This window comes from Corvus hawaiiensis, chromosome 14 (assembly GCF_020740725.1).
Source record: "Corvus hawaiiensis isolate bCorHaw1 chromosome 14, bCorHaw1.pri.cur, whole genome shotgun sequence".
Lineage (NCBI taxonomy): Eukaryota > Metazoa > Chordata > Aves > Passeriformes > Corvidae > Corvus > Corvus hawaiiensis.
In genome coordinates, this window is record NC_063226.1 from 4,922,839 (window position 1) to 4,994,927 (window position 72,089).

At 42.6% G+C, this 72,089-nt stretch overlaps 1 long non-coding RNA gene across 1 annotated transcript; it reads left to right on the plus strand.

Annotated features, from left to right (window-relative positions):
• The first annotated feature begins 30,756 nt into the window (after window positions 1–30,756).
• LOC125333300 lies at window positions 30,757–47,357 on the plus strand. The gene is made up of 6 exons (XR_007206829.1): window positions 30,757–31,209; window positions 37,343–37,630; window positions 39,302–39,610; window positions 39,716–43,988; window positions 44,940–45,680; window positions 46,318–47,357. It is a non-coding gene; the product is annotated as an uncharacterized LOC125333300 (long non-coding RNA).
• Window positions 47,358–72,089: the final 24,732 nt, after the last annotated feature.

A 72,089-nucleotide genomic window follows, 5' to 3' on the forward strand; every position in this document is an offset into this window, starting at 1 on the left:
GACCAACCATGCTGCTGTGCAACACGGAGCCGATGTGTTAGATCAAGGTTCCTTCTGCGTGTCTAAATTTGAAACCACTGTCCCTCGTGATTTTGAGCTGATATTTTATTCTGGGGCTCTGAGCAGTGTCCTTTCCCACTTGGGAGGAACATAAAGTGTTTCTCATAAATTCCTGGAGAAGAATCCAACAGGACCGTGTCCTGCAGCAGCTCGTTGTGCTGCAGTGGGCCTGTAACTCCCTCACTGGGATTTGCCTGATCTGCTGTCTATTCCACGTGACTATTAAACACCAAAGTAAAGGAAAAAAACCCCAAATCTGTCTAAATTCCCATGCAAACCTGCTGGAAGGCTGGCCTGTGTGTTACAGTTACCTGATAACCCTTAAACTGCTGTGGCTGCAGCTCCGTGCTGCTGTTGGTGCCAGTGCACGTGTCCAAGGCCACACTCTGAAATCCTGTGGTTTCTCCTCAACCTTCTCCTTCCCTGTTTTGGTGCTGTGGCTGTGGGGAGGTGGTCCCAGGGGTTTGGTAGAAGGAGCAGGAGGCTGGAGGTGCAGCAGGAGCTGCCCACGCTCCCTGGAGTGCCCAGCACCATGTGTGAGCATCAGCGGAGGAGAGGGAACATCTTGTACCTATCTTGTGTCAGCGAGCTGAGAACAGGCAAGGAACATGTCTGATAATGTGTTTCACATTGAAATAATTAAAGAGAATTGTTGCTGGAGGGAAATGTGCCTTTAAAAATTAACCCTGACATCTCTCCAACAATTTGGCGTGTTACAAGAGATCCTTTTTTCCTTTCTTTTTTTTTTTTCCTTCTTTAGTTTTACTAAACTTGATATGCATTTTTCAGCACTTTGGAAAATGCAGAGCCTTTGAAAACTTCCCTGTACGAATAGTGTCTACTTACATGAGCAGCCCCATCTATTTTCCACTGAACTACTCGTAGGACTGATGTTTAAAGGAACGGGGCTGAAGTAAATGACACGTTCTGCAATGCCCCGGAGTCTCTGCTAGTTATTATTGTTTGAATCTCTGTCTTGATTGCATATATTGCAGTCTTCTATCACACAGAGAGCCAGTTTTGAAATCTGAATGTTGTTCCTTGTATAACCATCGAGCAGCTTGCTTTATTATTTCTTCTTACGCTGAAAAAAAATCCTTGGAAATTGAAAGTAGTCATTTCCATAAAGCACTCAAAGTTTAAAAATGTTCTTTTTGAAGGTGCTGGAGTATTTGAAAACAAATGTTAATGTCTGTAAATGCAGTATTACATTTTTTTTTTTTAATTCAAGCTGTGGCAACACCAATTATGTTCACGCTTTTGTCATCTGCAGAAAGTTAAATAAACAGCCAGGTATCGGTGATTGGGAAGTTTGGCTTCACTATATCATGGCTATAAAAGTTATTTACTGGTTGAAGAATTGTGCAACTTTTTATTGGGGTGAATTTCTGCATTTTCAGTTCTCTGTTTGATCATAATTTGTTAGTCTAGGGGTAGGAAAGGTTGGGTTTCCCTCCCTTTGTTTGTTTACTAATTTGAAGCTGCATTTCCAGCCTGGACAAGGGCACAGGACTGGTGAGGATGCTCAGGCTGCTTTTCCTCTCTGATATGGCCGGAGTGCTTTGGACCATGTGTGTTTTCCAGGCTTTTTCCCTGTGCTGGTCACCAGGAGGAACCTGAGGGTGTTATTCCAGACCTGATGGCTGGAATTCTGCAATTCCCTGGCCTGAGGAATGGCTGAGGTGCTGCTGAGGCATTCTTGGCTTTCAAATCTGCAACTGAGAAAACGGACATGCAAATTGTCCTTCAGACGCTGGCAAGTCTTTTTTTGTTTTAATTTTTTTCTTTCTTTATTTTTTATTTCTTTTGAATAATTTGTGACCCGATGGGAGGCAAACACAGTGCAATGTGCAGGAGCAGGAACACACTTTAAATTTACATCTGCAGTTTCCAGGCTGCAGGGAAGATTCCTGGGTGACACTCTCTGTCCTGGAGTTTACACTGAGAGAGAATTACCTTGCAGGAGCCAAACCCTCCTACATTTCTTAGTCAAGGAGAAGAGATTCAGCCTCATATTTCCTTGTCCCTTGAACTTGTAACAATTTGGTGATCTTGGGCACAATCCTTCAAGATGCTGAGTATCCCTGTGGGCACTTAATCAGGACAGCTGATGGCTTGTGATGCTTCCTACGACTGGGCGCTTCCTTAGTTAAATTTAAAACACAAAACACTTTAAAATGCTCCTTAAAAACATTTTTCTTGGTTTTGGAATGATTTTTACGCTTTTTATAAAACCAGCAGCTGAAGAGGTATCTGTTAGCTGCTGGGTTTGTGTTATAAGCCTGGCTGTACACAATATTGCTGGGATGTACTTTTTTGACTATTAAAGGCTCATTAAAAAAATTAAAGTCCCCACAATTTCCAATATTTTCCATTGAAATAGCATGTTAACACATTTCTTTAATCAGTGTGTAACTGTCAAGGGAAAGAACAATTCATCTAGTATATGCATACATTAGGAAAAAAAAATTATCAGATTTAATTTTATTTGTTTTATATTCAGGGCTTTTTTGAAGGAATTCCTGCAGGGAAATGGTTAATCTATTTTTAACTAAAGCTTACTTTTGTAATCTATCCAGTGCTTAGAGTTCTGTCATTGATCTATGATTTATGTGATTTAAACCACCTCTTGGCTGTAACATTGGTTTCTATCCAAGATGCTGAGCTGAATACTAATTACGAGATCAAATTTATGCTGTTGGGCTAAGCAGCTGAAGGAGCTTTCCATGCAGGACTCCCTTAAACCACGCCACCGTTGAGCATTAGTGGAATATTTGGTGAGGGGGATGGGGGAAAAAGCTGGAAAAGGGAAAAAAAATACAGCAGGAAAGCTGAAGTGTCCTTTGAAAGCTTTATTTTTAGTTCTCTTGAATGAGTGCACAGTGCTGGATGCAGAAATTCAGTGTGTGAATATGCACATGGGGCTGTTTTTCCAGCAGAATCTCACTAATTCCCCCTAACGACTGGGAAACCCACTGAGAAAAGCCAAATGGCACCAGCGAGCAAACAAATAAATATGATTGAGGAGATTTTATTCCAAGATGTATTTTATGCCTTTATTTTGACAAGTATCACGTTGTCAAAATGATTTATGGTTTTTCAGAGCATACCAGTAAATGCACTGTAGGATGGGTCCTTACAGGAAGAAAGTCTGGGGAACAATAGCTTTGCTTTGCCTCTCCTTAAAGCATTTTTGCTGAGAAATCAGCCAAGAGCACCAATTTGATAGGAAACATAGGTTTTCTTCAGTAAGAATGAGTAACAATTCCATTCTCCTGCATCAGCTTTGCAGAGGATGTTGGGACAGCAGCAATTTTCTTGGGGGGAAAGAGAGTCACAGCCTGTTCCAGCAGCTCAGAATCCAAACCCCAGTCTGAACAAAAATGAAATTTTCTATTGGAATTTTATTGATTATAATGACTTTTGAGAGGAAACATGTTCCAATGCACCATTTGACTCTCATCTCTGTCAGTATAATGTTGAGGTGTTTCATTTTGATAGTGCTGAAATATTTTAGTTTGTTTAGGCCTCTTTAATTTTGGTTTGTTTATTAATTTATTTATTTATAGTGTATTTTCCTGTTTCCCAGTTCTTTGCCTTATATTTTGTTCCAATTGGGCAACTGGAACATCTTCAGCCTCCCACTGCACCTCATTAAAATGGAACATTTCCATAAAATGCTTTCTCAAATTCAACTTTGCCGGAATCTTTTTAGGAACTTTTCAGAGGTCTTTTAAGAAACTTTTATGTTCTGCACTTGGGAAAATACTGGGATTTCTCACAGAATTCCAGACTGTGACCATTTCTCCTGCTTTTTTAGCTGGGGAGTGGCTTGTTCTGCCCTCAGGGTTTGGGAAATGCCGTCTTGGCCAATGGATCAATGTGTGGGGGGTGTCCTCAGACACAGAGCAGGAGAAGGAATCGGATCCTCTGCTGTTTTCCCTGTGATATCCGTGTTGCCACCAGTGAGGATCATTGTCTGGAGCCCCATTTGGGGGGCTGTGTGTCCCCTCCCCTGGCAGGGGTTTCTGGAGCCAGCAGGTCTTCCTGCTCTGGCTGTAGGAGGCCCTTTAGTGGGGAATTAGTTTCCTTTTATCCTTATTCTTGCTCGCTTTAAAAACAAAACCCAAAGCAAATAAAAAACCAGAAACAGAAATAAAGCAAACAGAAAACCTTGAAGAAGTTTTTTCCAAGGGCAGTTTTAGACTAACAACCTCTGGCTGTGTATCTATTGCTCATGATCTTCTTCATTTATTGTTTCTCCCATTTCTAATGTGGAGAAACTCATATTCAGTGAGATCCTTTTGCCTTTTCAAAATTCTATTATTTATAGTCCACTTGATGTCATGCTTGCTTTTAATGTGCATTGTTATAAACAATTACAATGGAAATAATCCACATTGTGCACATTTGGGGACAAGCTTTTGAATATCCACATGTACACGTGATGCTGCAGCAGGATGTGCTTGGGGACAGTGTCAATGAGAGGTGCCACAGTTCATGATCCCATTTGTGTATTTTGTTGTCCTGTGATGCCATCATTACCTGCCCTCTCTATACCTACAGTAGATTCATCCCTAAACACTGCCAGTCTTAAACGCAATGAATTTCCTTACAGGCTTCAGTCTGCAAAAGGGACATTATTAAAATTCCTGGATGAGCCCAGGGACGCTGGAGGACCCCCAGGTTGTGCCTGTGATTGCAGTCAGGTCACTTTGCCAGCTGACTGGAACCACTGGATATGAGACATTCCCTCACTGCTTCTGCAGGGAAATAATTTGCACTCTCGATGATGTTGTTGATCTTGAATGATCTGAGGTAAAACAACAGAAGTGAGGATGGGTCTGGAGTTAATTGCTGTCATGGTCTGAGGGACTTCAAAGGGATGATTTTACCAGAAGCCTCATTAAATGGGTTGGATATTTTACTGTGCTGAACAGGTGGCTGGAGTGCTCCAAGGGGAAGTGTTTGAAGATGGGAAGCACCTCTGGGACTCTCCGTGCCCATGGAACCCAGGGCAGGGAGGAGCTCCAACTCCAGAGACTCCCAAGGTGGGCCAAGGGCTGGACATGAGTCAGGGAAGGCATTTGGGAGCCACAGACCCCAGGCCACCCCAGTGTGGTTCCCATCCTGAGCAGGAGCTGTTTCTTTGGAGCCTTGGCTTGTGGGACTGATGCTGTGGAAGGCACATGGGACTTGTGTGGCCTTGGGATGGTGGCTGTACCCATGGTCAGGACTCTGGATGCCATGGCAGCCTTTCTTCCCTCATCAGGCCTTGCCCTGATCTACACCTGCCTCTTACACAGATTTGACAGAGCATAAACTCACTGAGGAACAGAGAAATCCTCTGTAAAATAGAATAAAGTAACATTCTAGAGGAAAGATATGCAATGTTTTGAATACGTATACATAGATACACGTATATATATACACACATTAAATATTTGTTTTGTTTTTCTTTTCTTTCTCTGCAGCAGAACTGCTAAATTAGCAATTATGGTTTTGGCAGTGACCTGAGGGGATTTCAACTGAAAGTTCAGAAACTAAAGTTGTAGTGATTTAACAGATCCGTGCGCTTACACCTGGGTATCTAGATGGGATTTATGCCTGATAGATAAGCAGGTATTTTGTAATCTTCATATATATGTCAAGAGAATTTATTTCCTCAATCATCATAGAGTCATGGAACGGTTTGGGTTGAAAGGGACCTCAAAGACCTTCTTGTTCCATCCCCTGCCATAGGCAGGGACACCTTCCACCATCCCAGGTTGATCCAAGCCCCATCCAACCTGGCCTCGGACACTTCCAGGGATCCAGGGGCAGCCACAGCTTCTCTGGGCAAGGGAATAATGACAAGGAAAATTCAGATTTTCTCTATCTCTACTTCCATAGGGATGCTCCCTAATCCCACAGATGCAAAATTGAAGAGTAAAAGGTTTGAGCTCAACTCAGGCTGCTGAACATTCAAGATGAGAAAAACCCACCACACAAATCAGTTTTTTGCCCTTGGGAATCCATTTATCAGAAACACCCAAAAAATGCTTCTCCTTAAGTTTAAATCCCAGCAAACAAACACCAGAGAAATACAAACCACATCAGGCATTTGGGATGCCCTTCTTAAGGAAGCAGCAACGCTGGAAGAGCTGAAGTACCTTTAAAGCACGTCTGGGTTTTCATGGAAAATGGATATAAGTTCAGAGATAATTTATAAAAGAGCATAGGAGCTCTGTAGTTTCTGCAAACCAGTGGAAATTAATAAAACCCAAGGCTGGCTATTAGATAAACCCGAGCAGACAAAGTGTGTGTAACTACCCGTAGAGGGGCTGACATGATGAATGATGATGGATCCAAACCCATCTGAAGTTCTTTAGGAATAATAGCAGCATAAAGTCATTTCTATGGGGTACCTAAACGTGCCTGAAACAACAGTGTATTGACAGTTGCATATTATGCTAAGAATGACAAGTATTTATGATTGGAAAGTGTCTGGGCTGGGATTATCAGTTTTTGTAAACCTTATCTGGCTTCTTTAATCTTTGATTTAAAGACCCATCCAGAGATTAAAAAAAGAGGGCTGATTCCTAGAGTTGTCCTGCAGAGATAGTAACTACCCCCTCACCTCATGACAATCAGCAGTGCCTGGTACCACACAGGTGTTTTCCTTCTGGAGGAGTGAATGTTTTCCTTGGGGAACAGCTGGGGAGAGGCACCTGTGTAGCAGGAAGGAGGGTGAGCAACAGCTCAGCTCAATTAAATTAATCTCAGCTCAACTAAACTCCTTCCTAGGACTGGGAAAGAAAAATCCTCCTGTGTGGTGCCAGTTGTGTCTAGTGAGTTTTATATTAATACAATTGCAAATGTTGTTGAGTTTGCTGTTTGGGGGTCTTTTAAGTGTTTTTTTTAAGTTTATGGTCACAGTAGTTGGGGTTAAATGTGGCAGCTGAAGAAAAACAATGGGTGTAAATGTAGAGAATGGACAGAAATGTGTGTAAGCACGAGGGGCATGCAGTGGAGTTCTAGAATTAAAATGCCTCTTGTGCAGAACTGCTGCCTTCCAGTTGTCTTCGTGCCTCTGGGGTGTTGTTGTCCTGTTCAAATGAGAGTGAGAGATTTTGATGTCAGGTTTCTCTGAGAGTACGACAAACACAACCTGCGTTTGTCTCAGGTTTAGAAGGAGAGAAAGCCTTGTGCCATGCACAGATTGATTTCCAAAACCTGAGGGTTTCCCATTCTCCCTAACCTTGGCCAACACACTGCAGCAATGTGTTCTTTGAGTGTGTTGATTCTCTTAGGTCTGTAAGAGCCTTTGAGACAGAGCTAATTTTTTCAGCATTGACTGTGGAGATTTGTGACTTCAGATGTGAATGTCCCTTTCTCAACCCTGCTCCAGTGACCCACTGCACAGCAAGTGTCTCACATTATAAAGTGCTTATTCACAGAGGGCTCTGACCAAGGCTATCTGGAGGGTGGGAGATGCTTTCCTGGCAATGGGATGTGAACATCGTGGGGCAGATCTTCAGCCGGGATAAAAGTCCTGCTCGGTCTCTGCAGCTCAAAGGACGTCTGTTAATTCATGTGGAAAATTCGCGACCCCGGAGAGATCACAAAGTTCAGTGTCCTTGAGCGAGTGCCACACTTTGCAGTCAAGATCAAAATGTCTTTCTCCCTCGAATTCCCTTGAATTTTGATTTTTCTAGAAGTGCTTTAAATTGTTTTATACTGAAACCTATGGTATTATTGAAGAAAACTTTGAGGAAGGCTCTGTGTGTTCTTCCCTTTCTCTTTTATTGAGTTATTGAATTTCCACACTGGTAGGAATATGGAGCCCTGAAATCTCACCTGGATCCTTTGCTCATAGTCTGTGCAGATGTTGAGCTCTGGTGTGGCCATTATCACCATAGCAACCATCCAGGACTTTATTTGGTTATCCTTGAAGAGCCTCAATCTTTGATTTCCAGTTTAATTACATCAAGAATTTGAGGAACGTCTCTTAGCTGGAGGATTTTGGAGGGCAGACCGGGAGCTGGTTTGCTGCCAGGGATGTGTTCTGGGCACTTTTCTCTTGTGTTTTGGTGGAGTATTGAGAGGTGGCATTGCCTTGTGCTGGAGCAAATCCCCTGAGCAGAGGATTTGCAGGCTCCTTGGCATCGGTGCAGTGCAGCCAAGCAGACTTCAGGCAGTGCAGCTTTCCTCCTCTCCTTTGGAGAGCAGCAAGGTACTTGGAAAAATGAATCATCTCCTGGCACAAAATCTTTCCTCCCTTTCTGCAGGAGTTTTTGTCTTCTCCTTGGGGCATCAGACTGCTGATGGTTGTGCTTGTTCACCTCTCAAGACACAGGTCATTTGACTTGAATTCAAGCCAACTATCCCACGAGGGTGATGTGCTGTTGAGAGGAGCATCAACCTGGGGACAGAAGGGACCATCAGCGTCACTTCACACACCTGGCTACATAGGAGTTGGGGAGAGGTGTAGGAAGCTTTTGCTATTGTCCCCAAATGCCTGTTTTCAGCCAGGGAATGAGCCCTTTGTCCATCATTCAGATGTGTCAGAGGATCTTTTTCTTCCTTTTCAATCCCTGGTCCGTGCTGGAGGTGATGATGGACGTGGAGTGCAGTCCCGTGAGGGCACCCTGTCATTAACACCAGGGTTCCTTCCCCCTTGATCCAGCCACCAGGACCTGAGTGCAGCTGTGTTTCACAGCCCTGCCATGTTTGATGGAACCTGTTATTCGTGTGTGATTCTTTCCTCATTTATTTCTTTATTTTTAATATATTGCACAAATGCATGCAAACACATCTCAGAGACCTCCCCCCCTCCCCATCAGCTTCTCATCACAGCTTCTGCTGGAAGTCAGGCAAAGTTATCTTTACTACTGTGAATTTTATCAACTTGAAATGTAAACAATTAAAAAGAAGTGGTTTCAGGCAGCAAGGTGGCCCTTGAGTGCTGGAGTCAAGTGTTGCATTTATGCACTGAACTTTCAATTTTTTTTTCCACATTATTTTCTTGCACTCATTGCTTTATGTGAGGCCATGGAGCAGATGAAATGAACCATTGGGAGGGAATGTGGAAGCTGTTGGTGTACAAAATGCTGTCAAATGGACAGAGGTTTATTATTTCCCTGCCCAGCCCTTCCAATCTTTTTGGTTAATAATGATTTGCCTTATTACATAGCAATCACAGAAATGATTGAAATGGCAGAAAAGCTGAAGTTTGAAAATCTGAGTACTCAGTGTGGGAGAAAACTTTGCTCTTGAGAAGGTCTGTCACCTTTCCTTTGACTTACAAAGGGTTTCTCTACAGAGATCAGTGTTGGAAAGGTGCTGGGAGCATGGCACAGTCCTGAGAGGCATTTTAGATAAATCCAAGTTTATTGATAAAAAGATTTGTGAGTGGCTGTTCAAGAGCAATCTACTGCTCTCTGAAGGAGAGAACCTGCTCTCTGCTCTTCACAGGTGGGAGGTTCTGGCTGGGGTGAGACCCAGTCTCTGGTGTGCTCCTCACTGGTGCAGTGGTGATTCCCCCCATGGTCCTGGGGGTGACAGAGGACACCTGTGCCAGCTGTGCTGCCCCTGCCTCCCCACCAAGTCCCTGGTCTGGACTGGGTCAAGAACCTGAAAGCCAAGACCTGTTCCTAGCACCAAATCCATCAAATATAAACCTTGTACTTATTTGAGAGCCATTCTGTTATTAACAGAGGGACTTGATGGTCTTGGAGATCTTTTCCAATATAAGTGGTTCTGTGATTAGCAGCATTCTTAGAGTAATTTTAGCACATAATTCCCTGTTCCCAAAGGTGACCCCAGAGCAGGTGATCCCTGCGGCAATGCTCTCCAGGTCCTTCTCCTTTTCCCAGCAAGAAGCTTTATCTCCAAGCTGATGCCAACCCTGCTGCCTCTGCCAGTTCACTTTGTGTGATGCATTTCCTAATTTGTGCTATTTTGACCTTCTCCAGCAGAAGGTGTGGTAGTCCTTCAGTGAAGGGCTGTGGAAGTGCCCTCGGGTCCCTCTCCCTCAACCAGTGAGTGCCCTGCTTGAAATGCTTCCTTTCCTGTTGCCTAAAATTCAGGATTGCTTTGCTCTGTGCAGCCACATCCCCCGGCCAGCCAGCAGAGCTCCTTGCAGCCAGCAGGCTCTTCTGGAGACTCAGGCTTCCTGGATTCCATTAACATTTTGTTAATGAAATAGTGCTTTGTCAAAGAGTCTTGAAAACTTAAAAGGGTATTTAAGCTTCTTCCATGAGTCAATACCATGTAATGTCAACATTACCACGAAGGGATAATTCAGAGATGTCACACAAAGCTTGTGTTATGCCATTTGCAGTCTGGCAAAACAGCTCAGCATTTATGTTGTTTAATCCATCTTCAGAAATCTTTTGTTCTGAAAAAGTTTGAGATCAATCTTGTCAGTATTTACTGACACAAAGCTGATGTAAGTCACTGTGCTCCTATTGACTTCATCTGAGTTGTAACGATTTACCCCAGGCTCGAATTAAGCCCAAATTAGGCATATGAAGAACTCAATACCAAAACTTTTAAGGAAGATGGAACTGAATGGCACAGGTCTTGGAAATGAGAACGTGGATGGAAGTAGAGTGAAGCAAACAGTTTGCAATAACCTGGGACAGTACAGATACAATTTGAAGAGACTTAAAGAAAGATAACCTTATCTAAAGCTATGCACTGATGAAATACTGCATTTCCCTGGCTAGAAGGAAAGAGGAAATACAGAACTGGAGTTCAGATCTGAGTGCTGCCAGTGAGACTGGGGGCGTGGGGACTGAATTCCACAATGCACGTGGCTGCAGTGTCCTGGGCTTACGGTGCTGTCACAGCAATTCTGGTCAAGGTACACAAAACCTTTCTTCCATTTCTCCTCTCTTTCTTTTTTTAGCAATTCTGTAATCATACCCACCACAAAAGGAATTTGTTTCATCCTCCTGGACACTGCAGTGATGCTGTTTGTTTTACTTTTGTACTTTTTAATCCTTTTCCATTAAAACTCTCTCTAATTGATGTATTTGAATACAGTGAGCGGTGGCCTCAGCTTGCTTTGAAGAAAATAGACTGCCTTACTTCATCCTTGGCTGAATCCAAAATGCTTTCCTGTGATTATTTCTTGGCTGTGTTAAATCTATTTCCCTTTCAGACTCCACAGATATATGGGGTCAACCCTGCAATATCTGAAGTGATGCGAAGTTCTTTAAGACTTCATATATTTTGGTGGCAAAGGTTTAGCATTTCATTCACATGCAGGATTTTTGTTTCCAACCAGGCATCGTGGAAGCAGACAGCATCCCAGACCTGTGGAGGAGCTCAGCAGGGGGAGAAAATATTCCCAATGTCGTGTTGCTGCTGGTGGCTCAGGTATGCCAAGGTAATTTGCAGGTTTTTTGGGAGTAAGGGATACTTTCTGGCTTGATTGCACACAGCAGGAAGAAAAATAGCGTGAGGCTCTTCATTTGTACTTTTATGCTATTTTACAACCCAGGAAACATTTGGGGCATAAATGGATTGCTCTTGCAGCCTCCTTGCTCCAGGTGAGGTCAGAGCAAGAGCAACAGGAGTGAGGACAAAACACGGACAAAAGGAATCATGTTGCAAAAGCAGGGTTGGAAACCCTCTGAGAGCAGGTTTGAGCACAGTGTGTGTTCCTTACAGTGTGAAGAGGCCTCAAAATGCTCTTCTGGAGAGATGCCTTGTCCGAACTGGGCTGTGGCTGTGTATGTGCAGCTCGAGCATAATTTGGCAATTAAATTAAATTTTAGCATTATCTCACAGATCTCAGTAAACTTGATCAGGTGCTTTTAAGGAGTAATGCATTTGCTAAGTAGAAAAATGTGAAAAAATCCCACAAATGTTACATAAGAAGAGGAATCAGACATAAAGTTTATGATCCATCTTGGCCTGCTGTTATAACCCAAATGTAGAGGGAGCACAGTGAACCTGAAACATCACAGTCAGCACTGCAGCAAAATGAAGCATGGCAATGGAGGGGATGTTTAAATTGAGGTTAAAAGAAAAACAAACCCAGGGATTTCTAATAAAAAGAAAAAATTGATATGGGGAGTAATGCAAGTGTATCTGTGAAGTGCCATTCAGGCACAGACTGTCCCAAAGGCTTTACAGCTTTTAATAAAAATACAATGTGAATAAGAGGAGGCTGAGAAAGCAGTGCAGGATGATGTGCATTTTAATCTAGTATTTAAAAAAAGAGAAAAAAAGTCCTTGGAGACAACAGAAACTGAAGAACTGTTACAGGTGGGAGAAACTGTACAGAGGTGGGATTCGTGTCTGGGGTGTGGATGTTGGAAGGAGGAGGAATGTGGCCACATCAGGTGTGTGATGGGAGCACGGAGAGAGACCCTGCTAACTCAGTGCAGTGGGATTAAATCCCAGAGATGCCACTGGCCTCTCCCAGTAGCAAAGAGGAGATTCCCTTGCAGATGCAGAGCTACTACATCTCATAAAACGAGGTGTTACAATGACTTAATCGAAATAGTTTTTAGAAGTATCAAGTGTCTGTTACAAAGACTCCACAGACAATCTGTAAAACCATTATGCTTCTGTTTCTTTACAAATCCTTTTCTGATTTTCTCAACCTCATCAATGATATTAAACATCTGTACCTGAACCTGCATGTCCCCTTGTCTCAGTTCTCCGTGTCTAAATTTCAGACAACAGAGTTTTCTTCTGTACTTTTCTATATTTCCTGTGTAAGTGGTAAATTCTGGGGCAAGCAGCTCTGAATTACTCTGAGTTTAGACAGTGCCCATCCAAGCAGAGCCCTTATCTTATCTGGGGGCTTCCAGGTCTGACCACAGAACAGGTACTTTATAAACCAAGCAAAATATTTCCTCCCTATTGCACTAAATTGGGTAATTGAAAGAAATCAGTGTTTTTGCTGCTCCATCCTGTGCTGAACAAGGGTTTATTGTAGTTTCCTTGTTTCAGGCAGTTTGAACAGAGGTCTGTGGTGGTCCAGCTTGTTGGAAACTTTTGTGCTCAAACCAGGAGGATGCTACAGCTGGAGCTAATACATGAGTAAGTTTTCTGGAGGCCATTATGTCTCCCAGGGTTTTGAGGTTTTCTCTAAAGGAGACATTGCTCTGTGTGTGAGGGAGTGAGAAAGAGCATCGCCTCAAGGGTTTCAGTTATCACACTGTCTAAATATCCCTTATTTTTAGTTAGAGTCTTCTGAATATGAGATCCCACTTACAGGTAGGTGAAGTGACCTCTTTGGGTTTGAATCTGCTCCTCTCTGGCGGATGCAAAGCTGCAGCTTTGAACAGGAGCCCCCTCCTGCTCTGTGCAAAGCTCTTTGAATTGCCCCTGATAGGCTTCTAAGGCTCCCCGGTTGCATGTGAGGCACTTTGAAGATGAATACCCAGAATGAGGGAAACATGAAACAAAACTGACTCCCTTATGTCAGAGTGAGCAGCAGATTCCTCAAAGACCTGCAGCACAATGGTGTTCTTTGGTGGGTGAGAGGAAATAGCCCGTGGTTCACCAGCTCGTCAGAGCAGAGTAAAATTGCACAGGGTTGTGCTTTGGGTGGTAGAGCAGCAAAAGAAAGGTTTTGGGGGGCTCCACAATATTCAAGTCTGGCAAAACTTGTTTCAGGTTGACTTCATTGGGTCTCACTTGATGAAGGGAAATTTATTATTATTAATTTTTCTTCCCTCAGAAGTTTGCTGTGTGTTCAAGGTGACAGATGTGCCACATCTTCTCGAGGGGGAATATTTTCCTTTGTCTCCATGAAAATCCTCATCCCAGCTCCTTAAACTCTCAGGATCCACCATAGTTTTCTGGTACATTTTGGTGGTGACCACCCACAGTCCTGGGAGCTGAAGGGCCCTTGGGGGGGTGGCACAGCTGTAGGAAGTTTTTTGTTATTCGCCTTATTCCAAATATTACTGTGACAGTTGGCATGAAAATATCCATTAGTGTCTTTTTTAAACCTGATGGATCAGTTCTTCTGGCCCCAGTGTGCGATCCAAAAGTTTTCATTAGCATCAGATGGATGAACCCATCTCTTTGAGCAGTTAATGGACTTGTGATGCAAAAAAATGGAACTGGTATCTCAGGAGAGACTGGGTGTGGGAACAGAAGGGAGGGGAACAGGAAAACAGATTAAAAACCACCAAGAGAGATTTGTTAATAGTGGTTGGAGATATTCTTCTCACCTGTTCCGGGTGACTGTTCAAATGCAGATGTGCGAACTCCTCTAAAGTAAATGAGGAAAAGCAGAACGCTTTGGGTCATAATTCTTTTCCATATGTGATAGATCCCACTTCCTTCCAATCAATTAATTGCATCCTAAAAACATCTATTTCTCACCATTGACTTTAAAGGGATTTTAGATGAGTGGCTCAGATATAGCTGTCTACACAGTAAGTGATTAAAGTTGGGTTAGATGAGCTGGCAGACTACACGGGGTTTTTTTCTTCCTTCATGCCAACCCTAAATCAAAAGGCATCTCATCAGAGTATTATAAAATACAGCCTTCAGAGGGAGAGTCTTCTACTTCCATATTCTGGCATCTGAAGGGAGGAGGGAGACTCCCATCAATTTAGAGAGAGGTAAAGATTTCATCTCCCTCTAGAAATCATGGCCATAATGGGAAATTCAGACATTTATGAGACCTGCTTAGCCAAGGCAGAGCTGAGCATGTGGATGTTTCTGTTTGTCTTTGTAGTGTTGCAGCAAAAGCAGGATGAGAGATTATTTTTAGGGGTTATTTTTGATCTTTTTTCCCCCCCTCTTTGATTAAGTTAATAGCCCAACTTGTACCTGGGGAGGGGCAGACACAGTCCATGTGACCTCATAAAATAAAACCTCTTATGAGCCCTCTCCCTGTGACAGCAAAATGGGGATAAACTGGGAAATGGGGCTGAATGCAGGTGTTTATTGATTGGGAACCTCCCAAAGAAGCATTTACCAATTCACCAGAGAGGAGTTCTCACAAAAACCTCTTGCAAGTTGTGCCTCGTTTATGTTTGAATTTTAAAACCAGGTAAGGTTGTAAGAGAGATGAGCAAGTTACTGGCAACTGGTGAATATTTCCCTTGGATTTCAAAATTTGGCAAACCTTGAATATACTATAAATACCTCTTACATGCCATAAATATCCATATATTTTAAGGCAATGTGAATTCCAAGGACAAGAGAAAGCAGAGCAAGAACTGACTTAGTTTTAAATCAGAACGGGAAGCGCATTTGTTTCCTCTAAATGTTAATTTCTCAACATAATGGGTAAAGTATCAAATTATTATTTAAACCTACAAATAAAGTGCAGGTCCCTTTTCTCATCTCTAAGTAATGTTCTCCTGCCAAAGGATAGGCATGGCTGTATTTTTTCCTAATGGAATCTGCATATTTTTGCCCTGATAGTCCACTGCCGAATATTGATGGTGCAATAATTGGCTCTTTATTGGTATATTGTGTTTTCTTGGAGATTTTTCGACTTCCTGCAGTAAATCCTTTTGGAGTTTTACTCCTTTTATGGTTTGGTGTTTACAAAAGTTGATAATTCTGCTGGAACTGCAGGACTGTGAATAAGACTCAGGATTTTGATTTGTTATATGTCATGTATGGGTAGCTGGTATGTCTCCTTTTATCTTTTTTAGTAGAAATATCTCAGTTGTTGCTGTCTATATTTAGCAGGAGACCTCAATCTCTCTCCTCTATCTGTTTTCTCCTATTTGTCCCTGGCTTGAAGGGTTGGTGGCACTCGGTGGTGGATAAATGCAAGGAAATCTAATAATGCCTTTCTAATATACCCATTTATCTGCTATCATATTTTATTTTAACTCTTCATGCAACTGTGCAATCATTGCTCCGTTGCTATAATTGGATTTCAAAGCATATTTGTGCCATTTAATTACATCTATAGCTTCTCTATAAGTGTATTCAGAGTAATTAGTAATCTTCTACTTTTTAGTGGAATTATATTTTATATCAACTGTGCTCATTTTTCTCTTCAAATTCTTCAACACATTTGCACCAGTTTTGCTTTTTGCACTGGAATTTCTGGCATAAATAATCATTAAGGGTTTTTTTTTTTTTTTCTCTCCCCACTGTGAATGTGAACAGAGCCTAATCCAGCTTTCACTGGAGTCAATGGTAATCTTTTCATTTCCTTCAGTGAAAACTGGATCAAGTTAATAGATTGCAAATTGCATTCAAGGCAAAGTCACATCTTATCATAGAAATAGTTGTGTAGCAGCTCCTGGGTATTGATGGAAGGTGCAAAATTGATTGTTTCCATTTTTTCTTACTGGATATTTTATAGATTCTCTTATCCAACTTTATTAATTTTTTAGCCCATAAGTTAGGACATTGCAAAAACATTTAAGAGATTCATTTTAACCTGATATTCATGACAAATTAAAAACTTTTCCTCTTGAAGAATTTTTAAAGTGGATCTAGAACTTTGCTTTCCAGATCCCAAGTTTATCTGTTCATCTCCACTAGGATGCTTGAAACTGGGCATTTTTAAGTTTTAAAAATATTTTGTCTTCATTTTTAATTGCAAACCAAATATTTCACAATTTTTTTTTTTTGCCAGATCTCTCATTTCAGAGCTGTGTCAGTTCACGGACAGAATTAGTCCTCTTGCTACTGAATATGAAAACCTGCAAGCACTTCCCTCTAAAAGTGTAATTCCAGCAAATTACATTCCCAAGTAGGCAGAAATTTATCATGTTCACTTTTTCCAACATGTCAATTTTGCCACTGTGGGGTGGTAACTATATGTACTGAGTAAGATCTTTATTTTTTTAAACAAAATTATTGCTACTGGCTCGTTGAGGAGTTATTTTTCTCTCCTGCACCGCTCCCGCTCTGTTGATTAGAGGTTTGTTGCTTTGGTAATGTGCTTCTCCTCCAGGCTGTTAATGATTACAGACACCTCTCTAACCTGTAATTTTGGGGGAAGGTTACTGACAAGGTGAGATGACAACAATTGTAATTGTTTTTATGGCTTAGAAATGTCCTTCATCTTTGCTGGCCACGTGTCAGGACTCAGGATTTAGAGTGAAAGTGGAGCTGATGCCCAGAATTAGAGACACTTTCTTGTGCTATTTATTCCCAAATTGTGCCATATTGTAAGGTTAGAAAGAACACTGTGAAAGACAGTAAACTGTTATTTAATTCTGAATGAAACATCAATGCAAATGGTGCCTATTCCATCCCCAGCAGAAGGTGACTTTGGGAGGTTGAGGATGGAGCCCCTTGGATCTCCAAGGAAAGGTGCTCATCCTGGTGTGATTTTAGAGCCTCAGGAACCTTTGTGAGCTGGAGCATCTTCAGTTTCAAAAGGCAGGATAACAATTATTTGTTCATCCACCCTCTTGATTGAAAAGAGAGAAATTGAACTGTTTGCATTGGAGATTTTGTTATGTTTCCAGCATAGAGAAGAGTTGTTTATGAGCCTTAAAAGGAAAAAAACCCTTAACTACAATAATTTCATTACTAACCATTTGAATGGAGCAGCATGAGCACCCAGGCACCTGAAATTCCAACCTTAAATCCTGCAGTTCTTTGCATGTTGTGAGTAGGTGCCTCACCACTGATGGGAGCCACATTCCCACGTCATGGGGACACTCCTCATCAGAGGCTGGATTTTTCCAGTGGATGCCTATGAGCACTTTGCTCTGAAATTTTGTCAAAGAATGACTGGTGTTTTGTCACTTTAAAACCATGGAAACATCACAATGTTCTTTTAGAAATGACTCCAGGAATTAATTGCAAATGACTTATTAATGAAACAAATACTCAGCTGTCACTAGAACCAAACTCCACGATCCGCTTAATGATTATTTTTTGAGAAAACACTTTTGTGTTTGTTTGATCTGCCTCGTGCTAACAGCAGTAGGAAAAGAGAGAAGCATTTGGTGTCGGAGTGGAAACTTGAAACTGGAGAAAAGGAGAGGAAAAACATCAGCCAATGACTGGGATATAGGTGAGAAGGCCAAAGAAAGAGCAGATCCCTAACAATTGTGTTAGAAAGCTGCTCCCCCAGGCAGGCCTGGTTGGGTAATAAAGGTTAAATCTGGGGACAAACAGGGGAATCTGGCAGGGAAGGGCTTCACAGTAACATTAATTCAGCCACATTCCGTGTCTTGAAAGTGAGCATGAAAGAATTTACCTCGTATGGGGTGAGTAAATGTTTGCAAACCGCAGAGAGACTCTCAAATCAATGTGAAATATCAGCTGTAGCTCTGCAAATGACAATAAAAATAAATGCTGCTAATTAGGGAACGTGCATTCCTCACGGCTCTGGCATTGGTCTGGGATGCACGACCAACCTTCCCTGCCCAGAACTGTGTGCTGGACCCATGGACCTTCCTGGGTGCCCATGGGCCACCCAAGGGAGATTTTTCCCCAGGCAGCTCGCTGAAGCCGTGCATTTTCCCAAGAGTTCCCCTTTGCAAGGGCCAGATATAAATAGGTAATAAAGCCTTTCCACGGCTGCTGTTTACAAGAGCAGGAACATGGGGCAGGACACAAGCGCAGCACATCCGCCCGCCTTGGGAACACATCTCAGGTGTCCTTCTGCTGGTGCTGCTAAATTATTTACCACTCAGCAAGCCTGTGCCTGCGTGAGATACTGAGAGGAGGGAATCTGAGGTGAAACCCCATCCGTTTACCCAGAGCTGACACTGGAATATTCATTATCACATTAAATCCAACCGCAGTGAAAATGAAGGCTTCCGTTGATTATGTGCTTGCATAAAAGGCTTCTTTGGTGGCAAGCCCGTGTGCCAGAGATCTGAATATAAAATCTAGTAAGTGGAAACCATTTTTTTTATGGTAAATTTGCCTCCTTGGAAGTTATGAGACTTGGCAGGTTTAAATTATGTTTTAAACCTGCGGTGGATTATGTGATTTTTCTAACTGGCCACAAGCAATACGAGATGAGCACACACCACCCCAATCCCAGCCACAGGCCTGAGCCAGGATTTCCAATGCAAATAAAAAAGAAATGCAGATTTTATATGCAGGAATGGTGCATATTTATCTCAGTGCAGTGTTGATTTGGCAAGGTTGGTGGGGAGGTCTCCCCTTTGCGAGTGCTCAGTCTGCACTCACCTGCCTTTCCCTGTCCCTCTTTATCCCGAGTTTGTGCTGGAGCAGAGCAAGAGCACAGCTCAGAGAGGGGTTTGAGGAGCCCATTGGATTTATGATTGTGGAAAAGTACAGGAAAATACATAAGATTAGCCAAAAATTAGGTTTTTTCTTATCCATCCATCCATGCTTGCTCCTTCCCTGTCTTCCTCTTCCATCAGGGATTCCTGCTGAATTTAAAGACTCAATTAAATCATCTTCTCTGGGAGGCAGAAGAAAAATTAGAAATGCTGAGATGAAGCAGCACCACGTGAATGAAGGGCCACCTCTGGAGCAGGTTGTCCCACCAGGAAGCAGGAGGTCAGGATGTTCTGGGTCACTTAGGGCTGTAAATGAGCTCCCAGGAAAACTGGCACAGCAAGGGCTGGGTTTGGTGGCCGTGGGCATGTACAGGGATGTGAGAACAAAACCTATTTCTGTTGGTGCTGAGAACGAGGATTCGCCCACAATTAGTAATTTATTGAAAGGTGTGACTGATTGCATCAGCACAAATAATTTAAAAGTAGATTAAAAAAAAAAAATCAACATTCTCCATCCCATAATACTTACAGAAGACTCTAATTTGGCAGACAACAGGTAAGAAACAAGATGATCAGAAACCAGGTTGGCCTGGTCAAAGATGGAGATGGATAAATCTTGATTTGGAGTGTGGTTGCAATGAAACCATCGTCTTCCAGGAAATCCTGGGCTTTTTTCTGGGAATGCTGGAGATACTTTATGGCACATTCTTCCCTTTATGTCTCCTGTTTTCATCTGTAATTGGCAATGTATTTTGTAAGAGAGAATAAAACAAACACCCGGTAGATAGAAAAGCACCAAGAACCTTCAGCTTTGCCTAATCCCTGTAGACAGCACAGAGAGAAACAAAATGATCTGTAACTATAATTGAGAGGCAAAAAAATCTATGTTTAATAAACATTTAAAGGAAGAATTACATGTGCCACAAATCCCCTTTTATATTGCACTTAAAATCTCCTTACCTGCCCTTTAGTTTTCATGGTTTTCCTTATCTTCAGTGTCACTTAATCGTATTTCAACAGGATTTGCTTCCTCGCTGCCCATCTGCTCTTTCTTTCTAGTGCAGCATTAATGCCACAATGCCATCCCAGTAGCTCCCTTCTATGACACTTTGATGTCAGACACCCGGGGATTCAGGTTTTTTTCATTCAGGTTCAAACAGAAAAGAAAAATACCTGTTTTGGGGGAGTGACAGATCCTGGTTTCAAATGGAAATGTCCAGAGCAGGGCAGGGGATGAAGGGGAGGCGAACACAGCTTGGATTCCTGTTGCTGTGGAATGTTGGGATCCAGTGGTGCTCTGTCCTGCTGCTGGCCATGGGGAGCTTCTCCTGGCGCTGGGGAGATGCACTGCTCTGCTTCAAGTCTGTGCTAACAAAGGGTCAGCCTCTGAGGATATTAACAAAATCCATTAATGAGTGCAGTGGGCAAGGCTGGGTTCACCCCTGGACAGCCACCTGGCCTGTGTGGGCTGCCCAGTTGGATCTGCATTTGCTGAGTTAGAGGCATCATTTGGAGAGTCTTCATGTGGCTTATTAATCCTAAAATAGCGTTAGATTAATAATCTTTGTATTTATATCTATATTTTATTTATTTGCAGCGTTAAGGAAGACTTTGTGTATTGTGTCTCACCAGTTTAGGAGCATAATGGTGTGGGAGGGTCCCCTGGAAAGGGGAGAATGTTTTTCTTTAGTGTTGACAGGAATTCTCCCAAAAGAGTCTGCAGTAAAAAGCTTTTAAAAAAAATTAATTATATAAATCCTTTCTAATTGATCATGTAGTTGTGAATTAGTCCTTAGGTCACTCATGGGAGCAGGTCTGTGGTACAGCTGGGGATATTCTCTTTTACTCCACTGCCTTTGCTGGGCATTGAACTCTTATGATAATTCATAAAACCCCCTTTTTTAAAGCTATCCAATGTCTGCAGGGATCAATACTTGAACCTCTATTCTTGAACCATTTTTAACTTAAATATCAAGTTGGGATTGTTTTCTTATAAGAAAGTGTCCCAAAGTGCAGGTAATCCAAATTCTGAGGTGTTTGTGCCGGCAGAGCTCACTCTTGATATTTCCAAATAATATTTGCCTCAGATCTCACAAGGCAGAGCAGGATTTGGTAGGTTGCAGGATTCCAGAAATTCCTCTGTATCTGCGTGGGGATCAGGCTCAGAAGATGCTCATTCATGCTCAGTGTTGTAAGACAAAACACATCAGAAGCTGGATGTGCTAAAGCAGCGCCAGAGCCTGTGCCCCTCCCCTCCTGGAACACAACTCTGGACTTGCTCCTTGCTCGGTCTGGGGTTGCCTGAGCTGGTTTTGGTGGGAACAAACTGAAATGAGGTGGGGCCACCTGAGTCTCGTCAAGGAAGGCTGCCCAGGAGGTGACAGGGGACAGAGGAACACCTTGGACAGACCTTAAAGGACACGTTTAGAAAGAAATGGTAGCTTGGAGGAAGATGAAAGTGCTTTTCTTCAGGTCACAGATGTGACAGTGAGAGGGAAGAAGGCAGCAGAAGCAGTCAATGAAGCTGAAGTGGAGGATGCAGCTGAGGCTGAAACCTTGAACAATGAGAGGAAGGGGTTTGTTCCACTTTGATTTGGTCAACGAATATGTGGTGAAGACAAAATAAGCACAGATTATCTGGGGCAAGAGGTTTTAAGAGGAAACATGGGTCAGATGTCTGAGGCAGAGGAGAAACCACCACAAGTTTGGCCATGGGACTAACACAAATGAAAGGGTTAGAAAAGGAGGGGAGGCTTTAGCAGTGGAAACAGGAGCTAGCGAGAAAACGGAAAATTAAGACTACTCTGAGCCACATGGCAAGCATTGTTTATTGTTATTATTATTAATTATTATTACTATAATTATTGCTATTATTATATTAACTAAAGGCTGGCTTGAATCTTATAAACAGCTTCTGTCAGAAAAGGAGAAAACAAGCTGTAAATGTTGACTTTTAATTCTACCCTGTTTATTAAGGACTGTTAGTTCTGTTTTGCTAATATCTTGTAAGTAAACAGAGTGAGAAAATTCAGTGATGATAAAGATGATGAACCACTGAAATTTGGTTCCACACTGGGCACATGAGGGAGAAAAGGATGCCAATTAATGCATTACTAAAAGAGCAACACTACTAGGAGTAATAATACTGGTTCTCTATTATTGATGGTTGATTTTAGAAGAGAGAGTTCACGTTTGGCCCAGAGCAGTCGACACGAGCCCTGAAGGAAGGGAAAAAACCCTTTAACTGAGCAGAAATTTCAGTCATGAGCTGTTAAAGGAAGTTGAGCTGAATATTGAGGAAAATTCAAAAAGATAAAAACGACTTCAATTTGGTAGTTCTTCACTGGTTCTGCAGTTTGGCAGCTGTCAACATCTCAAAATATCATCTCACCCAAACTGTTGAAAGAAAGAAACCCTTTGATTTTTCCCTTGAGACTCCCAAGCTGAAAATGGACTCTTTGTAGTCTCAGCCTCGTTTCAGACAGTTTTTTTTAAAAAAAACATTCTTGCTGGCAGAAACAACTAATTCATAAATAGACTCTCTGTTAATTAAATAAGTTTTATCGCTTTAACTTGCCTTTCAAAATGAAAAAGAAAGTAAATCTCTAACATTTCCTGCTTTATTATGAATCTTAAGGGACTAAGCATCACATTTCTTGCATCATTAATAATGCAAATTAGTTTTTGTTTGAGTCTCCTATAAGTTTATAGTTAGAAGTAAATATTTAATGCACAAATCTGGGAAATCAAATCATGGCTAGTAGAAATTTTCCCTTAGAGTTATTGAAAGGTAATGTAAGAAAGATGGGAGGCACTGTGGGTTCTGTTTATTTAACCTTTCTTGCTCTTGCTTTCCTTTCAGTAGAACTCTTTGTGACTTGTCATTAAACACTTCTCTATTCCTGCAGTATCTGTTTTTACTATCTTTACAGTAGCCACTGAATTCAGCTTTTAATGCCATTTAAAGGAGAGGTTAAACACATACATAGCCTACTTAGGGCTATAAGGATTGTCGTTTCGGTCCTAATTATTGGCAGGAAAACCAGGTGATTATTTCTAATAATATCTAAAAATCTGTTGACTTTGTAGCAGTTTTTCTTAGTCTGCTTAATGAAGCAATGGCCAAATCAGATTAAACTTTGCCCAGGGCCTCTACATTGTGCGCAGAAATGCCTTGGGAGGGTAAAACACACAGACAGGGCAGACTGAATTTAGTGTATGTGTGCCATATTGGGCTTTTTCCCCCGTTTTTACACAGTATTCTTGCAAATATTGCACCACCCTCTGTATGAAATGTCTGTAGGAACGAGACTATTGCAGACAAATTACAGCTGTTTCCCCACCACATATGGGCTTTCTGCAACGACTCTTCTCCTGTGTGGTGGATAACAGAAAATAATAAGTATCCTGGTTTTTTGGGCATGAAATCTGATAGTGAAAAAGACACCAGGGAGAATTCTTTGGTGATAAAAATTTAAATAGACCCATTTATCAATATGACAGAGATTTGACCTGAAAGTTAAAGTGTTTGGAAGTTAAGTGGGGTTGTGTAAAGAAAGTTGAGGCTGTGCTACAGATAGACCGTGGGGTTTGTAAGTTATTAAATCAAAATAAAAGGTATTGACAAAACAATAAATTGCCTGGATCACCCCATGTAATAGGTTCTGGGAGCACTAAATACATTCTCCATGCTAAAGATGTGTGAAGCCTTTTCCTTTCTCATACTTTTGTTCTTCTCCTTGAAAACATTTGCACCGTGGTTGGTTTTATAACAGACTTGGCACCAAATTGGGCCTGGGGATGTTTTGCCAGAGAACTGGCTCGGAGCAGTGGTGAGAAGCAGGAGCAGGGGCATTGCTCTGCTACCAACAGGATTATTGGCCTTTGCAGGTAGGGTACAGATCACTCTCTGGGGGGATTAAAATAATAATAACAACTATAATATCTTTACTGGGAGAGATATTTTACTAATATCTTCAGGGGAGAGAGCACTGCAGTGCTCTTTGCTCTTCTCAGCACCATTTCCATGCTGGAAATCTGTGGGATTCAGAAGGAGAGCAGCATCTGGCAGTCCCCTCCAGCAGAGATGCTTTGGGGAGTAGTTAATGCCACCTGCTCATATCACCCCCTAAACCTTTTGCAATGACCACCATTTTCCTGGGAGAGGGGCTGAGTTTGCTCATGGAGGGGAAGGAAAATACCCGTGGGACATACTGGGATGGAAAGGTTGGGAGTGGGTGGTGCAGCAGCTCTTCACCCCCAGAGTCTTCAGCTGGGCCCTGCTTTTTCCCAACTCCACAGGGTTGGGGGTGAGTACCCCCTACCTCCAGCTTCCCTGCCGAGGAGGGAATGAGGCTGGCTCTGTTTGCCTTGAAAATGACACAGATTTGAGACTATTTCCCCTCCTGCAGATTTCTCCATTGAGAGGAGCATGGAAGACATTACTATTTATAGTGCACAGTACGTGTGCCCAGCGGGACATCCCCGAGCAAACATCCTACCAGTTTGGAGGTGGGATGCTTTCCAGCTCCGTGGCCCCGAGATGCCCTGTGCCCTCTCCCAGGGAGGTGGGAAATCACACAGGGGTACCACCCATCTCCTCTCATCTCTGTCTTTCTTTCACTTCTTGGGAGATGAGATGCTCACCCCCTGCCACGGAGCTGAGCATGAGGCTCGGAGGCAAAGCAAGTTTTCTGCACAAATAATGCAAGTTTTAAGGGAGGGAAAGGGCCCTAAAAAATGAAGGTATAAGGGGGTTGCAGAGCATCTGCAGAGTCTGGTTTGGGGATGGGCAGCTTGTGTGTGTGTGGGAAATGGAGATGGAAACTTGGTTTAACTAAAGGGGTTTGGGAATTTCAAGGGGACGAGGACCAGCAGTGGGACTTGGGGTCTGTCACTGCCACTCCCTGCCTGACCACCTGGGTGTTCCTGTATGGGTTTGGGATATCAGAACCTCTTCATCTAAGCTTAATTCTTGATATGGAAAAGATAGCTGACAATGGCAATAAAAATAACAGTAAGCAGTTGGAAAGGCCCAGCTCAAATCGTGCTCTGTCAACAGCTTTGCAATCTGTATAAATATGAGAGGAAAGACAAACAGCTCTGATTTCTCTTTAAGAATGTGAGTATCCATTGTCATAGATTTAAATTAGGATGTTTTACTTGTACTGTATGTAAATTCCTCCTTGGCAAATAACCCATGTCCACTAATGTATGTGTATTTTGGGCCTGTATAGTTTGGGTCTCTGTGAAATACAATGAAATCTGATAGCACACAGAAATACTTGCATGGAATGTCAAATTTTTTGTGTGTGCTTCTCACATATCCATAAAAGAGTTTACACATTTCTAATTACTCATTCAAAAAGAGACTTTACAGCACTTTTAAAAGAGAGCCAATTTTTTCCTTACTGTGTTCTGTTTTTACAGCTTGTGGAAAGCTTATTTAACGAAAGTTTAAGTAATCAGCGAAAGTCATTTCTGAGCAAAGACTGACAGATATGCAGCCTCTTTTCACACTTCATAAGAGGTGGAGAGGGTAGCCATAAAATTTACAGCTGAATAGTACTCTGTTCAGCTTAAGTTATAGAATTATTAGTGTTCCAGGCATGTGAGAAATTTTAGGCAGATGAAGTATTTAAGGTGATACTCTATGTTTTGTGTAGCTGAGCTCTAAGTGCAATAGCAATAACAACCCACCCCTCCAAAGGCAGCGACCTGCACGTCCCTTGGGGCTGATGTTGTGCTAAAAATATGTTTGCAGCTAACTGAGCTTCATGATATATTAATAAAACCCCAGCAATGTGTTCCCTTTGCAGAGACTCACCTCTGGCTATGAAAGTACGAATTCTCGGGATATGGAAATAAGCACACATGGTGTGTGGGTGAGAAAGCAGCGGGGAGGGAGGTGGCACTGTCAGCGTCTCTGTCCCAGCCCCTGCAGCACAGGGACACAGGTTTTGCTGTAGGAGAGACCTGGATACAGAGTGGTGGACAATAAGTGACTCCTGCAGGTCATGATCAACTGGGCTGAATAAAGGAGGAGGACCTGGGCTGTGTAGTGAGACTGAGAATGGGAAATCTCTGTTCCAACTGACAAAAATGAGCATGGCTTTTAGAGGTATTTGTAGGTATTTGAGTGTGAATTGTTCTAAATATCATGAGGTGGCCACATGTTGTAATCACGGGTATTACATACAAATATTTATCATAGAATCAGAGAATGGTTCGGGGCAGAAGGGACCCCTAAATGCCATCCAGTCCAACCCCCCTGCCATGAGCAGGGGCATCTTTAGCTAGACCAGGTTGCTTAGAGCCCTGTGCAAGATAACCTTGAATGTTTCCAGGGATGGGGCATCTTCCACCTCTCTGAGAAATCTGTGCCAGTGTTCTGCCACTTTGGTAAGAAAAATTCCTCCTTGTGACAACATTAAGCAAACAAAAGCAATTTACTTTTTACTTTTACAAATTACTAAAGGCATTTCGATATTATGCTTGGTTTCATTTCAACCTGTTTGATTTTTGTTGGTTATTCTTTTTTTGTGGTGCTTTAGCTGTACCTGTTTACCCAGGAACAAACAGCGGAAAGGCTTTCTTAGTTCTTTAAAACAAGTTGTGTGAGATAGAATCAAGTGTCACTGCAGTCACTTTGAGGTTGGCCAAGAACTGAACTGGGGAGGCATCTTCCACCCTCACTTCTCAGTCCTGGAGAACAAGGACACAAGTGTACAGCTGCCACCAGTACATGGTTTAAATACACATAGTGTAAGGTTTATATTCCTTTGATTCGCTTTTATGTGAGCCTAATACAAGCAGCCTCATAAAGATCACTCTTGCACCAGATTAAAGCAGTGCCTTGGTAGCATTTATTGGTGGTTCATAAATCATGGTGGCACTTTGTTGCTGTCCACAAGCTGGTTTTGCTGTTTAAGGGTTCAATCACGAAGATGTACAGTATTATTCCAGGAACAGTCGTAATCCTACAGAAATTATACTGAGGTGTTTTTGGAGGCCTGGAATTTGTGGGAAACCTGTGTGTATGGAGTGATGTTGGAAAGCAGAGACATGGGGTACCTTTAGTTGCTGTATCAACAAGCATGTTAACTAAGTACATGGAATACTGGCCTGTGTCTTTATGCAGTTCAGGAAAATCACTCATCATGCCAGTGTCCAAACACCCAGTGTTTCCATCCGACATCTACTTCAACTCAATTTAAGGTTTTCTGGATGCTGAACACTTTGATTTCAGGTGAAAATCTCAGTTCCAGGGGCAGTGCCAGGATTTGTCAGACCTTACAGGCTTCCAGTTTGGGTTGTTAATACCAACAATTCCCAGTCCTATTCCCTTGACTCCAAACTGTATTCGGGAGGCGTTCGGTGCTCCTGCATTCAAACAGTTAATTTGCACTATGTTCTGTTAAAGAAAAGGAAAACTGTCACCCTGTCATTTTAGAGTCTGACACTAAGCTTGTCAAAAGAGACAGCTGTTAAACTGAATTACTGTTGACATGCAGAGAAACGGCCCTTGCCAGATGTAAAGGACATCTGCGGCAATGAAGTGGTACAGGGTGGCTTTTAAAATGTGGTCATACTGGTATTTGAATAGAGCTCTATGGCATTAAAACGTGGCCTTGACTCAGACAGTTTAAGGCAGCGAAGCAGAGCCAATGCCAAGCACAAAGAAGTGCTGATCTGTTGCTGTATCCATAACTTAGGCATGAATATGAAAACAGTGCAGCGTCAAAGCTATTAAGCTCTTATCGTGTATCCAGGAGGATGTGGGCTTAAAACACAGTGGGAAATATTTTGTATTTCTGGCTCCTTGGCTGTGCGGGTAGGTGAGGTGGAAATTCATAAGGTGGATTATGCAGGGAATGAATGGAAATAAGTCGTCTTGTCTTCAGCTAACAACTGCTCAGACAAGAATTGCAAAGGGCATTAGGCTTAGGAAGTGAGGCTGGATGTGCCTCGCCGGCGTTCCTGATAACATTCCCGGGATGTGGAGCACGTGGCGAGTGCTGGGGAGGTTCCCCTCTGGAGAGCAGAGCAAATAAAAATGAAAATCATTGAACAGAGAAACCTGTAAAATTCTGCTTGTGTATCTTAATGTGCTTTCCACAAAAAAAGTCAGGATACCAAATTAATATTGTAAAAAAATATAGTTATTATGAATATTTTATAATTTAGCAATTGAACCAACAGTAGGGAATTCTGCACATTATATAAGAGTGCAAGTCTGATTTGCATGTCTTTAGTGTAGGAATAAAGCTGTTTGGGAAAAAAAAAGTATCAGTTAAGCAATTTTGCTAAATGTATGAAAAATGAAATGTTATGAGATGAAGCATGTATTCATTATGAAATGAAATTGATGTTTGAAGCTAAAAAAATATTCAGGCCAAACATCATTTTGAATATGTTAGCAGATCGTATCTTGATTTAGTTGTGTGTTTAGTGATAGCAGAAACCAAAGAGTTTCCATCTGGAGGGAAGAAGGCAAACGTTATTTCTACATGACACAGGTTAACCTGCTCCTTTCTGCAGGAAAGCAGCACCAGCAGCAACAACAATTTGCTCTAGACAGGAAAAATTATGGAAGAGGTGGGGCTAAGAGGGGTTTTCGTCTTCAAAAGAGGAAATTTTGCTTTCCAGACACCTGTATGACAAAATGCTGATGTCAGGTGAGGGGGACTCATTCCTCTGCAGGGTGGTGGAAAGTCCAGGGTTTGTTTAGGTCTTGGGATGATTTGGGCTGGTGTCCTGCACTGCTCCAAGGGCATTCCTTTCCCATGGAGAACATCCCATTCCCATGGAGAACACTCAGCATCCCATGCTGCCACTGCCCACCACCACAGTGCCAAGAGGTGTGAGATCCATGCCCATGGTCCAGCTGGGAGCCTTCCAGATGGCCGGAGACACGAGTTTAGTGTGTGATTTATGGAGGGGCTCTGGCCAGGGCTGATGCCAAAGCTGACCCGAGGCCATCAGTGAGTGTGGCCAGCAGTGCTCCCACCACTCCATATGGCCGTGGCTGGCTGGGTCACAGCAGGAGAGGGTGTAACAAGTCCACATATCCATGATTTAACATGGCCCATCCTGAAATCTCATTTATCAGCAGCTGGCAGGGCTCTGCCATGTACTCAGGAGTGTCAGAGTTTAACCTCCATGGCACAGGAGGCACAGAGTGTTTGAGCAACCTCTGGGAGTCAGGGCATCCTGCTTTGTCCCTGCTGGGAAGCTTTGGATAGGAGCAGTCAGGATGAACGTGCTCCCCTGGGATCAGAGAACATGGATATGTTTTGGGGTTCAGGATGTTGGGAGAGCTGGTTCCTCAAGAACAACTTTGATGAATAAATTTTGAATGTATTTTAGTCTGCAGAATGCAAGTGAGCAGGTGACTGCCCCAGCAGGACCATCCCTGGGAGCTACTGGAGCTTCCAGCCTGGTGGAGTAAGGGCAAGACACATTTAGGAGGAAATCCCTTTACAAAACGCTGGCACAGGCTGCCCAGGGAGGTGGTGGGTGCCCCATCCCTGGAAATGTTTGAGGTCGGGTTGCACAGGGCTCTGCTGGGACAGGGACCATCCTCATGCTGCCTAATGCAGGAGTTATTTGGGCAAAGCATCCCATGCATCTCCAGAAGGATGTTTTATCCTGCAATAAAAAGAGCTGAAATCTCCAATCCCCTTTTCACTGCTCAGTGCTGCAGGTTATAGCCAGAGCAGGCTCACCTATTTCCACAGGTTGAACTTTGCTGTAATGATTAACTTTTTACAAACAAGCACAAAGTGGAGCATTTAAATAAACAGGAACAAGCTTATTATTAGATGGCAGGTTTTTCTCTGATAGCTCTTATAATGTCATTGTTAGTTTATTAAAGCTTATCACGAAAAATCTCTTTCTCCTAAGCTAAGTTCTTTCATACAGCTTCCCACTTTGATTGACACCAAAATAAAATAACTAACCTATAAATTATAATGTACGGTTTAAATGATGGATAAATGCATTATTTGTAAGGCATTGCAAGGATCAACATATGCAATTTCTGGAAAATAAAAAATATTTTACGAAGATAATAATAGGGCAGAACTCAGCTCTTTTTGTGAACATTCTCACTGCATACTGCTATTAGGTGATCCTTAAGGTCCCCTCCAACCCAAACTGGTGTATGATTCTATGATTATTTTTACTAATCAAACAGATCTGGGGGGGAAAGCCTGATGTCAACAACCATTTTAACTTCAGCAGCATCAGTCCCAGGTCAAACATCTAAATCATAGAATCACAAAATGGTTTAGGTTAAAAGGAACCTCAAAGATCACCTCATTCCAGCTCTCCTGCTGTGGACAGGGACCTTCTACCAGACCAGGCTGTTCCAAACCCCATCCAACTGGATTTGAACACTTCCAGGGATGGACCAGCCACAACTTCTCTGGGCAACCTGTGCCAGGGCCTCCCCACCTCTGCATTCTTCTCAGAGACACCCCCAACTTCGTGAGTTCTCAGTAAGTAAACTTCTGTCATTGAAGTCACCCCAAAATCCATGTCTGTAAATACATTCCTACTCACCTGTCTGCTGATGTTGGAAAGGCACCTTTCTTTCCCATCTCTTTCAAGCCACGCAATGAAACTCCCTGAGCTCCCTGTGTTCCCTGGGAGAGGCTCCGTGCCTGGACACGCTGAGCAGGGCTGAGTTAGTCCAGCTGGAGATCTGTCCCCAAGCTGGAATGTCCACTGAAGTATTGCAGAATGGGAATGAAGTCGTTTACCAGCAGAAAATAATACACAATGGCTCCTTATAATCCGCCTGTTCGTTGGGAAAGCAGGGATCTCCAGGGAGGGAAGGACTCCTTGCTACTTTTTGCACACCCTATTTTAAATTGAAGTCTTTAATTCAGCTTTTCTGTAGCCTGACAACTGTTCCTCACAGGAGGAAGGACCTTGGATAAAGGGAATTTGCTCTGCCTTGCTCAGTGAGGCCACCTCGGAGCACTGGTGCTCGGTGAGTACCATTAATGGGTTTAAATTTGACTCTGCAAGTCCCAACATGGAAAATATGGCTCTTGTCCCCAGAGTTTTGCAGCTTTAAATGAGTTAATAGCACATCTCAGGCTAGATCTGAGTGCATATTATAAATGACTAATTTACTTCTCGAATTTACCATTTCGCCTGCTTGGATTGTGATTTCTAGGCATAATCTCCTGTATAAAGGTGTTTTTTTTTCTCTCTTTCTTCGTGGTGTGAATCGAAGAAATATTTGAAAGCTGAGGTGATTGTTTCTGTGCTTGGGTGTTCATGGCATGTTTCTGGCCAACACTTAAAATTCAGTTCCCAAGGCTGGAAGCAGCAAAAGGCAGGTTTTGCAGGGACAAAACGTGACCAATGGAAATAAATTTCCTCCCAGCACATTGGGAACCCTTCTCAACAATAAAAACCACCAAAGGAACCACAATATGTGTGGATGTTGTAGCTCCCTGTTCAGTCCAAATACGAGGCAACATTTCCCCTGAATTTATGGAGTTTAACACTGCAGGGAGTTTGGGATCTTCACAAACTGTAACCCATATTTTAGCAGTGCCAAATCTTTCATGATCCAGGCTCATTTGTGGTGGGAATGGGCTCAAGGTAAGGTCATGAGGAATTATATTGTTTTTTTATTTCCCCTGTGTGGAATTCTCAAAAACCAGTTGCTGACTGGGTTGGTAAATCCCACCCTGCATAAATATATTGATAAATACCTGATATGTCTTCAGCTAAAGAAGAATCAGAGATGTCCCAAGGAGGGAAATTACTCTTTTTCCATCTTTGTTTGCACTGAACAGGTTTCTTGTTTCGATGACTTTTTCCTTAGAATATCATCTTTTTGGAAACCCTGTGAAAAGCCACGTAATATATCCTTAAATATCCTTAGTCCTGCCCCATGTCCATGTTTTAAGAGTACTGTCACAATTACAACCAACTCTTCCAAACATCACCTTTTTCTCTTTTTGGCCATAAATGTTAATGTACTCTTTCTGCTTTCTTTTCTTATCAGAAATTCTGTTAATTACTCGAAATGAACATGTAGCAAATAGAAGTTTTCTCTAAATTAAATGGAAAATCCATTTTTTGCATTTATTTTCTCATGTAATTAGCTATCATATTGTTAAAGGTAATCTGAGTTTCAGCAGAGGAACAGAGTTTTCTTTATTTTTGCTTTATCTGTAGAGATTTTTCATATTTTATAACAGATGTAGGTACAGGTAAAGATAAGGAAGGAGTAGGGCAGGTAGTGGTGTGCTCACTGAGTAGCTGATTTCAGAAATGGGGGTCTCCTGGGCCTGGCTTGCAACCAAATGACCAAAACACTTTGCCTTTTATTTATTTATCCAGCTACTTAACACTTCGTACTGTTTCTCTTAAACGAATTAATTTACCCTACAAAGCACTCCTTGCAATAATCAATGACTCATTACGCTGAAAGCCCGCAGGAAATACTAATTAAATGAAAAATGTGCAAGAGGAATGTGCAACTTTTGTATTTCTAACAACCCAGATATTCAGTGCTTTCTTGTCCAAGTTCTCATAAGTTACAGGAGAGCTTTTTGCCTTCAGCCACAGGGAGCTGAGGTGGCTTAGAGGGTGGTGATATTTCCCAGACATACCAAATCCAGTCCATTTATCATCAATATCCAGAGGAAATAATAATCTGTTTATACATCACATTTCTCTGGGCTCTGCGAGGTTCTTGTTATGAATTCCTTCCAGCTGCTTTTCTCATTCCCACAGCAGAATTGCTTGGGAAGGGTTATCCCTTATCCATCACGTACTCTAACAATTATTGACTGATAGCCACTGGTAATTCCAACTCTCTGACAATCTTTGATAAAGATTTTGTGTTGTTATTATGCTCTAAAATGTCTCCTCAGCCATAAAGGCCTTGAACTCCAGGCTGGGTAGGTGGCACAGCCACCTTTTTGGGATCTTTGAATAGGGAGAGCTTAATAATCAAGAAGATAAAGGTTTTATAAGGATAGAAATGCCAAAAATGAGAGTGGGTTCAAAAATCCTGCTTTCTGCCCCATGGGAGGGGTTGTGTCCTGCTCCCTTTGGTGAAGGGATGTCTGGAGCAATCGAGGTTTCTTTTATCCTGGTCAATGATTTTTGGAGAAAATAGGTTAAGCAAAGCCGTGAAATAAAGCAATCAGAAAAAGGTAAAAAAAAACTGTAACCACCACCCGTACCAAAAACCCCAATAAAGACCAAAAACAAAGCAGTGGCCAAGCTCCTTTGCCTCAGATCCTTGGCACTGCTGACTTTGTAGGATACCAACTTTCTGTTCTGATTTGATCCCCCTCAAATAAGCTCTCTGATTAATTCACCCCTCTAAATTTCTTTATGTTTGTTGTAGATTTATGTTCTCTTGACCATCAGTCCATACCCTCATTTAGGTGCTTTCAGGTACTGCTGCTCTTGTTTAGTTTAGCAGATGACCCAATGCCAGCCTGGGGCACTCCCCATCCCGGAAAGGGTCGAGCCACAAACACCAGAAATAATTATTTTGTTTTTTAAGTAACATGGGAAAGAGGGAGAATAAGAGAGGAATGAATTCCCAACTCAGTTTTAAGGCAGCAAGAATTTAAGTCAATTTAGCTCCCCGTGCTAATTAATACTCCCAAAGAGCTTTAAAGAGTAACAACAGAGAGGATGAATTATTTAAAGTGTAGGTGACCAAGAGAAATCTGAATGAAGATGACACTGCCTCTACTTTTGGTTTTCAGGCAATAAATTGCATTTAAAATGGTGGCAATGCATTGAAGATTTTGGTAAAACTTGGTTCTCAGCTGTAAGGAGTTGGGTTTCTGTAGGGATATCCTGTGCTGCAGGACAGGAAATTCAGGGCTGGAAGAGAAAATTATGAAGAAAAAAAGATTTCAATCCCAAATGGATGAAATTTGAGATAGAAGTGCCTGTTTTAGCCCCTAACTCTGGGTTTTCAGAGAGAAAACAAATGGTAGCAGTAGTGCACTGAATTTATTTTTTCTGTAAATCAAAAGCTGGATATTTTCCTTGCTCCTTTGTAATTTTGTTGAAGGAAAATTATAGAAATCTTTTCTGTGCATCAGGGGATTGATACAGGTTACATTCCTGGCTTTCAGTCTAGTATCTCCCTCACCAGCCTTTGGAATTCCGTGGGAGTGATGGATTTCAGGAATTAGGCCCTAAATTCTGATGCCTACAGAACACAGAAGAGGTTGAATTGTGTATATTTTGCCCTCAACCTGCAATATATTCCTTGAAGACAATAGAAAGAAGATTCACATAAAATTGTCTCTTTATTTGGAGGTACTTTAATATCAGAGGAGATTTGCTTCCAGCTAAGAAAACATTTGTTACAGAACTAAAAATGTTTGATATGCTGCTGTATCAGATAAAGTTTGTTAGTGCACAGTGGCACAGTGCTGATAATTGAAGAACTCACAGGATTTTCGGCAGTAAAAGATCCCCAGTGAGTGCTAAGCTCAGTGGGAAAATGTGATGTATAAATCTGCAGTGAGAGCAGAGGAACAGGAGGGGAGCAGCTCTGCACTCAACCCTGGGAACCCCAAACCACCACTGAAGGACGTTAAAGAGAAATAAAAGGGAGGAGATGATATCTTGGGGCTTAAAAGCTGTTTTCAAAGAATTTTCTTGTTAAATATAATGTTGGACAAGAGCCTGTGGAAATTCTCAACTCACTGGAGACTCCTGCTGTCTCTTGGCATGATCTGGTCTAGTGGAGGAATCAGCCCCTAGCCCTGCCTAGCCCAGGAATACCTAATTCCATGAGGAGAAGTGGTCACTGGAGGTATCAAGGAAGGTGGGAAAAGTCCAGGCAAGAGAACCATGGCCAAAGGTGATGGATAAACTGGTTTTGCGTGATGGGGTGAGGAACACCGACTTGTAAAGAACTGATGGCTAAGATGAAGGTTTGTTATATCCAGAGTCAGCCAAGCCTGGATGATTTCAGAAGGAATGACGAAGGTGAGCCTGGAAAGAGCCAGAGAGGGAACAGCAAAGCCACCAGAGGAATTCACAACAAACTCCAGAGAGCAAAGGCAGTGCCACGGAGGGGGAGGCCGCTTGGGCACCTGTTGTGACAGCTGTGACTAAGCATACAATGACCAGATCAGGGTGAATAATGAGACAATCTGCTCATTTAAGAGTGGATATACAAACCCAGCAGGGACATGAAACTCTTTTGCTTTGTTTTACTGATAATGTGTTATTGGAGTCATGTCTCTGGCTGTGCCCTAGAGTGGGTTCAAAACAATTACTTACATAACACAGGATATATTTAAGTCAGGGAAAAGCAGGGAGGGAGAAATGTGCGTATCTCAATTTCTGGTTAAGAAGCAAAATGAAATTATGTTTTTCCGAATAGATTTATTGATTTCCATTCTTCCGGCACAGGGATCTCCATCTCAAGGACTGGATCCCCCTTGCAAAACTTGAACTGGAAAGTAATCAATGAATGAGACTAAGCCCTGTATCCATCCCTCTCCAGCTGCTGGTTTCTACCCTAATAACTGCTAATTATTCTAAGAGTAAACTCTTAAAAATAACTCGATCAATGTGTTCTCCAAAAGTTGGAGCCCATCTCTGGATGCCTCCAGCCTGGTCCATGGTGGCCAGGCAATGTTTGGTGCAGCCCCCAAAGTGCCTTTCTCTTGTAGTGTTCTGCTTTAGGAGTGGTCAGGTGTCTTCTGGATCGCTTTGGGGTTGATTTTGAGGTGGCAAATGTGCTGCTTTCACAAAATTTCATCCACAGCTGAAGAAAATTGTATTTGCTGCTCACTTACAGAGCAAAGTGCAGGACAACAATAGGGAAAACAAAAGGAAAAATTAAACTCCCAAAGCCAAGGAATAGTAGAGTCCAGGGCAGCTGCCCATGCTGCAAACCTGATTCACAAGTAATGGCATTCCATGCAAGAGTGACCACCCCACTTTAATTTTCAAATGAAAACCATATTGAGAAACTTGGAATACAAACACGAGATTTGAGGAATGTAAATACCTGGTGGGTGCAGCCAACCAGCACAAAATATCTTTGGAGGGAGCTGGAGCTCAGTCCCTACCGGAGTTCCCCATGCCTACAGATCATCATGTACAGGGAGTAATTACAGCAGGGTTTGTCAACTAATTTGGTGGAGGGATGAATTCGTTATCTATTAATCAATGTAGGGAAGCATGAAGCACCTACAAAACATTCATCTCACTTTAGCTTCTTGTTTACCTTTAATTAGACTTGTTCTGATTTGATTGGGAAAAATGGAGGTACCTTGGAATAGAGAGGTGTCAGCTGGAGCATCTTGGACATCACTTACTACTGCAGGATCCTCAGGGAAATGGGTCAAGTAGCTTGGACTTTTATTTCCAAAATGAGCAGCTATAAATTGCTCACAGGGTACAACCCCTAAATCAGAGGTAAATAAAAGGATGGTTACAGTGCCAGCACCTCACCAATGACAATAAATTTTGCAGCAGTGTGAATTAATTAATTTTTTATTTACACCTGCAGTGGTCACCCCTCTTTCCTCAGTTTCCCCATTCCTTTACTGTTATATTTATGTACAAGGAGGATATTTATTAGGAAAACATTTCTTCACCTATTTCATTATCTACAGTTGATACAGAGTGAGACCAAATTTTTTTTTAATCCCTTGCAAAATTGTTTACCTTTTCTTCCCATAACTTCCATGGGGGTTATAGGTAAGGCTGTAACACATAGACAGAGTTATGGGATGTTTTATAACTCATGTGTTGGATGTTTTATAACTGATGTGTTGTGTGTGGTGTAGATAAATGCAACTGCAAGCATAGAAAGCCCCTGTGGGGTCACTTGCATTTCATTTCATTTTAGCTTGACTTTAAATCAGTGATATTTTTTGTTTTTTTAGAAGAGAATTATTTTAAATGCTTTTATAAAATGAGAAGTCCTGGTTAAGCCTTGCAGTCCTGGACACAAGTGTGGAAAACTGCAGCTTCACTAAAAACTGTGCAGTACATGTGCCATTCCTTGGTGCATGCTTATTATGGGTAAATATTGTTCTCTGGGTAGTGCCTAGAAATTGTAATTAATTTCAAATACGCCCTCTTTTTGTCCACGTATGCAGATTTCAAATCTGTGCCTCCGCCGGTTTTGACACTGTGCAATGAAGCATCCGAGCTCTCAGATGTCTGGCTCTTCCGAGTTGTGAAATGAGAAAACAAACAAACCCAGCCATTCCAGCCCTGTCAATCTACTTCTCAGTGGACAGATGCCCTGGTGCCAGAAAAGCTTCAGCCTATGATCCCACACCTCTTGGCAGTGCCAAAAAAAAGCCGGAGATCTACTGGACGCAAAAGTGCGGCGGTTCCTCACCTCGAAGAAATGGTGTTTGTGGCCACGCTGGAGCTCCTGGGTGAGGCTGTGTGAGGAAATGTGTGCAGGCTCTTCTTCCTGCACGAGTGAGTGATTCCTGGTCTCCCAGATAATCCATCTGATCTGCTCCTGGAGCAAGGTGCCTCCGGACAGGGATGGATTAATGGGTGACAGTCCAGGTTTGTGCACTGAGGTTTCTGGAATGAGCCAGGTACATCGGTAGATTTTGTGGATTGCATTGTTAATTAATTAAATGGCACCATTAATTATGGTTTTAAATATTTTATTGGGTGCTTATCTGGTGGGAATTGGCTAAAGTTTCTGAGAAAACGGCAGAGCTTGGGTTTTAACACAGACAACTCTCTGTGCCATCTATGGCCATGTCCCTTTGAAGGCCATCACTGGAGGTCCCAGCCCAGGTGTCCTGTTGGGCACAGGATTTTTTGGAGGGGGATGAGGCTTCAGTCTGGTCCCTCCACACACTCCTGGAGACATCTTGGTGGGCACAGTTCCAACAAAGCCCAGCCTAGTGCAGCTGAACCCCCCAAGATGCACAAAAGCACCCTGGAAGTCTTGAAAGGTGGGTTTAAAACCCTGCAGATCCCACCGCATTTATTGTACTGGCCCTGACAGAGCCAATGACCTGCTTTGGCCCAGACAAGGTTTTCCTTTTGGCTAACGATTTGCGTTTAGTGTCACATGGGGCATCCCAAGAAGCTGCAGCATTCAGGCCTTTTTAATGAATTCCTATCCCTTGCATATTAGTGGGAATATTTCCACTGCAGCAAACACCATAAACAGTTTCCACACTGGGGTGTGTTATACTGCCACCAGAATTGGTTCTTCTGATGGTTCATTTCTTTTATGCTGAGAATTCAGGACCAATTCAGCTCGGTTTTATGCATCATTAGAGATTTACAATTACTTTGCTATAGTTTCTTTCTGGAAGCCTATCTCTCATGGTTAATGCTATGGGAGTCCTGTTGTGTAGAGGCTGCTATGAGCCACCTTATAGCAATAAAGCATTCGAGAAGGATTTGGAATTATGAGTGGCTAAATTCTCCGTGCAGTGCCTGTAATGCTGTTATCCCTTGCTGAGCTTGGGTTGAAACTCTTTTTTTTTTCTTCTCCCCAAATTAGAAGAAAAAAATGCCGTTTCTTTGAGACATTTTGAATCATTTAAATGTAATTTTTTTTGTTGAACCGCTGCAGTCGGAAATGAGGAATTGTACGAATTTCCATTTGGATTTCATGATCCTTAAAATACATTTAGGTTGTATTAGTATAAAATGAAAAAAAGGCCTCTTCTTTTTCTTTTTTTTTAATCTCACTTTTAAAAAGTCTAATCATTATTTGGGATTTTATTTTGGCTTTTGTATTTTATGTGTGTTGCTAAAGCCAATAAATTTCACAATCTCTGCCCTTGCACAATAAGCAGTGGATCTGCATGTGTTATAATCCACATAACTCACGTTTTACGTAAATACACTATTGCACTGAAACAAACATGATATGTAGTGAATAATATGGGCCTGATCTAAAGGCCATTAAAATCAATGAAAAGATTTCAAATTAACATTTATAGCCTTTAGATCAGGCTCTAAATGGGAAAATTACAGTTATGGAGTTTCCCATTTACATACCTGTGTGCTGCATTTAATGTATTTTATGGAATTGAAATTACTTGGTCCTCTTTTTCATGCTTTTTTAGGCTAAGAATTTGCCAAGGGCATCAACAGCAGTTTTCCCAGGCTCCAGCACAAGGATTTAGTCAATCCACTGATGACTCAAATCTTTGAAGAAAAGGACATGGTTATCAGAGAAGCTTTGACGACAGAAAGGACGGGAGTGCTATCTGCCTTTTTCCATCAGAGATTCCCATTCCCTCTCATTAACATACTCAGGACATCAGCACAGCCATCGGGCCCGAGGGAATCGCTTCCAACTTTTAAGGGAATATGCGCAAGACCTCAGCCCTGCGTTGTTTCAAACAGATCAAACCAGATTTGCCACGTGTAAGGTGAGAAGAAAGGCTGGGGCACAGCAACATTAGGGGAGGGATTCAAAGGTTGCAGGGAATTTTCAAATCCATTTTTACATCTTGGTGATCTTTCTTCCTTTACAGGGTTCTTCAGTCCCACGGAAGATGTGATGTCTGTGAAAGCTGCTGCTGCAGTAAGTGGAAAAGGGAGATGCCTCTACCTGCTCTCTCCCAGTGCCCTGTAATGAAAAATGCTTTTGGAGCAACACTGGAAATAAGCCATCAAAATATCTGATTAAACCTCTTAGGAAACTCTCACTAATCACCTTCTCTGCTCTTGATGGAATGTATTTATGCATTATAAATATACTTACTAGGTGTGTGTGCTCCATAAATCACACCCAGCACTTGTATATGATGTATAAGCACATTCTATAGAACACACACAAATACAGATGCCAAACTCCCACAGAGTTCATCACTGGAAAATGTTTGAAGGATCTGATCCTTAATATTTAATGAGCAAGATGCTATTTCCTTCCTCAGCTTTTATCTCTGGTTTGGCATAGTCATTAAATTTGTTGTTTCCTTGCAAGATTATATAATTTATGACCTAATTTTAGACTTTTGTGTAACCGCGTTGAAACACTCGTGGCGTATCCCGATTTCCTCACACGGAGTGCTCCAGCATTTGACACCAGCTCCAACACGGCTTCTGTGAGCTGCCCGTCAGCAAGGAGTCACAGGCATGAAAGGAAAAGAGCCCACCAACATTCAGGCAGCATTATAGGATTAGTTTGGGGCATTTTTTGCCCTGTAAAAAATATGATTTAGCAGCATTTCCAAAGCCGTCTGCGGTGCTGGCAGGAATCCCCAGGTAAGACAGGCAGCACCCAGCAACTCCTGTTCCTGAAAACATTTCATGCAGCTGTTCTGGATTTCAGACTGCTCTGGGACAGCTACCTTCGGTGCAGGGAGGGGTGTTTGGAGGTGGGGAAGCAGGGGAAGGAGTCACTCCGTGCTTTAAAGCCACTGCCAGCCCTTCACCCTCTGGAATTTCCTCCCAGCACCAGCCTGGCTGCTGGGCTGACTTTTTGCTGCACAAGGTGCTGCCAGATAACTCCAAAATTAATCATTCTAAAGCTGCAGCCACAGTTTTTTGGTGTTTTCTGTGTGTCCAGAGTAATTCAGAGATGCTGTAAAGAGTGCCATGAGCTTCAGCTATTTTGTCAATTTAAACTGTGTAGTTGGGACCAGTCTTTCATCAAATTTAGTGTATTGGCTCTTGCATTAATGCACTCAGAGCATTTTATCCTGGTGTTCCATAGGGAACTAGCTTGTGGTTTTGGAAAGACTCTAGGTTTCCTTTGTGCTTGCAGTGCTGTTTGGAGGAGTTTTCCTCTTTTTCCACCTTATCCTGAATATCCAGCAGGGATGGCAGAGTTGGGGTGCTGCATCCTCAGATCAGCAGCAGGAGCACAGGGACCATGTCCACGCAGCCCAGCACACCCCTCTAACACAACAACTTCACGTACAGGGCGAGGGGGGTGCCTACATGAAAAAAAAGCATCCTTATAAAAAGGGGACATTAATTCTTGGATTAAGAAAAATTGGAGAGTTTGTCTCCTTGGCTTTAATGGAGCTGTTCCAGGAAAGCAGCAGAGAACAAAGTGTTTTCAGTATCACATAATTCAAGAGTAAAATCATAATTCCAATTACCATTGCAGCCACTTCTGGCCTTGGGAAACCTATGCTAATATTTATTATTATATGATTGACCTCTGATTTCTTCATCATTTATATTAGCAACCCTGATATTCTTAGTAACATCCTTTAAATCATAGAAGCAGGTGTCAACAGTGCACGATGAAGTCACATGCTGCAGATTTTTTATTTACTTAGCCCATTTTTTTTTTTTTTTCTGCTTAAATAACATTGTGAGATGCAGAATCTCACCTCCACAGGGCCTTGAGGGGTGTATGTAATCATGGAATGCATTTCCTATAATCTCACAAAATGACTCAATCCTATCAGAGGTACAAATAGTTTTACAAAGTCAGTATTTCACTCCCATCACCACCTGACATCATCTTCCACACTGCACAAGAAAATATTTACTTGGCTCTTTGACATGAATTGCCACAAAGCCTTTGGAACAAAAACCAAGAAGTGAGAATTAAAATGGAATAATTTGACTTAATGAATTTAGCCTCTTTTATATGTGCTGGATTTAGATGTCAGATGATTTCTTATAACATTTGGGATGGACATGGACACCTCCAATCCCTGTTCTCCAGAGAGATGCCTACGCAAGGATCACAGAGTTTCCCAGAATATCCAAAGCTGGAAGCTGATCCTCTTCTCCATCATCTCAATATTTTCTTTGCATAAGTGAGCATTTCTCTGGATGAATTAAGACACTGCATTTGTTTTCCAGGTACAGGTGAGGTGCCAAGGGCAGCCTGGGGCTTCTCACTGCCTTCAGCAGAGTTGGTAAAATTGTATTTATCCACAACGAGACTGATTTTTTTTTCAGATTGTTCTGAAGATGTGTCAAAAAGTTTAAATTCTCTGTCTCCCATATCCCCTGCTCATCTTCCTGCCTTGGTGCCGCTCCTGCTGTTGTTCACTTCCAGAGAGCACAGCCAGGGGCTTTTCAGCATCTCCTCGGGAAATGTTCCCCATCTGTGGAGCTGGGTAAAATGGCACCCACCTGGAGAGGGCTGTCCTTGATCATCCTTGTCTCTCATCCATCATTTTTTTACTGAAATTAGATTCTTCTGAACTTACATTGCTTTAAAGGGTTTACCTGGCTCAGCAGGTGACAGTTTGGGGATGTTTCAGATAGATTTTGCATCATTTGGGACAAATTTTTAAGGTTTGTGAGCCTTATCCAGTTGTCAGGCAGGTGGGTCCTCTTCCCCTCTCTGTGCATGTAGCCCTAAAAACACCCTCTGATTTCTGGATGTCAGAGGGGGAAAAGGGTCAGAACAGTCCCAGATCCCGTTCCTGAGAGCTGTCAGTGTGTAATAGCCATTAGCAGCTTCTGTAGTGACACAGGTTACTGCCACGGGACCAAACACCTGCAGGGAAGCTCCTCAGGCGAAATTCCCCTCGGCTCCAATCAGGTTTTCTCCGGAGCAGGGACCGCTGGCTGCGCTCAGGGCGCCTGCTCCTGGCTGAAGAGGCACTTCTAATCGACTGCTAAGAGACTTATTAGCAATGTAAAAAGGAATTGGAGGCAAGGAAAGGATTCTTCCTGGCAGAAATGTGCTTTGTAAAATTAGTTTTTCTGACAGGAGTAATTGGGTTAAACTCCTCGTGACTGTGGGTGTTATGTGTTGCCTCTTATTTTACCCAAGCAAAGGGCACCAAACACTTTGAACTTTGTAAATAATTGTTTCCAAAGTGTCGGGTTGGTTTTTTTTTTTCCCTTCTCTATAAATTCTTCAGAGAAAAGCTGATTTCTAATCCTTATTCCGCCAATGACAAACAGCCTTTTCCCACTCTAGATATATTTTCTTTCCCCTCTTTGGATTTTAATATTTCTTAGATATTATAAAAATCTTTTTTAAGGGGGAGTGCAGAGCTTTTGCTCAGATTGGGAAAATCATTCCTAGAGCTTTAAGAAACTGGAGAAAGAAAGAGAGAAAACATCAAATAGAAGAACTTTATTGTGCACTGTGGCAGGTGTTGGGCCGTGGTGTGGAGATGTGTGTCCAGAGCCTGACCTGTGTCCAGAGCAGGCTGCTGGACTTCACTCTGGCTTTTCCTCACTCCAGATTCCTGGAGAGTGAAGGGGTTGGCCCTTTGTTGGTTGTTCATTCCTTCTGGGCTGAAGCAGAGCCGGGATTTGCTCCTCCCTCCCCAACCGCATCCTGGCATTGCTCTGCCACTCGTGTGCTGAGGAGAGGGGCATTTTTTTCTTGCAAACACCTTTTTTTTCTCAGTTTTATTTCACTTTTTCATGCACAGTAACAAATGTTAATGCAGAAACAGGACAGAAACTGTCCCAGATTGTGCAGTGTCAGAGCCTGCAGGAAACCCATAAACCTGCATAAACCCAGGCCAACCCATGGATGTGGGAAAACTGAAGTGCTGAAAAAGCAAGACATTATATTCTCCATTTGTTGTTGTATAAGTTGTATATGAATTCTTTTAGTTATCTGCTATTTATTTCTTCACCTTTTTTTGGCAAAAGTCACAAATAATGAGAAATACCTCACTGGAGCTTGGGCTCTCCAGTGTGGGGGAAGTAATCGCTGAGGAGCTCAGCTGGAACATTTCCTTTTTGTCTTCATGTAGTGGCTCAGGTCTTCCTCAATGGTAGGAGGCTCCCACCAAGACTGATCTTCCCTCCTTCTCCTCCTCAAGAGCCAGGGGTTTCAGGTCTTGGATGCCACCAGCAGATCTCCAGGTACTTGGATGATGGTCTGTTTCCTGCCCCAGCTGAAGCAGGAAAGAATTTAAAATTTAGAATCATGGAATCATTAAGGTTGGAAAAAACCTTTAAGATCATCAAATCCAACTGTCAGCCCAGCACCACCCAAATGTTCACCGCTAACCCATATCCCCAAGTGCCACATCCACATGTTTTTTGAACACTTCCAGGGATGGTGACTCCATCATCACCCTGGGCAGCCCATTCCAATGCTTTAAACCTTTTCCATGAAGAAATTTTCCCTAATATCCGATCTAAACCTCATCTGGTGCAACTTGAGGCCGTTCCCTCTCCTCCTGTCCCTGTTCCCTGGGAGCAGAGCCCGACCCCCCCGGCTGCCCCCTCCTGTCAGGGAGTTGTGCAGAGCCACAAGGTCCCCCCTGAGCCTCCTTTGCTCCAGGCTGAGCCCCTTTCCCAGCTCCCTCAGCCACTCCTGGTGCTCCAGCCCCAGCTCCTTTCCCTTCCGTGAACACGCTCCAGCCCCTCGAAGTCTCCCTTGTAGTGAGCAGCCCAACACTGAACGCAGCAATCGAGGAGTGGCTGGTATATTTTCTCCCCTAAAAAACCCCCAAAATAAATCTCTGATTTTTGAGAAGGCACCATCCAGCAGAGCCCAAGTGGGAATGTTCGCGTTCGATGCCATCCATCACGGCGGGAGCGGCTCCTCGGGCTCCGCTGGTGGCCAGAAGGAGCTGTCAGGGCCGGCGTGCCGGGCGGGCTGGGAGCCGTGCTGGCACCGCTCCCTGTGCACGGGGGATTTCTGCTCTGACAATTTTTGGCTCCTTTAGGTTCCTCCGGAGCTGCACGGAATATATAATGCTCTGCACTGGGTTGACAGCGAACTTCAGTGCAGATTGCAAGGAGAGATCCTCTCCCTGCATCACTTTGTTTTGTGCTGCTCTAAAATAATTTTCCTTGTTCCTGCAGCTCCTGTAAAGCCAGAAGAGCTCTCCATATTTCCTTCCCGGATGCCTTTTTCTCCTCTGCTTACAACTATAAAAGCAGCTTTTCATGCTCCAAATCAGAGATAAATGGAAATTGCTGCTGAAGAAATAAAACACAAGGCCAATCAAATCGTGACACAGGAAGCAGCCTTCAGCCAGTGCATTTTTGAGAGCTATTTTTAGACTATATTTTTATTTTGTGACTCCATATGGGAAGTCAAACCCATATGGTTTGGGAGAATGGAAGGTTGTACTTTTATAGTGATTTTGCAAACTATCCCAGCTCAGCTTTGTCCTTAAACTCGTGCTTAAATCCAATTGTCGGAGGTGGGACTGGAGCACATCAACTGCTCCTGAGGTTGTACCAGCACAATTCCCTCCTGAGGTACAAAATTATTCTACATTTGTTAAATCAGTCTCCAGTTAACTCGGCTCTCCTTAATTACAACTTTTCTCATCCTTACACCTGCCTTTTGTCCTTTTTCTTTTTAATATGTTCATCTCTTCTCCAATGTTCTGATGCCCTGATGGATGTGTTTGGTCCAGTACCAGCCAGGATGCAAAGCTGAGCATCCACGGCCATCATGCTCCTGCTCTTCACAGTAGATGTTGCTGTCTTCCAAATACCCAGATTAATGTGATTTTGAGGAATAAGACTTTATTCTGCCCACAACACCATGGCAAATTCTGAGTATGCTGATGAAGCAATAATTTGCCAGAAAAGGTATTTTCCTTCTGTCACCCTAAATGTATAAAATTAGAAACGTATCCTCAGTGTTCATCCACCAGAATATCCACTTTATTTGTGTTAAAAGCTTTTCATGACACTGAACCAAAAATTATGTGTCTTTTAAGGAATTTTGTGGCATGGTTAAAAACACCAACAGGAAGTTTCTGACCTGGTAAATTCCAGAGGATCAATATTTGAGTTTTTCAATTGTAACCCTGGAGTTTCTTCCCTTTGCAGTTTTTCAGAAGGTGGAATTAAAAAAAAAAAAAACCCAAATGACATCAGCTGGACGCTTTAATAGGTAAAATAGTGAGCAGAGGCTCAGAAATGTGGGTGATTTGGTTTAGTGGATATGGTGGAATTGGGTCAAAGGTTGGAATGGATGACTTTGGAGGTCTTTTCCAAACTTAATGATTTTGTGATCCTGACGTGAATTACAGAGGTTCAGGGTAGCAAACACCCTGTGGAGCTGCTCTGACTAAAGAAAAAGTAATTTTCTGCGTTAGTTTTGATTCTGGAGTTCTATTTAACCTCCATGTGGAAGCAGAGCTAAGGAAAGAGCAGGGCATTGGCAGTCAATATTTTTACAGTGTTTTTTTGTTTGGTTTTTTTTGTTGTTTTCTTTCCCTAGGAAACAGTTCTCCCCTTTTTGAGGGGATAAAGTGCAACGGGAATAGGACTGCTCAGTGGAGAATTCCTTGTGGCAGAAGGATGGGCAGCATGGAGATTTCTGAGATGGTTTGGATGTCACCTCCATCCAGTTGAAGGAATGTAATGCTAAAACTGGTCATCAAAACCGAGACCTCACAGATTGTTTTGTTGGACGGTCAAGAAAACAACCACCGAATTTTTCCCCGGACCAGTGTTAGAGGAGACAATGAGAAAACAACCTGGCCCCAAAAGAGGAAAAAGGGAAAACCTGCGATTAGAGCAGAGAAAAAGTATCAAAATTTGTAAAAGAAATCTGATGAAGCCATATTTGTATCCAAAATCCATGATTGTTTTGAAATCCAAGGAAGTACTGTTAAATTATTTGCTTGGAGGAGCTCTATAGTCAGAAAACCCTCATCACTTGTATCCCACTTTAATAAGTTTATACCATTCTGAAATCCCAAAAGGCAGGAAAAACACCTGAATTTACGATGCTTGGGAGTGTTGGAATTAGATGCAAGAAGCTGGGTTTTCCCAGGAATGTTATGCTGGAATATTTGAGTAACACAAGTTCTAGCACAGGCGCTTGGGGGGTGAGGTGTGGGCACAGGAGCACTGGGAGGTGGACTCGTCACTGCTCTTCCTGGGCATCCCTTGGCACATTGGAGCATCGTGATCCCGGTAAATCCAGCCAGGAATCTGTCAGTGACTTCAGCAGAGCTGGAATTCCATCCCAGTGTGACACGGGCTGGTGACGTGGAGCGATGTCAAGCCACTGATGTAGAACTGGAAAAATACCTCGTCACATAACTGATCCCACTGGGTTCCCAAATTTCACTTGGGACTTTCTACCGAGTTTCCATTCCCATTGCAAATACATGGATAACATGTTAAGGCATTAGCCTTAAAAAAGTAAAGAAATCATTTCTTTAAGAGATGGGCAATCTGTAGAAGACATTTGTGTAATTTTGCATTCTAAATGTGATTTATATTTATAAATAAATTTGCATAAAATCTCCAGCTCTCGATGTCATAGTTCTATTCTATCTTTAATTCAGATGCTCAAGAAATGGAAATTATTTTTACAGCTAAATAAAAGCCATACAAAGCTGCCAGGAGAGAATGAGATACACATTGTGCCATGCAGCCATGATAAATCCAGCAGCACCATGGTTACAGCCAAAATGAGAGGCCATCAGAAACCAGGGAATATCAGCACATAGAGATTCCCATGATTTTGCAGACTAGTCTGAACCAGGGGAAACTCATGACACAGGTTAGTTAGGGAAAATTACTTACCTGCAAGATAAACAGGCCCCTAAAATGAGGGGGAGCAGTTGGTTTAGATGGCAGGGTTTTATTATATTTGTTATATTATTTATACAATATATTTATCAGCCTTATTTGGACCAGGCTCTGCATATTTGTAAAATAAAGATACCAGAATTCTTGTAACACAGACAGGTTTGCAAATGACTGGGGGGTTGCCAGTATGGGCAGGCTTTAAAAATATGGTTTAGCCATGGGAGTGGCACCAGAGAAGAGGGATATTGGGATCTCTCAGTCATTGGAATGCCTTGGCCAGTAAAAGGTTCCAAATGCCACAAATCTGGATTAACCAACAGATTAAAAACTGGGTCCCCCTCATCAGCAATTACCTCAAACACGAGGAGATAATTATCCCAAATGAGGGTGTGGAAAGCCTCAGCTGATGGTAGTCACAGAAGAGTAAACAGAAGGTGCAGGGAAGGCCCAGACTCCTTTCCTGATGAAGAGGTTTAAGGAGTAAATTGCCTGCATTTTCAAGAGCTCAAACCTTGCATTCCATGACTTGCTCTGGCTGATGCAGGTAGGTCTCATCATTCTCTGGTTTTAGCTCATCTCTGACCATGTTTTCCAGTAAAAGAGAGGTTTTGCTGGGCATCTTTGCTGTTTGTTTGCCGCTGGTGATGCCATGAAGAGTTTTTTGCCTTTTCTTTTATGCCCCTGTTATACCTTTTTAAAACTTCTGTGTTCTTAGTGGTTATACCTTTTTACAACTGTTTTTTGCCTACATTCTTGGACTTATTTGTCAAGGTAAGAGACTAAACATTTTAGAAGCTTTGTAGCCAGGGATCAGTGTGCCCCAGACCCCAAGGTCCTCTCCAGAACATATTCTGTAAACCAAGATAGAACCATCCAGGGGAAGGTTCCTTGTGGAGGGGGGCTCATTCGAGGCTCTTATTGGGGGATCTTTGATAGATCTGCTAATTAGTAACACCTATAATGTTAGACCAGATCTTTTGAGGGTGTGCATTTGTGGTGTGCATTTTGGTGCATTCGACCTGGACGTGTGCACCTAAGGATCCCTAAAATAAATACCAAGGTAAAATCCCTTTTTCCCTTCTAACCGTGCTCAACTCTTGATTTTAAAACCAGGAAAAGGCATCACTAGAAGAGTCTAAATCCACCTTGCTCTTCAAAGTAGAATGTACTAAAGCTGCTATTCACAGCACTGCTGCCCTGCTGCTGTTCCCTCTTTGCTGAGTTATGGTGATCTTGCTTTAATTAAGCTCAGCATTAAGGTCAAACAGGGTCAGTATTAAGCTTGGCGTAAAGGTCAAACACTCCAAAGAGTGACTTGATGATTTTGGAGGTCTTTTCCAACCCTAATGATTCCAGGATTCTAATGGTGGCTCTCCAGGAGCTGGGTGACTGCTCCAAGGCCCTTTGCAGGAGAAGGGGTGCAGAAGACAGGAGAGATGAAGGGATGTGTCCTGTGTTTTTGGATGAATGACCACATGGAATTCTTGGAGGTAGCAGCTGTGACGGGCTCTCCTGTAGGGCCCAAATTTTGCAGAATGTCTGTTCTAGAGCTGTCACTTTCCAATTTTATTTTGTGGCGAAGTGTGTCCAGCAAACCTGGTGTGTTGGGATCTGCTGCTTTTCCCTTGGGGTTTCCTCTTCCACACAAAAAACCAAACACCGGTTTTGTGCTAAATTTTAAACTGGCACCAGCCAGGCCCCTGTGGGATTCTGAGCACCTCGTTGAGAAGGTGCTGAGCTGTTTAAGCCCTGTGGGCCTTCAGCATCCTGAAGGAGTGATCCCTGTGGTGTTCAGTGCTCCCAGGCGTGGGGACAGCTGAAAACTCCCGTCAAAAGCAGAGCTTTGTTCTGCTGAACTGGGCAGTGAATGGTTTGGGCATCCCAGAGAGCCTGGCCAGCCCTGTTGACTCCCAAGGACCACTCGTGTGCCTTAACTGAGGCAGTGCCTGAATGCTTTAACTGGGTGGGATCAGCGCAAACATCCCCGAATGTCAAGCTCTCTTCTGTGTCTGTTTTCTAAAGCTAATGACCACCAGGCATTAAAAACCCAATCTTGGGCTTTGGAGATGCTGAGGCATCTTGTTTCCTATTTGTAAAGGTGAATGCCTTCACCTTAAAATAAAATGTCTTTATTTCTGAGATGTTGGAGCATAGAAAAACTGAGTGCTGTAAACTTAGTGCCCTTGGAAGCTTTAAGCTATGTTAAAATGTCCGTAACTTTAAGAAAAAAGAACAAAATAATGCTGCTAAGAAATATTTAAAAACAAAAAATCATGCTCAGCAGACAGCTCTTATGACAAGGCTCTGCCCAGAGTGAATTTTTATGCTTGAGTTATAAACCCTTGAAAAATGGGGATCCTAATACAAAAGCTGACACAGCTTTAACTAAAGCAGCTCTAGTAAGTGCTGCTATAATTATTTGCTCATTAATTACAAATTTTGCAAGACATGAGAGTAACACAAATTGGAAAATAGGAATAATTATCAGTAATAACGCCACAGAAGCTGGACACATTGAAAGTATCTTCCTCTTTAAATTTAATAATAGCAAGACAGCTAGAAAACTAATAAGAAATACATAATTGAAAATTAACCTTGCAAATCTGCTGTTAATAAACCATGGTACTCTTGCACTACAATAATTTTACACAGCCCTTAATTTGCATTTGAAGTGTTATTCCAGGTAATACTTTGTGCCTTTACAACAATCAATGTGTCTTTGAATTAAAACAAAAATGCCAAGGTTGGATTTGGGATAGCTGGGGAGGAGGGAATGGTATACCCTGTAGTTTTTAGCAGCTCGGAGCTGGGATGGCTGGAAATCAAACGTACAATGGGGATTTTTGTGCTGTGATGCCTCAATGCTGTTTTGTTGTTGTTGAATTCGAGCATTGTGGTGCTTTGTGCTTTCATCCTCGCCTTGTGTAATCCACCAGTTGGGCTCTCGGATCACTTGCACTTTCTCATCCTCCGAGGTGTGAGACTTGATTACTCGGGGATGATTTAAACATCCAGAGCGTTGGGAACAGGAGTGTGTGGTCCTTGAACTGCCCTGCTGCAGCACAGGCTTCTCCCGGTGTGCTCGAGTGGTTTTCATGGATCTAATGGGGGCAGTGCTGGAGGCACTGGGATTTGCTGGGCAGGGGAAGTCAGTGCAGCCTCTGGCTCAATGAAAGGAGCTGCTGGCACCTTGTGCCTGAGGTTTTTTCCCCACTCAAAGGGAAGTGGCACTTCCTTATGAATGTTTTATATCTGTTACCAATTGGCAAAAGCGTCCAAAAATCTTAAATCAATCAATTTGCAAGTAAAGATGAAGAGAATTGTTTACTCAAAACGCAGACTGAGTCAACTGCTCTTGCGAAGTATCTCCCACTCACAAAATAAACCTGATATATATCTCTGCCCGCACAGAAAACTCTGAGCCAAGGAGTGTTTAATAATTTTGGAGCTCATATCTAGCAAGCTCTGAGTGCTCAGCTGAAAAAAAAGGATAGATCCTAGGAAAAAAAGCATCCCTGACTTTTATTATATTGCAATACTAATGGCAGTGGAGGTATATGCAGGCACTCAAAGTTGTGTATGACCCAGCAGCTTTAAAAAAATAAAACAAAAATAGAAAAAATAACCCAGAGACCTACAGTGTTTGGCATCAGAGTGGAGGAACATCGTACACAAACAGTTGGGTTAAGAGTGTGCACTCCAAACAGGGTTTCTGCACAATTCCAAACTCCATCGAGGGCTGCATGTAAAACGTTGGCTTCTTTGTGCAAACCCGCAAATCCTGGGGGAAAGGCCACACGGGGTCAGCAATTCAGCTGTTTGTCTGCTCACTTTATGTAAGAGGTTAGCAGCAGTGTGCTTTTTGTCCAAAGCCAGCAATAGCAGGAACAGCTTGTTTCTGAAAGGGCTGGGGCTCCCCTCGTAGTGCTGGAGAAGGGGTCCCGAAATAAACCTCAGATGGGGATAGTCTTTGATTTGACCTCTTCTCCATTTATTGGGCTGTAAGTGTGTGTGTGACTCCCATTGCTCCCCTCAGCCTGTAAAGCTCAAACACCAGCAGCACAGGTATTTTCCCTTCGTTTCACGGTGTTTCAGAGAATTTCAAAAATACAGCAATGTGGGAAAATAAGGAATTCTCGGGTGCCCGAGCTCTTCCTTCGGAGGAGCTTGAGGGGTTGGATGGAAAACAAACCTTCCATCTGCTCACAGCCTCTGGGTGAAGTCCCAACAGCATCCCAGGTCTCTGTGGCTTCAGTCCAGGGAGGGAGAGGATGGTGATTTCTCCTTCCAAAGATACCCTTGCAATCAGGTACATAGTAAAAAATAGAAAAATGAAAAATTCCTTTACAATCTCTTCTGCTTTGGGGCAAAGATCTTGGAGCAGTGGAGTAGAGCTTATTTTGAGGGTGGTAAGGCCTGGCACAGGGTGCCCAGAGAAGCTGTGGCTGCCCCTGGATCCCTGGCAGTGTCCAAGGCCAGGTTGGACAGGGCTTGGAGCAGCCTGGGATAGGGGAAGGTGTCCCTGCCCATGGCAGGGGGTGGATTAGCTGGTGTTGAAAAGCCCTTCCAGCCCAAACCATTCTGTGATTACATGATTTGTGTGAACCTACTGTGATCAAGCTTAAACTTGCTGATGTGAGGGAGATTTCACTTGATCCATGAGGATTTGGAAATTGAAAAGAGCAAGGATGGGAGTCCTCAGCTAAACCCTGGTCAGAGTTTAACCACTACATTTGTGAACATAAGAATTGATGATAAGAGATGGCCAGGGAAGGGCTGTGGAAGGCTGGATGGATAAACCTGCACTTCCATGTGTGTCTGTAGGTCCTTCTGAGACTTCCCTGCAAGCCCAGAGGGAGTTTTGGGGCCATGCTGGATGTGGTGTGGGAGCTCAGAATCTCAGCCACTTCATGGCACATCTTTGGCAGAGACAGCCTCGAGAGCCACATGAATGAAGGGGAGCAGGGAAAGGGCAGCCACAAAGCCAGCCTTGGGAAAAAGGAGATGGAAAATACCCTCTCCTTCTAGAAAATCAGCAAGCTGGGGGACAACTGTGCCTCTAATGCTGCTCCTGAGGCTGCCTCTGCCAGTGAATGCCAATCAGTATTCAGTTCATCCCTGCTTTCTCAAGGAAAGACATAAAGGAGCAGTGTAGCCAAAAGGAAGCTATTTTTAGAAGATGGAGAGATGATTTTTTTTTTCCTGAACCATTCTGCTGTTATTTATGTTGCGTAGTTCTTGAGTTATTTATTTCAGTGGGAGTTGATGCAAAGTGGGATGGGGTTTAATGTGTGGAGGGATGGTGAAATCCATCCTACAGCTGTCCTTGCTATTTCAGGGCTGGCTTTGAAAGTCTTTCCAACCTGCAAATTGGAAGGTGGCTTTTTGGATGTTATCAAGGTGTTGCTGATGGTCTGAGGTGTTTGTTGTCCCCAGTCCCTCCAGTTTCCAGTGCACTGACCATTCTCCTGTGGTTGCCACTGACCATTCTCCTGTGGTTGCCACTGACCATCCTCATGTGGTTGGCACCGCAGTATGTTCTAACCTGGCACTTAAGCCACCCATATGCATTTTTAAAACACTAAAAAGGATCATTCCAAGTGTGCTCCAAGGTAAAAATAAAAGATGTTAACACTTTTCATCGATCAAAGCTAATTTATGCAAACTGGGCTCTGCTGGCAACTGCAGCAAGGTAGGAATGGTGACATCATGGAGCGTGAGCTCTGCCAACCTGGGTTAGTGCTGGAATGACAATAGAGTGATTTAGCTATTATGAGCTCACTTAATATTTCATGCTTAAAGTGGAGCCTAACCTGCAGCTCAGGGTTATATGAAGTGCACGTTGTGGAGTTGTTTCAGAACAGATTTTGACACAAACTTTGCAGCTAAGGGAAATGTTTGAGTGACACACATATTGCATATGCTGTTACTCTGCAAGGCTGCTGAAAATCCTTTCAGAAAGGAAAACTTACTGGGGAATGTTTTCTATTTTCTGTATATGTGTGCGTGTACATAGACACATGCACACCAAAGGGTGAAAAATCTGGAATGTTGTCTTAAGCTTTCTGCTATGAAATCATCATAGGAGAAGAAAATCACTTGAATCATACAAATATAGCTGCAGTTTTTAAATCCCAAACCCTGTCACTCTCACAAAAATGACAACAAAATACTGTCGATGGGATGGGTCATGAGTTTGAACTTTTAACACCAATTTTAGATTCCAGCCTCTTTTACAGAAACAGTGCTGAAGTGACCTCCCATTCAGTGAGGGAAGTACTGCAGCTGGTCTGAAAAAACATCAAGTAAAGCACCAGGAAAAGAAAAGCTTGTTGTAGTTGAAGCTTTGGCTCCCCAGGTTTTCGGCTGATGAGTGAGGATGTGCCTCTTTCCAAGCCTCAGTGGCAGCCCCTGCACTGAGCCTGGGAGCCTTCTATTGCTTTGCTCATCCTGCTTTTTAAAAATGTCCTTATTAATTGTCAGAGAATTGGGATTACATTTGGAATAACTAGTTTTCCTGTTTAGTGCATGATGAGGAGAGGCAGAATTCAGGCTGTGTTCGTGAGGAACAATATCTAAGCTAATTGTATCCAGGCTGTAGGACAGTGACAAAAGAGCAGGTGGGGACTGGTATTCTTCCAGTCAAAACCATAGACAGGATACTCTGATATATTTGGGGGAAAACACAGTGGATGTAGGAGGGCTAACTTGCTAACCTTGGCCACTGCAGTAGCAGGCTGGGACAGATGAACCATGAGAAGGCTTTTTTGGGTGGATTTAGTCCCTTTTCAGACCCATTAAAGGACAGGAAGGAATGATTTGGGATATGTTTTCCTCTAGAAATACAGTGACGTTTGCACCTGCTGTTAAGCCTAAGATCAGCAAAGTTTCATCGTTGATGACCTTAAGGATCAGTGTTGCTGCTCTTTTTTGGAGAGAAAAACAACGAGTATCCCAGAAGAGATGTGGCCAAGCCTGGAGCCTGCAAAGTGCCTCATTGTCTGGAAAAATGACTTTTTCACCCTCTAAGTGTGTTATGTTCATCAGGTTCTGTGTCACAAAGCCAGGTCGAGTTGCACATTGTTGGCCACCAGCAGCCTGTGTTTGAAAGCACATTTTGGGGGTAACTCTGCATGTCTGAGACTGAGACATTTCATATTTAGGGAAGATGCTAAAGTTTTTTGCACCCACATTTGAGGCTGATTTGCAATATCTTCCATAGCAGTGAAATGACCTTGCCACTGCTATAAACACTTATCCAAAGCAATCCTTATTGGTTCAAACCTTTAAAATATAGTGACATAAGAATTATTCATCAGTATGATCCTTTGAGTTGAATTAGGACAAGAAAAAGAAGTGCAAATCCAGAATTCTAGGATTTTTGGTTAATTTAAATGCTACTTTAGGATCTTTTCCTGTCCACAATGAATTTCCACTGTTCCTTACAGCTAATAGAAAATTTTATGGTTTTTCAATCAGAATTAGTTCAAGCCACTAGAAAACATCCTTTGTTCCTATATTGATAGGAACGCAGTATTCTGCTTTCTTCCTGTTTGCCCTCCTCTGCCCTGGATGCAACGGGAGTAAACACAGTGGAAGGATTTGTATTCCAACAAAGAAGAACAATTGCAGCAGTGTTTAAATTCACAAGGTTTGAGGATTGTAGTTGGAGTTTATTTGAGGGTGGGGGGAGGAAATGTTTATCTCACTTCATTTTAGAAGCTCTCCCTTTGCCTTATCCCTGCTTATCACAGAGGGACAAACGTCTTTCCCTGTAACGGGAATAATTCCGATTCTATTCCAAAAAACAGCCTAGAAGCCATGGGATCCCAGGAATAGGTTTCTCCCTCTAGTGGCAGCAGAAAGGGAGATGCAGAGCTCTTGGACCAGGCAGTTTCTTCTTTTTTTTTTCCTTTGGGAAATCATATGAGGTAAGAGCTGCTGTTTATTTACAGCTTCAAAGAAATATTCATATGGCACAAAATACCTGCAGCTTCCTCCTGGTTCTCTTTAGTCACTGAAATACTTTAAAACCAACACACTGAAGGGTATTTCTCTAATTTTTAAAAAGACTTTGAGGCTCAAAGTACAACAGAGACAACTTGAGAAACACAGATTCTGGTTAGTTTGGTGTCCTGCTATTTCCTGGTGGCAGAGCCATGTGGCAGACACCGTGCTCGGGAATAAGCACTGGAATCAGCTCAGCATCCCTCCCTGCAATGCCTGGCACTGTGCAGCCTGCAGAGGGGGAGGGATAAGGATATTCAGAGAACTGCCCTGGGGAGTGTTTGAATCATATCTGGGGCTACTGTGTTTCTTTGACATGTAAAATGTAAACCCATGTGCTCTCAAGGACTAAACTGTCCTTATGCCCCCACAGGAAAGGGAACAGCATTTTGTATCTAAGCAGGAGAGGCTGAACAGCACCTGTAAGTCAAATAATAAGCACAGTGAACACAGAAAAGTTGTGGCTGCCCCTGGATCCCTGAAGGTGTCCAAGGCCAGGTTGGATGGATCTTGGAGCAACCTGGGATAGTGGAAGGTGTTGCCGCCCATGGCAGGGGGTGGAATGGGATGAGCTTCAAGATCTCTCCCCACCCACATCCTCCTGGGATTCTATAAAACCTCCCTCTTCTGTCCTATTTCTGCTTTCCATCTCCTGATGGTGCTTTAATTGCCCAAGAAGAGCATAAACCCGTTAATACTTGTTTTAGATGGGCAGAAAGGTTGATCTGTGGAGGGAGCCTGGCTCAAGCATTTATCCCTGGTTGACTTCTGGATCTGTCATTGGTGTTTTAGTCCCCATGACTCAGTCCCTGCTTTTTGTGAGGATTTCAGTGTAAACTCTCACTTTAATAGATTACACGGAGAGAAGGTTGAAACAGCATCTTAAATTCAGGGAGAATGTGTCCTTCAGGCTCTGGTGCTGAAAATAGTGTGGAGCCAAAGGATGTTCTGTTATCAACAGAGAACACAAGACATCCCCAACCCCAAAGTGATTGGGGTGCAGCTCAGGTCCCCTTTGATGTGGGGCTGCAGAACAACTGCCCTTGGCTGGTTTGGGGGGAGAACTTGTGCAGACTCCCCCACGTCCTTGGGAAGCTCCATCTGGCCCTGGGGGGGTGGAAAGTTCTGCCTTGGGAAGGCCTGAGGAGGAAAATACGGCCAGAATCTGTAGTGACCTTATTACATCCCTGGGACACAGCTGACCTGGGAGGTCACATGAATTAGTCCAGGAACTGGAAACTCTTCCATGAGGGAGGAACTTGATGACTTCAGAGCGAAGTGCAAACTCTGTTCCTTCCAACTGGGATTGATAATTGTCAAGGCAGCCAAATTCCAGCTTCTTTCTTCAAAAGTTAATGATATTTCTTGTGTCCTTTCTGAGGCTGTTTCTGTGGGACCTGTTCCATGTAAGGACTCTCTGAGGAGAGGACTTGGCACGGGAAGTCTGGATCCTGGCAGGGCTCTGAGGGATGGTGGTGGATTCCTGGGCTCATCCAGGTTGGGAGACCTTGTCCACGGGTTGTGTTTTCCGTCCCCCGATCCTCAGGACTGGGTCAGCTTGCTGAGGTGTTTACCCAGGAGCCCTCATCAGGCTGCCTTGGCGGTTGAAAGGACAGAAAACTCGTTTAGATTCATTTCTTCCATGCCACCTTCTGTGAGATGGTTGAAATTTTAGTCATTTTCCCAATCACACAGCAATATTTTAGGCTTTGAGCACTGTCACTTCTTTGGGTAGCACCTTGTCCTGACTCTGGCAGATACCTGGGCTGCTTTTCCAGCCTCCTGTTTCCTCCCTGGACCTGAAAACTGTTCTAATTTTATTTTACCTCCCTGTAAAGTTTCTTTTCATTCACTGCCTTTGCTTTTCTTATCGCTTTTTATGCTCTCAACTTCATTATGCAATTGTTCCAACCCTGCTCTGTATTTGATGTTTTATAACTCGTGTCTGCCTTTTCTTCCACTGTTGATTACTTTTACATTTTGATGTTCCTTCACACTGGCTTTACAGGGGAAAAAAAAAAAAAACCAACCCAACTTGAACATTCCCTGTGCAATTACTGGGAGGTGGCACACACAACCCCCGGGCATACATTAATTTATCTTTGAACACTTTCTATTTCCTCTGTGTCCTTTCTCTCCCCAGCTTTATCATGTTGAACTTCACCCCGCACTTACTCTCCCAACTTTGCTCTGCTAAAATCTAATCTACTTGTTTTCTAACTTCTGGTTGAACATTAATCCTGGTGAAATCCTTAAGGGCTGAGCCCAGAGTCTCCCCCACACTCGCATCCACTCATAATTGCTGGTGCAGGAGCCTTGCTCAGGAATTATTCCTTATAAAAAGCCACCTTCTTCCCAGACATACTTCAGATGATGAAAAAATATGTGTTGGGACCCCCTGCACAGTAAAGAAATAATTTTTCTCCAAATCCCCAGGTGTTGCTCACAATCCTCTCCCCCTCTCCAGATTTCTTTCCCCTTAATGTGGTCTCAGCTGAATGTTTCAGCATCTGCCTGATTTTGAGCAAGTGGGACGTGGGTCTCAAGTGCTGCAGTTCTGACACTTCCATACATTTCCCTAAAAAAGAACCAACTTGGATTGCTAAGCACAAGGCCTTTATGTTAATCAGCACAATTCTTGAAACACTCTGGATGAGCCCTGGACTTTTCTAGACCTGAAAAACTATTTTCAGGAAACTCCTGGTGGTTATTTCCATTAAAAGCACTTCTTTATACCCACATAGAATTTTATATGCATTGGGAATTTATCAGAGTGGAAACCTGAGTGTTTGTCTTGTTCTTCCATATATTTATCTAGTTCTCATATTATATGTATTTAACACATTTAATACTGACTTTAATTGACCTCATCAATGTCATGGCTTATTAAGCTTTTTATCATGTAATGTTCTTTTTTTTCCCCCCTCTCCGTTGAATGATCACATACATTTGTTTATCATAAATTGAGTGCATGTATTTTGGAAAATACAATTGAAATGCCAAGTGCTTTTCAGAAATTCTTTCAAGCACAGTAAAAGATATATCTGGGTGTAGTTAAATTTTTATAAAGTGCAACATGAAAACATGTCTTTACCTTCATTGCTTTTTCTGTCTTCCACCTACTGCCTTTTTTCCCCAGAAAGGCAGCTGACAAAAATAAGAAGGAATGTTTCTTGTGTTAAATGAAAGCAACTTAAATCTCTTTTTATTTATTTGGTATTTAATCTCAAGCGGAAACTTGCACTCAGAACCCGTGCTTTCTGCTCAAACTGGAAAAATATTCTTCACAAGTAAGTGTTTGTTTGGAGGGGGAGAAAGCTCTAATTGTAACTGTTGGGTCTCACAATAAATATTTCTGTAGTGAATTTGAATTGATTAATCTGTCACTTTTTTCAGTAAAGTGCAAAATCAGATCAGCTCCCATCTTGCTTATTTACACGGTCAGCTTTAATTTGTCATTAGTTCTATTGAGTAGCAAAGCTTTTAGTGCAGAAGATACCTCTTCCACTTAATGGATAATCATTTAGTGGAATATAATTTAAAAGGATTTATCTGGTCTCTCTGCCATGGCTGTAACCTAACCCCAGCATGATAAACTTTCTCCAGGAGAAGGATTAGCACTTTCTGGTGGCTTTTGCCCAGGAATTTGTTCAGTCATTAGTTCAACACCCAGCTTGGCCAAAGTGCCCTCTGAGCTGCAATCGGGGACTTGACACAGGAAAAGTATTCCTGGGTTTGGCTGCACTTTCCATTAGACCACTTTGTGTCAGGTGATTCAACAGGGTTTCAATCCAGATCCCTGCCTTGTTTCAACTGGAATATAAGAGCAAGAAGTCCAAGGCAGAAGCCAAGAGAATTGGAAATGTTTTGGGTGAGACAAGGGGCCAGAAGCCCCACCTGGGAAAAAGAGGGATTCGTAAATGAAAACAAATTCTTGAGCAAGTTATGGGAAGAGACTGGACAGGTCATTATAAGAATTTTATTTTGACTTGCAGTGAAGGGCCAAGAGGGGAAGAGCTGGTTTTGTCAGGAGCTGCTTTTCTGGGCACCAGAGCTGTATCACCCCCAGCCAGAGGGATGGGAATGTCAGCCTTCCCAGAGAAACACCCCTAATTAAGGATGCAAGTTGCTGTAACTTTTTACACTCCTAGGATCTCAAATGATGAAGAATTCTGACTTCAATCCATTTTCTTTCTTCCTCATTGCTGAACTCTGGCTCTCCTAGAAGGTGACAACAGTGGCACTGCACTGTTATAAGCTCCAAAATCAGGGCAATTCATCTTCTTGCCTTTCCAGCACAGGGCAGGTGCTGTGACAGGTGGAGTTTGCATTAAGGAGTGAAGGTTTTTCCCAGGAAAATGTGCAGCAGGAGAAGAGGAGCACTGTGTAGGTCCAAGTATGACACTTTTTCAGGGGATGTGTGAGGATATTTTCCATGGTGTTTGGACTGATGTGCTGGGGCAGTGACAGCTGAAAGCTGGAGTCACCAAACTAAAGCTTTAGGGCAAAAACTTTGAGTTAGTACATCCTTAATAACTGAACAAGTGCAACACTCATCAGCGTGGGTTGACCTTGCTTTCAATGCTAAATGTGGAAAAAACAGGCTTCTCATGGCTTTAATTTGGTTTTGCTTCATTTAGCCCAGGTCTACCGGGGTTCCAGAGCTGTCCCCACCGTGGAAGAGGATCATTCCAGCTCCTGCTGAAGCTCTGTGTCAGTAGGGCATGGCCAGGGTTGATGACAGATGTGACGAGAGGGTTTTGGTTGGTTTTTTTCAAACCTGCTGCTTTCCTTTAACCCTTCTGTCCCTCTTCTTGCTAAAAGAGAAGTTTTAAGCTCCCAAATAGCAAAAACTACACACCTACAGGACCCTCTCCAGAGCTCCATGTTGCATTTTTAATGATCTCTTGTGTTTGTGTAATAATCCAAGGCAACATTTCGAAGTTCATTTTTGGAAGGGATTATCAAGGACTGTTTTAATCTTTCCTGTAGTGTATAAACTGCTGGAAAGCAATCCAGTGGCAGTTATGCTTTCACTGATGCCTGGAACTGAAATGCTCGTTGATTTTTACTTTATTTTTTTTTGGCAACATTTCTACTTGAGGAAAGAACTTGAGCGCAATCAATTAAAGAGAGGATCTGATTTGCTTTGTAATTGTTTTTCTGTCTCTATGAATGATGTAAGGGCATTTTGGAAGAATTTACTTCACTACTCTGTCTTTTCTAAAATAACAGGTTTACGGGTTGATTTATGGGTTGTTTGTTTTGTTTTTGTTGTTCTGTCTGTAGGTGAGAAAAAGGTTAATTTGCTTGAGAAATCATGTCTATGCCAGAGAAGGTCAACTTGTTCCGTCATTGTGTTCTGCCATTGGAGCTGACCTCAACCTAAACACGGTGCTTTAAGGCAAGAATTAGGCATCCTGTTTTTCTCCATGTTTTCCCAGCATTTGTTTTCTCCTGTTTTCTCCTCAGAAAAGGCAGGAGGATGTGACTCCCAGGAACAGATTCTGTTCCCTCTAAAGTCATATTTTTGACATTGTGCTTCACAAACTTCACTTTTTGCTGTGGCTGTGCCAAGCTGTGTCAGGTGGGACTGCCCACGAGCCAAAACACCAACAAGTCTATTTGGGAGTGGTGTCACAGGCAGGGAAAAACTGTGAAAGCATAAAAATTGGGAAAGACAGGGAATATTAACTGTGCCAAAGTTAATGCTCATGGATATCAGAACACATTGTTCCTGGGGATGTCCCAGCCCCTCTTCCTGCAATATTTCTGTGACTCGTAGGATGCTGACCAAAAGTGATGGACCAAGGCATCCAAATCCTGCACCCTGAAGCTTGGATTCAGCTCTTGTCAAGGGGAAATGCTCTGGGAGGTGATCGAGAAAGATGAAACAAACTCCCAATAATGCTTAGCTGCAGAGTTTAGCGGAAGTGGTGGAGGAAGTGTTGAATCCGTCCGTAGGATTCACTGGAACTCTGGATGTCGGAATTCATCCTGGCTTGTTCCTATTTCCATTTCTTGTTCAAAAGTTGCCAGAAGCCTGGAAATTGGCTTGGAGGTTGCATCTCTCATGCTAAATCTGGCTTGGGGAGGTTGTGCAGCTCCTGGTCTGTGGTGCAGGAACCTGGTTTGGTTTGGGGGAAAGGGGCAGCACAGAGAGTAAGAGGTGGATTTAGTTGGGAAGAGGACAGGACAGGGCACTGCCAGAGGGGAGTCTCTGGCTGGATGCTCCTCTCCCCCAGACCCAGCTTCTACAGTAGTTTTGGGAAACCAATTTGAATGAATTTTGTGGCAACTTAGTGCTAAAGCAGTGGTGAGGAGGATAATGTCAGATTTGAAATGAAAGTCAGCAAGAGTCTCTGTGTGTGTAATTTTGGTCTGTTCTATGTTGTTTCTTGGAAGATCCACATGGAAAAAGAGGCAATGCAATAAATTAAGGGTTTTTTTCTTGTTAGTCTCATACCTGGGGTCATATTTGCCTTTTGTGGATATGCAATTGCTATTAACTTACAAGGAATGCTGCAGTGGGGACTGGAAAGCAAGTAAGCTTTATTCCCCCTTTCTTTTACTGGATGAGAGTGTAAAATGTGGTTGGAGTTCGGCAGTATGGAAACAAATGTCTGAATTTACTTGCAAGACTTTGATATCTTCAACCTTTTCAGGTGTAAAATCCCCTGCAGTAAGAGTCACCTGCACACGATTTTACATAATTTACTATTTTTGATGAAAAATCGTATCAAAGTGACACCTAAGGCACCACATCCATTGCCCTTTGATAAGAGATGGAAGCTGGTCAGTCCTGTTCTTGACATTTATTAGTGCTGATTCCCAGGGCCAAGGAATGGCAGGAAGAGTTGGTTACACAGTAACTTCTGAACTGTAGTGGCAGAGCTGGTATTAAAGCCTCTTGGATTTGCTTTAGGCTTCCTGTACATCAATATAAAGCTGAGGTGGGCTCTTCATGCACTTGCAAGTCAAAACACTTGATGTTTCTTTTTATTTTTTGGTAGTTTCTTGACTTTTTTAAAAATTATTTTTCTCACAGTGGCTGTTAAAACAGTTGCAGAATAAGAGGTGAATTCAAAAAAATTTTTGTGCATCCATTTTAAATTTCAGCAATGCACAATAGTTCCTACTGTAACTTTTACCAACCTGCAGAATTGCTCTTGGCTCTCCCCTCCTCAGGGCAGACCATGTATCACACCCTGTTTAACTCCTTCAAGAGACACACGAAGAAATTTCACTTACACAGAGCAATCAGACCTCCCCCTGCCCTTGAGCCTTCACAGGAAGGATGTATGAGTTGGGATTTTCAAGTACATATTAAGAAGTTTATTGCCAGTGGAGTATGCATAGATCAATATTCAATATAGCTGTAAACACACGTCCTTCACACGGATGCTGGATGCCCTTCCTTGGGCCTGCAGCTCCCTGAAACACCACTTACAGCAGCCCACAAATAATAAAACATCATCTCCCTGCTTGCCCAGTCCAGGGGTTGCTCAAGCAGATGCTCAGAGGTGAGATTTTTGCACTTTTGACCCATTGGTTCCACCTCCTATTTGATTTTTTTTTTTTTTTTTAATGTGAAATATTTAGGTGAGGAGAGGTCTTTTCCCAGTATTTTACAGAGTTTTTTTACTGCTGGCATTTATTTGCAGTTGGTGTTTCCTGTTTGTTGGAGCAAAAACCAGATAAAGTGTCACATGTAGATCTTTGTGCTTTGCTGATGGAGAGAGCCCTTGGAAAACCCATGTGGAGGTCAGCTGGGGCCACAGCACTAATCTGTAAATTAGCATCTTCCAAGAAAATTATCAAAAGCTGGACCATTCCCATCCAATAAACCACAATAATTGCAAATCTTTGGGAGAAGGGTTTTCCCAACCCCAAAAAAGCTCTCTATCTAGTCCCTAAAATGAGGGTTACAAATCCTTCTGTGTTAAACCGAGGAGGAGAAATTGTGGTTGTTTATAAAACTTAAACTGCTCTGTATGGAATTTCTGCTTATTTTGCTGTATCTTGTTCAGTTTGAGGTTGTTTTGAACTGGACAGGGTGTTTGTAGGGAACTGAGGGCTGTCAGTGTGGAGAATTGGGCTTTTTATAATGCAGAGGAGTCTTTATCCAATTGTTTATCCCAAGTCAGAAGGGCTGTGTGTGAGAAATAATTGCCAGGGAATAAAACTCCTGGCAGCTCCCACTGAACCCACAGCACATGCTTGAAGTGCCATCCAAGCCTAAACAACACTCAAATAAAACAGGGAAGTGTTCCCTTCTGTGTGGATTTCCTGGTTTGAGACGTCTTGTCAGGCTGGCAGAAATAATTATTACTGGGAGAAGGTGGGAATTCTTCCCTCCAAGATTCCTCATTCATTCCTTCGCCGGGAGAACAATTAATGACAACTCACTAATGGCTGCAACACTTTGTTTTCTCTTTCCAGTGGCACGTGCAGTCCCAGGTTTCTGAGTGCTGGGTACTCCCTGCCTGGCCCCAATTACTTTGGCAGGGAGGATGGGATGATGCTGCAGGGACCGGAGCTTCCCCTAGCAAGGCAATTCCCAGCCAAGAATAGGTTGGAGCTGCTGGCACTGAAGTGGTGTCTAGGAGTAGCTCTGGGTAGTGGGAATCGCTGCCTGGCTCCAGCAAAGGAAGAGCAGTTGAGGTTTTAACTGTGTAATTAATTACCACAGATTTGGATGGGGAGAGGGGAGAGAATTTGGGGCTGAATGAAAATATGGGAGACTTCCTAATTGACCAAGTATTTCCTGTAAGATGAAACCAATGAGACAAACAGACAGAAAGATCTTAGAAATAGATATGCCTTAAAATGAAAACAAACCCAAATTTGCCCTACCCAGTTTCCTTGACGAGGCTTTTGCCCTGAGTCCGCCTGTAGAGCATGGCCTGGTATCAGTCTGGGACTTAAGGTTGGGAGTGGCCAACATTCCTCAGTCTGTTTTATTGACCTGGTGGCCCAAAAACTGCAGAGCTGGGCTGGGAAAGCCCCCTTTGGTCAGTCTGGAGCCTTTTGTCCTGAGGTATCCACGAAGCCCATCACCAGGGCAGGGGAAGCAACACAGCTCCAAACCCCCTCCTGTATCTCTGACACATTGCAAAGATGAGCAACCCCCTGGTTGGCTGGGACAGCACTAAAGGTTTCCAAAATCCTAGTGGATGAATTCAGTGTCTTTATATCAGAGGTGTCAGTGGAGGCCAGGAGCTTGTCTTTCACGTCCACTGAAAATGTTATTTTTAGTGCATTGCATCTTCAGACTTGAAAGGAGAAAAACCCAACACTAGCTAATAATTAAGTGATTAACTGTAATAATATGCTGCACATTTTGAAGTGAGCAATATAGGTTCAGATGAATCAGGAGTGAATTTATACATTAATACATATTCAAAAGTGTGTTTTATGATTTAATTACAGTTCTAAAGGAACCAACCCAGAGAAGAAACATAATGCCCTGATGTTTGCATTACTCTTGCACAAGAAAACATCCAAAGTTTGCCTGTAACCTACGTTAATTAATGGATTCTGTGCAATTTATTTGTATGTGCACTGCCTTTCCCATTATGCTGCTATGGCTGATCTTGGGAAGCAGAGGAGAGAGACTGAGTTCAGGAAGGGATCACTCCTCATCCCAAAAGTGCTGCTGTAGCAGAAACAGCCTTTGATCCCAGAGAGATGGTGGTGAGATTTAGGACTCGCAGCGTTCCCATTGCTGAATATGTAATTTAGGTCACTGAACTATGTTTTGGTGGAAGATACTTATCTATTCCACTTCTTGCTGATGTCATGTGCTGGGAAATCAGATGTTAGAGTGCAAAAATACATGAGAGGCCAGGCTTAAAATGGCATAAAATATAAATGTCTCTGTGACTGGCTGCAGTTCCTGGTGGTGGTTGTAGGGGATGAGGGTCACATCCCTTTTTTTCTACTTCGTTGTCCTGCTCCATCCAAATTCTGATAAAAATTAAGAAATCTGTTTTTTCTCCCCTCTGATTTTTAATGCAGAAGGGGAGCAGAAGCCCCAGAGGAAACATTGTCTCCTACTCGCTCTGTTCTAACACCTCTGTTCAATTTGGAAAAGCTGAGAGGGTGCTAAACTCAGGTGATTTCCCTCTATCTCCAACAGAGATGTTCACTAACAGCAACAAAGGTTAATTCATCTCAAAACGTCCCTTCTAAAGAGAACGAGGGATTTAAAAGGTGGGTGGCTACCTTGTTTTGGGAAGAATTAGTTAAATCGTGCCCTGGTTTAAGGCAGTCATGGCAGGCAGTGATGGTCTGTAGGTAAATTCTCCTCTCAAGCTTTGCTGTGTGCACTGTCAGCTGCTTATGTCATTTTCCAAACTGTTTTTTCCTTTCTCCCCCCTTCTCCTTTGGAATCCCCCATATTTTTACTTCAGGGAAATTGTTAACAGGGAGCAGACTCGCAGGAAGATATGGAGGGGCTTGTCTTAGTTGTAAAAGTACTCAGAAGTTCAACTGCTAACAGCAATGTAAATTTAAGTAAGTAATAAAAGCCCTCCAAACCTCACCCTTGGGTAACAAAAAGAAAATATGGCTCTGAGATAATTCACCAGGCAGTGCTCAGCAAACACAAAGAGAAAAATACATTTTTTCCCTCTTAATTCTTTCAGGGTGGAAGAAAAAATCAGGCAGTTTTCCTCTTCCCTCTATGAAGTTTTAGCAAATAGTTATCAGTAAAGCACTTGTGAGAAATATCAGCTACTTTTTCTAGCTAGTATTTGAAAATCCCTAATTTATAGCAGCAGCCAATGCCAAGATAGCAATCTGGATTTTACAGATCGATCTCCTGTAGCTACTGAGATCTGAAGTCTCAGAACTACCAAGTTCACATTCTCTGTATTTTTCTTTATCAGATTCCAACCCGTGTGTAAAAGTCCCCAGCTTTCTGACACCGTGCCTATTGAACAATATAATCCAGGATACCTACAAATCATTAATGGTTCACCTTTGCAGTGAAACCTGGAGATTTGGAGCAGGATTTTCTTTGCTTACGATTTTCCCACTGTTCCTCAAAGATGTACACACTGTAAGAATGTTTATATAAATTATGTCCATATAAGCATTATCTACAAATGCACGTTTGTTTATTAATACTTGGTTGTACTTATTTGTTCATGCTAATGGCTAATTAATTTGGGAAAAACTTACGAGGCTAATGATGAATATAGTGCTAAATTCCATGCTAAATCAAAGATATCAGCCTAGAATTTACTGTGAGGTGGTAATTGCTGAGGGTATCAAGTAGAAGGTATCTGCAGCATGGCATAATTTGTCATTTATAACAACTCTTAGTAAAAGTTCCAGGATTTACAGATGAGTTGATCCAGATCACCTTTGTACAGCAGTTAATTATTAGCTCCTGCACTACCAGCTTTCACTTCTAAATTACCTCCTTGCTCCTTCAGTCTTGCTTTTAAAAACAGCTTAAGATTGTGGAATATATTTGCCACGAGGCTGATGAATTTATCTTGGGCACTGGTGACTCAAACTCTCCACCCTGAACTCTCTCCACACACCTCGGAGTGAAGCTGTCGCTCAGAATTTGTCTCGAGAATTATTAAAGGGATCATTTCTTAGCAATTTGCAGCATAAATACTGCTGGTGATCTCCCTGACACACAAAAGGTACAAATAACCACTGATCTCAAATAAATTCCCAGTTGTTTCCCCTTCCCTGCAGTAGCTTGCTATTCTGAAATTAAAAAAAAGTTATGTCCAAAATAATTAGGAGGTGACAGGGAGACTTCCCGCATCGGCGGGAATGCTGCGGAGTTCAAACAGCAATTCCAAATATTCCTGAGCCTCTTCAAACTCTCCCTGTCTGCATAAACACCAGTACAGTGAGGTGGAAAATAAACACTGGAGATTATTCACCAAACAGAAATTTAAGCTCATAGTCCACGAGATGAGGGTAAGATTTTGCTGCTGGTGTGGGAGGAGGTGGGAAAGGGGAGCAGGCACATCCAGGGATTTTCTGCTTGGCACTTCAACTGTATTTCGAAGTTGCATATATGTTCTGGTGCAAAGAAAAAGTCTTTTGGAATTCCTTATCTCAATATTTTTTTGTTGTTTTTCCTGGGTTACAGTAACTTTTTGTTTGCTGGTAGTTGGTTCCTTTAGGAAGTGAGATATATTGAGACATAATTCAAAATGACAGGACAGGAGTAACCAATACATGGTGCACAAATGACTCCCTGTTAACATGTCACGTATTACATCCTTTATTAAAACCAGCCCCTGCTCCATGTTGGTGAACAGCATTTTCAGCCATCCCCCAGCACAGCTTTATGATGGATTGTCCTGGAGCTTGGTTGTGTGTGGAGTAAAATATTAGCATCCATATAAACACACAGTGTTGCTATAATGGAGGGTTTTTTCCTTTATACTGTCTTTGTAGAGATTTCCATTCAAACAATCTTTTTAATCACAGCTCATAGTTTTAAATAGGCTTCCCAAGGCAGCCTGGATTCTAAAGCTTGGAGGTATTTCAGTATCCCTCTTCTGCACAATCAATTAATCTGAGGGTTAGGGCATACCTGACCAACTGTCTGCCTCGGGTCTGCAACTTCCTTGCATTTTTTTCCCAACATCCTAAATTTTTGTACAGCTTCCCTTGTACCTGGCATAGAAACTTTTCAAATAATATTTTTCCTTTTATCATATTTGTTCCTTTTATATCATTTATCACTTGAATTCAATTAAAAAAAAAATAGAGCTGTGCATGAATCTCAAAATGCTCTATGAAGGATTCAGAATTCCCACACGCTCGGCTCAGCTTTACCCTCTGTGCCTGGCTCTGTTTTCTTTTGTGCTGAAGCTGGAAAATCCTGACTCTTTATTCCGGTGTCAGTGCAACAGATGTCTGAGCCCCATGCTCAGCCGGTGTTTCTGGAGCAGCCAGTGAGTAGGGATGTTGTTACTGCTGGATAAAGGAGAGGACTAAGGAATGGCAGGGGTTTTCAAACTCTGTGTGTTTGTCCACAAGGTGCCAGGCACTGTTTTAAAGCTGAGCCTATAAACAAGAGTATGTGCTACTATTTATTATTTATTGATAACATTCCTTATGCACTGCAGAAGCTTTTATCAGAAAAAAATTGTAGGGCATAATCTTTACAAATAACCAAAAAGCCCCAAACCCTGAGGGGTGTGTAAGTGTGGGGAAGAGGATGGAGGGAAAGCAGAGGCAGCGGGTCCGGCTGCTGCGGGCATCCCACCCGCGGGTATATCCCTGGCAGCTCTCCATCCCACAGCACGCCCAGCACACTGGAAAAACGCCCCGTTCCCGTGGTGAGAAAGGTGATGGTATGTTTATCACGCAGCCAAGAAATAAATGGGAGCCATTACAAAGGTGTATAATTCAGCAATTACAGTTATTTGTTTTTTCTGACACCCCCTGCAAACAGTTATCGCTTCAGTCAAACATAATCAAATTATCTTTTTTTTCCTTTTTTCCTGGTACTGTACATTAACAGGGCAAATAAAAGGGAAAATAGTGCAGTCCCTTGTAATAAAGAAAACAGCAGCAAACTATTAATGCTCTTTGAAAAGAGTAGTTTTAACAAAGTAAGCAAGAATCATTTTCTTTGGTTGAGTGTTGATTCCCCAGTGTGCTCTCAGTAAGTAATTAGAATGGCCCAGTGAATGTCAGCATCAGCTTGTTTATTCTCATTATTTTATCATTTTAAAAACCCTCTAGGTGATGAGACATGCAGTATAGAACATAATTACCATTATTAGCATACTAATTGGACACAAAAATAGGCCAACTACAAGGTAGCCAACTGAATAATTTCACATTAATCAAACACCATAGTGAATAAGCCTATTGTTAAATTGACAGCTACAATAATTGGCAATATTTCGCTGCAAAATATAAGAAATTCCTTGTAATATCTCTGCCACGTTATATAATTTAGTAATTTCCCACATTTCCAGCCTTAACTTTGTACACCTAGTTCAAGTTCAAGAAAACATCGTGATAAGATTATTAGTCTATTATCAAGTGGACAAAGTATATAAAGACCTGCTTGTTAGCATTCAGGAACAGATTTGCTCGATAAGGAAACAAAAAGGCTCCCAATTTAGTTACTTGTTGCTTCAGCATTGAAAACGTATAAAGGTTCTTGATAAGAATTTTTTAACTGTATATTAAAGTCCAACTCGCCTGTTTAAGAAGCAGAGAAGATGGTAAAGAAATTTTAAAAAGAAAGTGCTAAAATAAAATAAACCCAAGTGGGAACTGTGACTTTCAGCCTCCAGGATAATTTTCTGGTTGAGATTTGTCTCGTGCTGTCCCCGTCTCGTTGAACGGCAAACTGGAAAGTTGCAAAGCCGCCACCAGAAGTGGGAATTCATGAACTGCTCAATTAGCAGCAGGCAGGAAGGGAAAGCTGGCCCTGGCTGGGCTTCCCTTTGAAAACCTTGGGGGAAATAAGACAGGAAAGGAGTGAGTGGAAAGGAGAGGAGAAACAAGGATGGGGAAGGTGCGAGAGGGGGAAACGCGGGTTGTGGCAGAGGGAAGGAGAGCGATAAGGAGAACAGAACCAGATGGTGAAACCAGAGCAGGAGAGGCAGGAGAAGACGAGAGGAAAGAAAAACAGTGAGGAAGAAAGAAAATAGTCATCAAGAAGAGGGAGGAAGAGAAGGTAAGGTGAGAGCTGGGGAAGGCAGAGCAGATTTGGAAGAGTATGAAACAATATTCTTCTTTTAAGAATTCAAAGGCGAGGGGTACAAGCATCTCGCTGAAAGAAACATTTCCTTCCCACTCCCCGGGCTTTGGGAGGTGTGGAGGCTGGGAAGAAAGGCAGAAAGGAGTCACTGAAGTCTCTGTTTATTTCAATAGGGAAATATTTTTTGAAAATTGTTATAAAAATGATGTTTCACACAGTTTCTCATGCGGGCGTTGGGTGCCTGTTAAGGGTGGGGCACGTGAAATAGGACAGGTTTGGAACTCCCCAAATATTTCTTGGTGGCTTCTTGGTTAGAAATGGCTTGATGACATTCCGAACTGTGGTGTTAAACTTGATGGCATGTAATTTTAAAGAAATGGAAAGGAATGTCAGCATAAGAATGGCATAGCCTGTACAAAGTGTCAGTTTTCACAGAACCAGACCTGGCCTCTCTGGCAGCGCATAGGGAAGGGAGACTGCCCTGAGCATGGGCCAGCAACTGCCTGAAAATACCCTTTTTTCAGTTAAATAATGGAATTGTTTCAATTCCAGTCACTGAAGAGGCAATTTTTGCCAAGGATTGGTTCTGGTAGGGGTGGTTCTTGAGAATATGCTGATGTAATTAAAGGCAGAAAAAGTTTTCTGGAAGAAGGGACCTCTGAGTTTCTTGAAATTTGGCTGCTTATTTTGAATTAAGCTGTAGGGGGAAAAAAACCACTGCCTCACAAGCAATAACAACGTATTTTTTCCAGCTGTTCCTTGCTTATTAATCTGTTAATGAGTAATTCTCGGCTAATGGTTGGGGATGCCTGTTAATATATCACAATCCCAGAGTATTGATTAGCTGCTTTATTTCCCTTTGTATGGCCAGGCTGCTCAGTAGCAAAGTCACAGTAAGAAAACATGTAAGCCTGTGCTTCAAATATTTCTGGGTATGGAGGGGAGCCACCATGGGACATATCAGAGGGTACTAAAATCATCTAAAATATGCAGTATGTGCTCAGACTTTTCTTAAGCAGGAATGTACAAGCTCCAGCTTTGATTTACTCACTGAACTCAGGAAATACATCTCTGGGCACTCGTTGCTGGGAAGTGTCTCCTTTAGCTCTGTACCTATAAATGACTGTAATACCTGGGTCAGGGGGTCTTGGAAGAGCTCTCAAAAAGTGATATAATCCACCTTTTATGGAGCAAAACTTACAGCAGGAAAAGGGAAGAGTCCTGTGCCAGGTTTACAGCAGAGTTAAGGATAACAGCCAAGGCCATACTTTTGCTAATACATTAGGATGGCTCCGAAATGTGCCAACTCCGTAGCTTGGGATAAAGCAAACGACAAAACTGAAAATATCCTTGACAAGATGTCTCTCTTAACACATTAAGAGGCTGTCCAAACTGAGAAAAAAATCCTCAGCAGTTCCTCTCCTTCTGTCACAGAGTCTGTGCTCGGGTGGTTGGAGTTGCAGGGCTCTGCTGCACGTCAGGTGATGGGTGAGGAGCAGCTCCTGGGCAGCACGTTGGACACACGTTGTGTCTCACCTGCTCCTTTATGTGCCAGACACAGAGGGCACTCAAAATCCCCCCAAAAACCTGGTGAATTCTCCAGGGAGGTCTGGGCAGTGGGTTTGGACAGGCACATCCAGCCGTCATACCTTTTTACTATGTCAGGACATTGCAAATCAGATGTTTTCACATCCCTTTAATACACCTGGATGATCAATGAAAGCAATCCCCCA